Source organism: Bufo gargarizans, chromosome 3 (genome assembly GCF_014858855.1).
Source record: "Bufo gargarizans isolate SCDJY-AF-19 chromosome 3, ASM1485885v1, whole genome shotgun sequence".
Lineage (NCBI taxonomy): Eukaryota > Metazoa > Chordata > Amphibia > Anura > Bufonidae > Bufo > Bufo gargarizans.
In genome coordinates, this window is record NC_058082.1 from 102,505,427 (window position 1) to 102,577,515 (window position 72,089).

The 72,089-nt window shown below is 44.0% G+C and overlaps 2 protein-coding genes and 1 long non-coding RNA gene across 4 annotated transcripts; 1 reads left to right on the top strand and 2 right to left on the bottom strand.

Annotated features, from left to right (window-relative positions):
• Positions 1-448: 448 nt before the first annotated feature.
• On the bottom strand, positions 449-1,929 carry LOC122932473. Its single transcript, XR_006388307.1, has 2 exons — positions 897-1,929; positions 449-559 (listed from the first exon to the last, which is right to left on the bottom strand). It is a non-coding gene; the product is annotated as an uncharacterized LOC122932473 (long non-coding RNA).
• Positions 1,930-4,211: 2,282 nt separating this feature from the next.
• Positions 4,212-10,120, bottom strand: HNRNPA1 (heterogeneous nuclear ribonucleoprotein A1). Its single transcript, XM_044287592.1, has 10 exons — positions 9,965-10,120; positions 9,359-9,475; positions 7,770-7,916; positions 7,481-7,691; positions 7,300-7,392; positions 6,850-6,930; positions 5,809-6,054; positions 5,581-5,730; positions 4,647-4,707; positions 4,212-4,526 (listed from the first exon to the last, which is right to left on the bottom strand). The coding sequence occupies exons 1-9, from the start codon at positions 9,974-9,976 to the stop codon at positions 4,652-4,654; spliced, it is 1,113 nt and encodes a 370-aa protein (XP_044143527.1). The 5' UTR covers positions 9,977-10,120; the 3' UTR covers positions 4,212-4,526; positions 4,647-4,651.
• A 148-nt stretch (positions 10,121-10,268) lies between these two features.
• Positions 10,269-33,785, top strand: CBX5 (chromobox 5). Of its 2 annotated transcripts, none has more exons than XM_044287594.1 (7): positions 10,269-10,567; positions 15,186-15,261; positions 18,494-18,550; positions 28,143-28,305; positions 30,319-30,487; positions 30,842-30,939; positions 32,431-33,785. In XM_044287594.1, the coding sequence occupies exons 3-7, from the start codon at positions 18,526-18,528 to the stop codon at positions 32,579-32,581; spliced, it is 606 nt and encodes a 201-aa protein (XP_044143529.1). In that variant the 5' UTR covers positions 10,269-10,567; positions 15,186-15,261; positions 18,494-18,525; the 3' UTR covers positions 32,582-33,785. The 2 variants fall into 2 exon arrangements, with proteins under 2 accessions (XP_044143529.1, XP_044143528.1); XM_044287593.1 differs by having other exon boundaries at positions 10,271-10,567; positions 15,186-15,233.
• The last annotated feature ends 38,304 nt before the right edge of the window (positions 33,786-72,089 follow it).

The following is a 72,089-nucleotide window of genomic DNA, read 5'->3' on the forward strand; positions in this document are numbered from 1 at the left end:
ACAAAATTTTTGCCTCTGGGGCACTACACCCAATGTCAGGCCAGGACATTTCATAATGGGTGTATGGCCTCACTGAAACTGAATGTTTTACTATATTTTCAGTCCAATAAATAACGGAGGCAGCATGTCAGATGAAAAAAAAAAAAATTGCCGAAACGTAGCAAGTTTTTTTTTTTTAACACATTGTTGCATGTAAGCAGTTCCCAATAAAGGGACTCTTTCACCGGACATGCTGCCTCAGTTATTTATTGAACTTTATATGTAGGAGCCTTTATGGATCTAGGGCTCCAGGCTGCTGCATTCTGGACGACTGCAAGATCTGGTGAGTGCGACTCTACATCACTATTTTTTCTTACTATGTTTTCATTCTGTAATGTCTGCACCTACTAAAATGTTCAGTGGCAAACACTATGTAAAACCAAGAGAAAAAAATAAAGTTTACACATACTGATAAGTATAAAAATAAAAGCTTTATTTAAAAGTATAAAAGGAATCCATAAATTGATTTAATGGATCGAGTAGGTCGTCCACAGGACATCTTCCCAACAGTTCTTGAAGCCTAGAGAATTGAAAAAACAGGAGGTACATTTTTATGCAAAATGAGCAAGCATCTTTGTAAGGTAGTGCCTTCTGATTACTTCTATGCAAGTGAAAGGTGTAATGACTGGTACTCTTATCACACACTGGATTATGCCAAAGACTCTGGAAAATTCTTAAACATCTGGTAGACCATTCATACATGGTGCAGTAACCTTAGGATGGACACTAACCTAGCACTGTACATGCATACATCATAGAGCAACTGAAAACAGGCAAGACATGCAAGATCCATTTGTGCATATGTAGCTTACATTAAGATATACATCCAAGTGTAAAGAATGTAAAGCAGGTCTCACCTTACAGTCTGTAGTCCATGATTAACTCCAGTATACCACAGTCGAGCACATGCCAAGTTAATACCTCGAGTCAGCACCTGTGAGTTAATACAGCTATATATCAGTTTTCAATATGGCAATACATATCAGCTGTTTGGTGCTGATCTCGCTTTGACTTGTACAGATTTTAGTGCCAAGCACTTGGAATCTGCATGGTGCACAATCAAAAAGCAGCCAAAAAGCCTAAAGGGGGTGGGGGGCCACCTTTTGGAGACTGGGTTTTGGCAAACCTACTCCTGGCTAGACCTAGAAAAGGGAAGCATACTTACCTGATCCCCACTGCTGGGTCACCTGTTACCAGCTGCAGCCAATCACTGCCTGCAGCAGTGACTTGCCCCTTGTGTCACATGACCAACTGACAACGCAAGGGGAGCAGGCCACTGTCAGAGTGGATGCTGATGGCGGGAAACCCAACTGAGGTATCCAAGGACAGGAAGCAGATAAGTATATTTCTTGTTTGCAGGTCTAGCCAGCTGAGGGCATTCTACCCCTCCCCCTGCAAAAAAGCTGCCAACCCCTTTTAAAGAGGACCTGTCACCCAAAGATGCAATGCATTCTGAAAGCACCATATTACAGAGCAGGGGTCAGCAACCTTCAGCACTCCAGCTGCTGTGAAACCAACTCCTATCATGCAAGCACTCCCACAGAAGTGAACGAGGCATTCTGGAAGTTGTAGTTTCTCTCCAGCTGAAGCACTGGATATACATTTGTGGGAAAGGATTCAGTAAAGCCTGCAATTTATCTCTGCTATATCAGTACAGAAGGGAGGTGTGACCAGTGACCGACAGCTACCTCTGTATGCACACAATGCCATCACCTCCCTCCTGTACTGATAGCTGTTCAGGAAGTAAAAAAGCAAGAGTAGCAATCTGCTCAGCTCCTCCTGCTCTATAACAGGTTGCACTGGATCTTGGTAATCAAATATTGAGGCACTCAGTCTGGAAGTTATGCAAATAAAGTAAATTTTATTCTTTCATTTTTCATTTTTTCTATGCCATCCATAGGCCCGTTATATGTTAAAGGGTAACAGATTAATTTCTGACCAGACGTTTTGGTCACGGTGGACCTTAATCAGTGGTCATGTTATCTGTGTGTGGAGAGTATGGGTTTGCCTGGGCGCTGGATGCAGAGCGCTGGATTTCTCTGCATCCAGCGCCCAGGCAAACCCATACTCTCCACACACAGATAACATGACCACTGATGAAGGTCCACCGTGACCGAAACGTCTGGTCAGAAATTAATCTGTTACCCTTTAACATATAACGGGCCTATGGATGGCATAGAAAAAATGAAAGAATAAAATTTACTTTATTTGCATAACTTCCAGACTGAGTGCCTCAATATTTGATTACCTGGATACGGCCTAATAAGCCCTTGATTGGCACCGGTATCAAGATTCGAGAGTGCGGTTCCTCACCTCTTCACGCACTGGATCTTGGTGACCAGTCCACTTTAGAGGAATTAGACACTTCATTTTTTTCTAAAAGCAGTGTAAATGTCCCAGATGTCTAGATACCTTGTGTTAGTCAGAGGCCATTGTTTATGGCAGAAGTAACAGGATAGGTGGCAAGTGTTTGAGTGCTGGTGCCCCCCCACTACTGGGATGGATAATGAGAATGGGAGACCTGTGTGCCAATGCACGATACCAGTCCATTCAACTCCATGGTATGGCCACAGCTCCATTCAAATCCCTGTTTAAAAGGTGGGGGACCCAGCAATTAGACACTTAGCATCTGGCTAGTGGAGTTGAGAAAACATCTTTACAATTTTGCAAATGCAGCTGAAATCAAGGAGACTGCCCCATTAGTGATTGACAACCTTCCCCTCTGACTGAATAGACAGACGTCATTTAATAGGACTGTCTCCTTGACTGCAAAGCCCAGAATAAGCAGGAATTTAAGGTATATATTTTTGCGGTAAGATAATTAATATAACAATCTGCTCTGCATTTCCTGCTCTATAACATGCTGAAGGCTCAAGCCAGCTCACTCAGCCACAAAGCCAAGCACCTTGTACAATTGATGTCACAAAATACATGGCATAAGAAAAGTCTGTTCTTACCTACAAGCAAGGTAACAAAACTGCCCCTCCTGGCTGGTACTGCATGCTAGGCTTAACATGAAGGCTCTGTACTCTGGGCTGCCTCTTTCCGATGTGCTGATGAATTCCCTGCGAGCTTATCTTACTGATGTCAGCTATGTTTAGAAGTAGCAAACTGGACTGAGCTGGAGAGTACATCTTGCTTGCTAGGCGTCTCTGGACTCATTAGCTATTGCGGCTCAGTTCCTGAACTGTCTTCATCTTCCAGGACCACGCTAGCTCACCTCTAGCTTTGTCTGCAGGACTTGGTCACCTGTAGCCTGAACACTGGCAGCTTTCTTTACTAGCCTCATGGACCCACATGAAATACTGCAGAAGTTTAGCCATCGGGTCACATCTTCAGTGATGTCAAATACTAGTGGCACTCCGTTCTCCACAGTGCAATCCTGCATCTAGTGTTCTCCATTACGGATGGACAAAAACCCTTAACAGATCTTAACCCCTTCCCGACTGCCTACTGGATATAAATGTCCCATCTGCACATACTGCATGCAGATGGCACATATATAAGTATTCAGGCAGTGCTAGAATAAAGCTCCTGCAATATAGCAGGAGCAAGTTGGGTCCTGGCTGTTAGAGAGGACCCTGAGGAGAAGACAGGAGCAGTTTACCACTTCTGCCTTCTCCTGTACCAGGAGTGCTGCCGAGCTGCTTCCTCTTAGTCCCGGTGGTCATGTGACCACTGGGTGTCTTGGGGCAAGAGCAGAGCTGCAGGGTCTAAGGGGGCCGTTTTCCCCTGTAACTTGGGCTCCTGTGGATGCTCCAGTTACAGTGGGCAAAACAAAAAAATTTTGTAGTAAAAAAAAGTTAGGGTCACTAAACCCAAACATGCACAAATTCAAAGTTGTCTGGACATTCTGGCCTTTTTTAGGCCCAGTCATGAAAGGGTTAAGCCATTCGTCTAGGTGTAGGCCCTTTATGATATACAGTATTACCCTATTCATATGGGCCTCAGTCACCCGTTAGATGCACAGGTCTACTGAACCTCCTCCCCCATAAAATGTATTTCTGCATCGACCGCATGAAGTGCCATTCTTGCCCTCATCTGTTTGAGAGCCAAGTTTGTAAGAAATCTTCTGACCCACTGGGTGTTTTCCTTTAATTGACAACCCCAAACTGTAGTCTACAGCTTCACTTCAAGCCGAGACCCTATAAAAATGAATGCCTTCTAAAGAATTATAAAAAAGGACACATTTATTAAAGAGTTATGATGCAGTTTACAGTGTGTGAACGGCAACAAAAATAAAAAAATGTATATGAAGTCCTATTCAATAAAACCCACTCCTAGGAATGCTTGACACTTCACAAAACAAACTTAAAGTCTTCATAATTTAGTCATGAAAAGTCCTGTGTTTTCCTCACACGTAATTCTGATTTGCTAACATTTCTTCATGCAGCAGCTATGCCCTGCCACAAATGTGCTTGGCTGACTTCAACTTGTGTAGTAACCTGTCGCTTGCCTGGCTCTCCTCTCTTCCTAAGCATTGTTTCCTGTTGAACAACATGGGACAAGTATGTTAATCTACATATACTGTGACATCGCACGTGTAACGGCAGTTGCCTATTCTGAGCGTAGCGAGAACCAGTCGACAAAATTGCCTCTAAGCCTACCTCTATTAGAACCGCCTGCCACTTCCATAATTGCCGCCTCCAGTGCCACCACCGAATCCACCTAGAGCAAAAAAAGGAAAATATTTGAACCATAAAAAATCGAACTTATGTACAGTGCAGTTCCATTAACAGGCAGAATGGCAGAAACAAGCTGATGGTCATAATACCTGTAGGCTAGGTCTACACGATGACATTTGTCGCACAACAATTTTTATAGTGGTAGTCTATGGTGTTGCACTGCAACAGTCGCAAAAAACACGTTCAAGATGGATCTTTCTGCGACTGCCGTGTTGCAGTGCAACACGATAGACTACCATTATAAAAATTGTTGTGCAACATGTGTAGTTGTGCCCTATGTGTCGATCTAGTCGTGTAGACCTAGCCTTACACGGATTTCAGCATGAATCCACTTAAAACGTTTAAACAGGCTGCGGTGTCTGCACTGAGATACTGTTCATGAAATGGCAGGAGGGTCATGTGACTAGATATCACTTCCAACCCAATGCACTGCCCTCCTGAGTGTACAAATGCTGAAAGATGCAGAGCATTTGAATGGAGACATCACATGGAAGTGATTTGCCTGGTCACATGAACCTCCAAGTAGCTGCCATTTTATGGAAAACCTCAGTGTGGATACGACAAAACACTGCAAACAGGGGGAGGGGGCATAATTAGAAGGGTTTCCATACTGCATGTTAGGGTGTAGACCAGGGATCAGCAACCTCCGGCACTCCAGGTGTTGTGAAACTACATCTCCCATCATGCACACTTGCTTAGCTGTTCTCTGAACTCCCACAGAAGTGTAAGAAGCATGCTGGGAGTTGTAGTTTCACAACAGCTGGAGTGCCGAAGGTTGCTGATCCCTGGTGTAGACTGTCACACGACTGCCATGTTTAAAAACACGCCCTTTTAAGAAATATATTTCACTACTCACCACCAACACCACCACCTCCACCACCACCATAAGGTCCAGAATTCCTTGCACCAAAATTGCCTCCTTTCGCAGGTCCAAAGCCAGAAGACGATTGGTTATTGTAGTTACCAAACTCATTGTAATCTCCTCCACTGTTTCCACCAAAGTTACCTAAAATAAGATCACATAAGCTGAAGAGCTCCAAAATCAATTTCAAGGATGCATTACAATTTCAGCCTACCCACTTACCATTGCCTCCACCAAATCCACCGCCACTTCCTCCTCCTCCTCCATTGTTGTACCCTTCATAGCCACCGCCATTTCCTCCATATCCACCACCTTGTCCTCCTCCAAAACCTTGGTTTCCACCATAACCACGATTGCCGCCGCCGCCACCACCACCATAAGGTGGGTTGTAGCCATATCCACCATCATTACCGAATCCACCATTATTGTAGCCATCCCCTCGATATCCACCACGTCCACCAAAACCACCTAACAAAAGACGTAACATGTTTAGAAGGATATACCAAAAAGGTCACCAACTTTGCATAATACAGGCAAGAAATTCTAGAGTCACTCCTTATCCTGCACTCCCTGTTCTGTAAAGTGGTATTCCTATCACATACAATAGGGGCATATCGCTAGGATAGGTGTGGGTCCCAGAGGTGGAACCCGCACCTACAAGAATGGTGCAGAGTGGTGGCTGGAGGACCCATACCTATCAGACAATTGGGGGCGGGCACATCCTAGCAAATTCATCCCCACTTACCTCATTGTTGTCAGTCTCCCCTGGTTACAGCAATCGTTCTCCAGAATCCTGGTGGCTCCTTTTCTCCCAGCCGGGACGCTCGCTGTCCTGAATGCGCGATGGTGACTTCTTACTGGCCAGAATAGTACAGAGCCGTGAATGCGCATGCCAGCTCTGTACTATACTGGCCAGGAATAAGTCAACATCGTGCATGCAGTCTATCACATGGCCCGGACGGGAGAAGACTTCAATTAAGATGAAGCCCGCCCCCTAGCCAGAATCCAGGAAGTGAATGGCGTTCTGGCAGCAGGTAAGTATGAAAATGTGAAGTGGGAATACCCCTTTAAAGCACTTCTGAGCGAGTTAAGGAATGGATAGCTATTCTGCATTTGTCAGCTGACAAGTGGAGATTAGTTACCATTATGATTTGTAGGTGGCATTTTAAGCTGTCTTCACAATTGTAGTGCTACCACTCATGTATACACCAGCTTATTCTACAAAGCAATTTGAACATGCAGGTATGCTTTATGGATACTTACCACCCCTGCTATCATTGTTTCCTCCACGTCCTTGATAATCATCGTTTCTACCAAAGTTCCCACCACCACCGCCTCCACGTCCTAGGTAACAGGCAAAGTTAGGTTAAAGCAGCCAAGGAGGAATAAATACACAGGAGTCATGTGGATACGGCTGTTATTTAAAGTTATTGCACAGCCAGCCTTCCACGTGTTAGAAACCCCACATTTAATTACAACACCAATTTTAAACCTACACTAGTTAGACAAACTATAGTTATATTGTACAAGCAATAAAGTTAACAAAGGACAAGCCCTACACACTGATTTAATGCTACACCTCTTGAGCCTTTAAAAGGGTCCCATCATGATGGTCGAGTGTTTAAAGGGGCTGTGTAACTTCAGCAAATGGCATTTATCATGTAGCTAAAGTTAATCTTGAGCTCCAAGGACCAAAGTCTATACTGAACTCACCTCTTTGGCTGGTAGATGCAGACATCATATCTTGCTTGGACAGCGCCTTCCTTACTTCACAGTTGTAGTTATTGATACTGTGATATTTCTGAACTAAAAAAAAAATATTCAAAAATTCAATTTCAGCATGGTACAAAGTCTCACACAAAAGTCTAAGTTAGTCAAAAACAGCTACACTTACGGACAATCCTGTCAACTGAGTCATGATCATCAAACGTCACAAAAGCAAATCCTCTCTTCTTGCCATTGGCCCGGTCAGTCATCACCTCTACCACCTCGATCTTTCCATACTTCTCAAAGTAGTCCCTTAGATGATGTTCTTCAATGTCCTCTCTTATTCCCCCAACAAAGATCTTCTGAACTGTGAGATGTGCTCCTGGCCTTTGAGAAGCCTATAGCCCAAAAGCGGTGTTAAATCAAGCCCTAGATACCATTCATTCTTTAATATAGCAGAGCAAAAAGTACTGTACCTCTCTGGAAACCGCGCGTTTAGGTTCCACCACACGGCCATCTACCCGGTGAGGTCTGGCACCCATAGCAGCATCAACTTCTTCCACTGATGAATATGTGACAAAGCCAAAGCCACGGGAACGTTTGGTGCCTGGATCCCTCATGACCTGAAAAAATATGCAAAATATCTCTTAAAGCATTTCTGATTTTAAAGACCTACTTTCCAGGATCCTACCAGGACAGCTCTATCCATATACTGCCATAGTGCAGCTCTAGTATGCAAGCATCAGAAGCTATGCTGAGGGTTAACAGGACCACAAGTGTCTTTCAGTCTGCAGATTTGCTAACACATTATTGCACGTGCACACACAGCAGACACTCGCTACAGACCACAAACCACCACCTGCTGTGTGAATACACCTACACATCGAATGTCCCATGCCATAGCAGAGGTGCAGTGAACCCCACTGATCTGCTGAAGGATAAGTCTTGAGAATCTGACGACCCACTTCCACAGTACAAAGTTGAAGCACCCCAATACCCAGAGAAGAGGCTAAAGTGTTTGTGGGCTACATGTGGACAGACACTCGTCTCCCACAGCCCTAGAGTTGAATGGAGCGAGCACCTCTGCCGCTCTATTCAGATGGGAAAACTCATGACTAAGGGGACTGGACTCCTGGCAAGCCACTTGGGCTACCTTTACACTTGCCCTTTCCGCTATTGAGATCCGTCATAGGATCAGAATGCATTTCTTTCCATTTGGTTCGATGTGGTGAATAGAAAACAGATCCTTGCCCAATTGAATCTCAATGGAGTTCACGGCGGATCCATCATGGCCATTTTAAAGATAATACAACTGGATTTGTTCATAATGGATGGAGACTTGTGTCCCATTAAACATCCTAAGGCTACTTTCACATTTGGTGCCGATCTGTCATGGATCTGCAGACGGATCAGCTTCTGATCGGCGGGGGTCCCACACCCAGGACACCCAACGATCAGCTGTTAGAGAAGGCAGACGGCCTTCACTGTTTACCGCCGGCCCACTGACGTCACGACTAGTATCAACTAACATGGGCGGGGCTAAGCTCTGTTCACTTGAATGGAGCTTAGCCCAGCCCCACTCTAGTTGATACTAGTCGTCATGTCAGTGGGCCGGCAGCGCTGCTGCCTTCTCAAACAGCTGATCGGCAGGGGTCCCGGGTGTCAGACCCCCACAGATAAGAAGCTGATTATCTATCCAGATGATAGATCAGTTAAATGAAAGTGCAGAATTCTTTAACATAGCCAAGACAGATCCTTCTTGAACACCATTGAAAGTCAATAGGAGACGGATGTGTTTTCTATTGTGCCAGTGAAAACGGATCCGTCCCCACGAACTGATGCATTCTGAGCGGATCCTTGTCCATTCAGAGTGCATTAGGCAAAAACTGATCCGCTTTGGACCGCCTGTGAGAGCCCTGAACGGATCTCACAAACGGAAAGCCAAAACGCCAGTGTGAAAGTAGCCTTACTGGGCCACCGCCATACCATACAGTGGACCAGGATTACACCTCCTATGGTAGCACTTCTAAGAGCAGGTATTTATTACAATCACAAGGTCACTTACCACACAGTCTGTTAGGGCCCCCCATTGTTCAAAGTGGTTGCGGAGACTGTCATCAGTGGTCTCGAAGCTTAAGCCCCCGATGAAGAGCTTGCGGACCTGCTCTGGTTCGTTAGGTGACTGAAATAAGAAGACAGGAGTTACTACCTTATATACAGGAGCGGCGCGGCCTAATGACCAATCAGAAAGCTCCTACCATGTAACGGCTAGCGCTGAAAGTGAAAGACTAAACACGATTGGTTGCCCTGGGCAGCCGCCGCCTGTGCTCGCCACGAGGCCTAGTCTCGCATATTACAATACAGCGACTAAAAGAAAGCACGAGGAAACAGGTCTCACACCGCCGGACACGCGGAGGGCAGGACTAGGCCGCACAAGATGGCGGCGCACAAAGCCTGCTGACTCAGTCATACGGACCGGTATGTGACCGCCTGGTGTATGAGCCGAGATCTACACGGCGCCTAGAACGGACATAGAATCCGCGGCTGCGCTAAAGACGGACACAGAGAGAAGCGCGCAGGGAGGGGGAAAAGACTAAGTAGCCGCCTGAGCCCGCAATGCACTACATAAAACCAACCATCCGCCCCAGATTACGCCGCTATAAGCACTCACCGGTTTGTGCATGATGCCGCTGTTCCGCTGCTTCCTCCGACGTGCCGCCGACCAAAGAGAGAAAACACCTCCGAGTATGAGACCTAAAACCAGACAAAACCGCTTATTTAGCGCGTCTAGCCACGCCCATCACCTGTTACCGATTTCCGCCGCTTGTGACTGGCTAATGCCTAACAGAGCCCTTGTTTCTGATTGGAGGACCTACAAAAACCCTCCCCTTCCCTGCGGTCAAAGGGGCGTGGACAACGCGCATTCACGATGCGCAGTCTCATTGGTCGAGAGGCCTGTCGCTCAACGGTTTGAACAGTCGGCCTTTGTAACTAGGGTACAAAGCGAGCCGTGCGGCCCTGTAGGCCTATGACCGGGTGCCCGCCCCGGTTTTCCTAAATGAAAGCAGACGACGTCACAACCGGGCTGTGGGAATCTTTTAGTGTATTGTTAAGCTCGAGAGGAGGTTACGTTGGGGGGAGGAGGTTCTACTGGGGGAGGTTCTGCGCATGCGCGCCTCGGGTTGTTTTTGGCGGGGTTTGGTCGCTGCGCAGAGCCTTCTCCGGTAGCGGCATTCCGGTGCGGCTGGTTTTAAGCACGGTCTCGTTGGGAAAGGTGAGTTGGAGGCGTCCGCGCTGGTTGTAGCACGAGCTAGGGGACCCCTTTAATAAACAGTCTATTGTGAACGTGGCTAATAGAAAGGAGACCGTGACTGAAAGGAGGGGGGGCCGGGTAGAGTAGGGAGCTGCTGCTGTCCGTGTGTTGTCCGTAAGGTGTGTATGTACATCTCTGTGATCCGTGTGCCCAGACCTCAGTGCTTCTCTACAGGACTACTACCCCCAACATGGTCCACAGCAGCTGCAGAGCCACAGGTTCCAGGCCTGTGATGGAAAGATGTGCCGGTAGCTGCAGGTCTGTGTCTATTCACATGCAGCAGATTTCTGTTTTGTTCCATTCATGTGTATGTTATGGCAATAAGCACCTGAATGACGCAGTCACAGAAATGTCTGCCCTGTGTGTATTTGCCCTTACACGTACTGCCTGCGTGCCGGTCAGGTTTCCATTGATTTCTATAGAGACCCAGCGGCAAGGCTTGAATTACACGTCTGTATCACCCTATGATGTGGGGTCTGCTGTCGTGTGACCTGCTACCTTTGTATAGACCGTAGAAGTCAATGGAAATGTGCCGCTGAGGTTTGGCCCAGAGCTGTCCTTGATAGGGTTGATTCACACTGAGCGTTTTGGAGGAGGTTTCGAGGCAGCTTTTGAGCTCGCAGGAAAGAGGTGAAGTCCTTCCTTTGTTTTCCAGTCTGTTCAAATCCACAGAAAGATATACCTCAAAACCTCCTCCAAAAACAGTGTGAACAGGCCTGTAGTAGACTCCGATGGAGGAAGCCGATCCTTATCGCAGGAGCTGAAGGAAGAAGTCGGAGCCCAGCGATGGCGTCCGGGGTCACACATTTATTACACGCAGATCTTGCACAAGGCTTACACTGACCGTACACCCTGGGTTATCACTGACTAAGTTGGCAGCCTGGCAGTGCCCAGAATTCTGCTCAATCAGGATCAGACTGATAGATTTCAGCATGCCCCATCGTTTCCCTCCAAGCGTCCTGCTCAGACTGTGTGCCCCTGCTGCATGGCGCTCTCTGCTCCACATTCCCTAATATGCATACAATGTGGTGAATCTAGGGTTAGAGTTGTAAGTGGGCCCCAGCCTGAGATGTAAGTATCCGGTGCAGGTCTAGACACACTGCGGCACATTTACTAAGGCGGCGTTCTGCTCCGTTACAGGAAAGGACGGCTTTGTCACAAAAATGAGCTGAACGGAGCCTACGGGTCCCATAGACTATAATGGCGTCCGTCAGGCTTCCGCTCAGAGGAAGATTTTTGAAGCCGAGACAAGTCGAGCACGCAGGACTTTTGAATCTTCCTCTGAGTGGAAACCTAACGGACCCCATTATATTTAATAAGTGTGACAATATAGTTGGTTGGGCTGACAAACGTACTCATTTTACACTTGGAAACTGGTGTAAATGTAGTTGAAAACCTGCCATAGCTGGCCTAATATAAATTAGGCTAATTTCACACTAGTGTTGAGGAGATCCGGCAAGATTACAATGATGCTGTGCACGCTGGTCCCGCACTCCACGGACGGCCCGACGTCCACAGCATCATTGTAATCTATGATGCTGTGCGCATGATGTATGCCGCTCCGGGACATATGGCCCACTCACAGACCGTGTATCTCGGAGGGAATATGGTCGTGAGCAAGAGGCCTAAGGGTTCATGCACGCTTCAATGGGGCCGCAAAAGATGCAGAGAGCGCTCCGTGTGCTGTCCGCATCTGTTGCTCCGTTCCGTGACCCCTCAAGAAAAATAGAACATGTCCTATTCTTGTCTGTTTTGCGGACAAGGATAGGCATTTCTATCCCATGGACCTTCAGTTCCACAGCCCTAAGACCTCTTTCACACGGGCAAGTTTTCCGCGCGGGTGCAATGTGAGACATGAACACATTGCACCCGCACTGAATCCTATCCCATTCATTTCAATGGGTCTGTGTACATGAGCGTTGTTTTTCACGCATCAGTTCTGCGTTGCGTGAAAATCGCAGCATGTTCTATATGCTGCGTTTTTCACGCAGCCCTGGCCCCATAGAAGTGAATGGGGCTGCGTGAAAAACGCATTGCATCCGCGCGGAAAAAAACTGAACGCAATCGCAGACAAAACTGACTGAACTTGCTTGCAAAATAGTGCGAGTTTCACTGAACGCATCCAGAGCCAATCTGTCACGCTCGTGTGAAAGGGGCCTAACACGGGTGAAACTAGCCTTGGTCATTATAATGCTGTCAGAAGGGGACCTCGCTCTTGTATGTCTGGCCTAAGCGGTGTTAAAAACCTGTCTTAGTAAATATGCCCCACTGTCTGAGGCCTCATTAACAGCAAAGTGGCTGTACGACCCGGACCCCTGAAATTCAAGTGAACGGGACCACTATAGAACTGTATGGTGAACTAAATTCAGATCACTTGAACCATATAAAGACCCTAAGGGCTCATTCACACGAACGTGTGCTGCCCGTTGCCGTATTGCGGACCACATTTGTGGATGTGCAATACACGGGCACCGTTCTGTGTGCATTCTGCATCACGGATACGGCCCATTCACTTCAATGGGTCCGGAGATGTGGAACGGAATCACAGAACACTACGCAAGCCTTATGGAGTGCTTCCGTGGGATTCTGTTTCGTACCTCCCTTACGTAAAAAGATAGAACTTGCTCTATCTTTTTGAGAAACTGACAAATGCAGACCCGTTCAAGTTGAATGGGTCTGGATTCATCCCGGCTGCTGTACGGAGGTTGCCCGTGCATTGGGGACGGCAAATTACGGTCCCCAATGCACAGAACGGCCCACCTACGGCCGTGTGACTGGGCCCTAAGGCCTCGGTCGCAGTCAGTTTGATTAGTGATTGTGAGCCAAAACTCAGAACAAGAGCAGATCTTTCCCTTCTACCTCATCTATGTGTGGAAATAACAGACGTGACAGTGGCCTAACGGCCCTATTAGACAGCATGAGTTTCTGGCCAGTTATTGGGAATGAGCGTCCATAATTGAGCATCTGATGAGCGAGCGGACTCTCGTTGGTCGGCAGATGGTCACCTTTCATCAGGATATCTGCAGCAGGGATGTGCTGCTGATAATCAATAGAACTTAATGAGGGAGGAACGAAAGCAGTTGTGATTGTTCCTCCCCCATTCAGTTTGCAGAGCCCCATGTAAGCATGCTGATGGAAATGAGCACCAAGGATCCTGTAGTGCACTTTAGGGCCCATGATCGGGACAATTATCATGGACAAATGTTTGTGTGAATGCTTGTTCCTGATAATTGCCCGATGTAAATGTACAGCCGGTGACCAGATAAACCAGCAAAACCCTTGTCGGACGGATGACTCCTCGTTTACACGGCACGTGATATCGTTGTGTAAACAGACATGCTTCCGGCAAACAATGAATCCATATGGGGGTGAACAATCATAGTAACGATCATTCATCTTCATACAGCAAACATGATTGCTGCCTGCAAATGCAGCAGAACAGGCAGACAATGATCTGTAATCATTGCCCTTTGTATCAGTACGTGTCGATGGGCCCTAAGTTTAACTGTCTATATTCTGGATGGAACACCTGGACCCCCTGGGGAGAATCTGCTTGCACGCACCATGGTACAGGCAGCACTGCAATAAAGCTGTATTTAAGGTATTCTGATAAATGGATGTTATCCCCCATCCATCCTGTGGATAGAGGTTAACTATTAGATCAGTGGGGTCTTACTGCTGGAACCCCCACCGATAACGAGAACAGGGCCCCGTACCACGCAGGACCACAAGACGAACAGAGCGGCAGGTCGAGCATGCACACTGCTGCTCTATTCATAGAGCCCCATAGAGAGGAATGGAGCAGCAGCGTGCATGCTCGACCTGTCGCTCTATTCATTTTTGGGGGAGGCCTTGCAGGGTATGCGGCTCCCATTCTTGTAATTGTGGTCCCAGCTGTAAGACCCCGGCCTCATGCACACTAAGGCCTCATGCACACGGCCGAGAGCGGACCGTGGAAACCCGGCCGGGATTCCACACACGGGATGGGCGCACTGCGTCATTGGTTGCTATGACGCCGTGCGCTTCATGCAGCCGCTCCTGTACAGTAATACACTATACTAGTGTATTACTGTACAGGAGCGGTTGCATGAAGCGCACGGCGTCATAGCAACCAATGACGCTGTGCACCCATGCTGTCAGGAGGAATCCCGGCCGGGTTTCCACGGTCCGCTCTCGGCCGTGTGCATGAGGCCTAATAGTTATCACCTGTGGATAGGGGATAACTTCAAATTACCAGCATAGCCCTTTCTGTAAAGCAGTTTTAGGGAGATCTGGAAACAGCGTGGTCAGACGTGGTCCTGATGGTAAGTGCCGCACTGATTTCACGGGACAGGTTCCTGTCCTGCTGGGCTCTTTCTTCCCATAGAAGCAGGGACAGATCCCAGCAGAGTAAGACTACTTCCATTTCCCTGCTGGGATCCATTCCTGGTTTTGGGAGTAAAATAAATAAATCAGTGGCTTGTGGCTAGAAATGTGATATGGTATTGTAAGGCTCTGTACAGACTTGAATGTTTGACGTATATTTCTCACCATACTTTATATGCATAGTTACATTGAAGTATTACCATTCATACTGCAGGGCCGCACTGTGTACGACAAGTTACAAAGGAAGTCCGGCTTACACCAGGTACTCGGAGTACTTCAGTCTCTGTGCCGTATGTCTTTTTTTTTTTTTTTTTCTTTCTGTTGCTTATATAGTGCTGCATCTCTTCACAGTGTAATTTCCCTAACCCAAATATTGGTGTCAGTTTAAAGGGCTGTTCACACTGCGCCTTTGTTAGCAGAATTTGGCTGTTTAGACAGGAGTGCATCTGGGTGGGTACACGGTGTTAAAAAAAAAAAAAAAAACATACCTCATCCACTTGCATGCGCAGGGATTCTCACTCCACACTGGACGCAGCAGGACATGACGCTGGGAGCATGAGGTCCTGGGGCTTCCAGTGAGGAGAGTGTCCCAATGTGTGCAAGTGGATAAGGGTAGTATATATATATATATTTTAATTTGTTGGAATTAAATGGGTTTTCTAAGATATTTTTACTGATGACCTATCCTCTGGGTAGGTCATCAGTATCTGATTAGTGTGGTCTGACACCCAGGACCCCCACCAATCAGCCGTTTGAGAAGGTACCAGCGCTCGCAGTAGTCTCTCAGCTCACTAGGCACAGCACTGTACATTGTATAGCGGCTGTGATTGGTATCACACTCGGCCCTATTCACTTCAATAGAGCTGAGGTGTGCCTAGGCCACGTGACCGATGAACGTCACATGGCCTAGGGAAAGCTGCAAGAAGGCCGCAGTGCAACTGCGAGCACTGGTGCCTTCTCAAATCACTGACTGGCCACTTGGTGTTGGATCCACCCAACGATCAGATTCTGATGACCTATCCAGAGGCATGTCATCAATAAAAATATCTCAGAAAACCCCTTTAAGGAGGTTGGGGGGGCACATTATTATTGCCACTGAGGACATATATACAGGAGCACCAATGGGGTTATTATATGTACTGGTGGCCATCTGGTTTTAATGGCCGTTCCGTGTTTTTTTTTGCGGATAGGATGCGGACCCATTTTATTTTAATGGGTCCGCAAAAAATGCAGACAGCACGTCATTTACTATCCGCATCCGTATGTTGGTTCCGTAGCCCCGCAAAAAAAAAATAGAACATGTCCTATTATTGTCCATTTTAGGCATTGTTACAACGGATCTGCAAAAAAAAAAACGGATGGCATCCGTTTTATTTTATTTTTTTCGGATCCGCAGTTTGCGAACCGCAAAACACACATGGTCATGTAGCCTTAACAAAACAGGCGGCCAGACAACGGATGTGCACACTGACGCAGAATGGCCATGAATTTTCCCTTACCATTATAAAATGCCCCAAAGCACATGTTTACAGACGCACACTAAAAACCGTGATTATAATATATGCAAATCTTTATTAGGAGCTAACCGACTAAAAACAATTAAAAGCAGAACATAGGAATCTCCACATGCAGTCCTAGGTCAGACGATTACCGAGAATCCATGATATTACATAATATGCCCAGGTCGTAAAAAAGAGGAAAACATGATGGCGAAAAACAAACAAAATTGCGACCAAAAATTATTAAATCTCTCAACCCTTGATTATAATAGTTAGAACATGATTAGAAACGTATCATTCATTCCAAAATCACATGTGCAAAAAATGACAAGGGTAAAGTGCAGTGAAAAAGAATAAAATGCGAGTGCCATAACTAACGTATGGAAGGTGGTACAATCGTCACTGGGTCTCGGTACTAGTGCCACATGTGTAACCGCCTGAATGTGGCACTACTACTGAGACCCAGTGATGATTGTACCACCTTCCATACGTCAGTTATGGCACTCGCATTTTATTCTTTTTCACTGCACTTAGCACTTTACCCTTGTCATTTTTTGCACATGTGATTTTGGAATGAATGATACATTTCTAATCATGTTCTAACTATTATAATCAAGGGGTGAGAGATTTGATCGTCCTATTTTTTTATGGCCCACGACCTTGGCATATTATGTTATATCATGGATTCTCGGTAATCATCTGACCTAGGACTGCATGTGGAGATTTCTCTATATGTTCTGGTTGTAATTGTTTTTAGTCAGTTAGCTCCTAATAATAAAGATTTGCATGTATTATAATCGTGGTTTTTGGTGTTAGTGTGTAAACATGTGCTTAGTTGTTTCTTATACTGGTTATTGGATGCACGTGGACTGCACCCAGTATAAATGTAAAGTGGTGCCCAGTGTTTTTCTTCCTATGAATTGCATTTCAGTTGTAGGCCCGCTTACACCACTGTGGACACACACGTAGGTCTATTTGTGCGGCCGCCATGGCGTCTCCGTGTCTTTGTTATACGTCCCACGTGCTAGCCTAGACGTGCCGGCTGCTGGTTTGGTGTATTGTTCTGTAGAGAATATCGGGTCTTTCTCATTACAGATCAGTGTCCTTGGAAAGTGTGTGGTTGGGCCCTGTCTGTTGTTCTGGACAAGTTGCATTCATTCCCTGCTTACACCCCACCGGGGGGGCATCTTTACCCCACCCAAAAAGCCTTTCACATGTTAAACGTACTGTGAATAGAAGCTGACTTATTTGTGGTTTACAGGAAGGTAAAACCAGACTACGGGTAGACGATACGTTAATGTAATCCATAGTTTCAGTACACTACATCCACAGGGAATATCTGCTGATACTTCACTATCAGGACTTGATTAGGTTACGACCTCATTCGTCATTGTAGAAGTCTGGGTTTAGGGCAGACATAGGCCGTGGCAGTCAGGATTTTGCTATTAAAACTGCAATTCTCATATCAGATGTATTTTATTGTATGTCTATTAAAGTGGAGCTCTAGCATGGAGCCTCTTTAACTACTTTATTTGGGAACTGCATTGTGAGAGGTGAGCCAGGAGCCTGTACGCTGGCACATGGTGTGGAGCTGTAGGCATTGTGTGTGCCGCCATATGTGGTACCATATATTTCCCTAAAAGGAATGCTTCCAGGGGCGACACAGCATGCCATGGAACGTGCCTTTTTATGAAAGCGGCTTGTGAAGATACAATATGGCCTCCTAGTTTTCTATAGGCATTGTATTATAGATCTGTATAACAGCTGCGTGCATGTGCAAGCACGTTGGGTAATACAGATGGGAATTGGTGCGGAAGTCGCTCCAATAAGTGTTATACAGTGGCTGTTCGCAGCAGCCAGTATTCTGCGACTCGCCTGCACCAGTACTCTCCTGTATCGTAATGCAATTCCCACATATAATGGTTAAAAATGGCTCCAAACTGGAGCGCCACTGCAAATCTGATGTCCTGATACCGTTCACATGTATATCTGTCAAATGTTTTTCTTTCTTTTACAACTTAAGTTTTCCGGCTCAACCCCTATCCGACGTAGATAATGGACGTCACTGAGGCTTCTACAGGTACAACATACTGGCTAGAGGTTTCCTTCAATGCTTTTTAATATGGTGATGTTTTTTTTTCCAGATCCAGACTCCGATAATTGTAGATGTGAGAAATGATCTGCTTTGACTGTATTCAATCAGGTTGTGTTCAACCATTTTCTCGCCTCCTGTCCTAGGGGAAAAAATGAAAAGGGTATCCAGTTTTGTAAAATAAGTGACCATCAGTATTCGATTGGTGGGATCTTACTCTCGACACCCCCGCCCATCACTGGTTTGAGGGGCTGCAATGCTTGTATGAGCGCTGCTGTATTTCTTGTAATGGTTTCAGTATCGTAGCCTTAGGCTAGGTCTACGCGACGACATTTGTCACGTGACAATAAGTCGTGCGACAGGGCACAACTACACTGCAACATTTGTAGCGCAACATTTTGTTGCACTAATATCGCGCGACAATTTTTATAATGGTAGTCTATGGTGTCGCACTGCAACATGCTGCGACTGCGATTCGACAGTCGCATAAAAATCCATCTCGAATGGATTTTCTACGACTGTTGCATGTTGCAGTGCGACACCATAGACTGCCATTATACAAATTGTTACGCAACATTAGTGCAACAAAATGTCGCGCGACAAATGTCGTTGTGTAGACCTAGCCTTATCCTATTCAAGTGACTGGGACAAGGGTGCAGTTACTTAGAACTACCACTACAGCATCATGAACGAGCACTTACACAAGCATTGTGGCCCCTTCAAACTGCTAATCGTCGGTGTGTGGAGAGTCAGACCCCTGGTGATCTAATATTTATGGCCTATCCAAAGAACAGGCTTTAGGGTACTTTCACACTTGCAGCAGGACGCATCAGACAGGCTGTTCACCCTGTCGGATCCGTCCTGCTAATTCGCCGTGCCGCCGCTTCGTCCCCATTGACTATAATGGCGACGGGGCGGAGCTCTGGCGCAGCATGCCAGTTTGCGGTGGGAGGCCGCCGGACTAAAAAGTCGGACATGCAGGACTTTTAGTCTGGCGGCCTTTCGATGGGGATGGAGCGGCGGCACTGCTAAATAGTGGAAGAACGGATCCATAGCCTGTCGGATCCATCCTGCCGCAAGTGTGAAAGTAGCCTTAGATTTTGTTAAATTGGATAATCCCTTTTTAAAGGGGTTTTCTGAGAGTTTTATACTTATGACCTATACTCTGGATAGGTCATCGATATCTGATCGGTGGGAGTCCGACACCCAGGACCCCTGCTGGTCAGCTGTTAGAGAAGTAGCGCCGCTGTCTTCCTGCAGCTTAGGCTGTGTGACGTTACATGGCCTAGGTGCCACTCGGCCCCATTAACGTGAATGGGATGGAGCTGTGATACCAAGCACAACCACAAATACAATGGGAGCACCAGTGCCTTCTGAAACAGCTTATCATCCAGGACCCCCAAGCAACTGATCACTCGGGACCGTCGCCGATCAGGTACTCATGATATACTCAGAGAATAGGTCATCAGTATAAAAGTCACGGGGCAAACCCCTTTAATGGGGTTCTCTGCTTTTCCTATACTGATGACCTATCCTCATGATAGGTCATCAATATCCACTCAGCGAGGGTCTGGCGCCCAGGACCCCCGCTGATTAGTTGTATCGTATGAGCGTTGTATTCTCCTGACTGTTTACCTGCTCGCTCTCTCTACATTGTGACTAGGAGGGAGCTGTCCCATTGAACTGAATGGGACGGAGGAGCAGTAATTACACTGCTCGCAGCTGTACTGCCGACGGCGGGCAGTGATGAGAACACAGCACTGTGGATAGGTCATCAATATAGGATAAACGGACATCCCCTTTAAGCAGTGCGTTCTGGATTTGTTCACCAAACAGAAACTACTGCCGACTCTAGAGAGACAATCCGACGAGGCAGTCAGGTTTAATGTTACAGGGGAGTTGCTATATGCTGGCCTAACTTCACCCTGATGAAGGCTAAAGACCAAAAACACAGTCCAGGAGGTTGTTGTGGAAAGGGACATCACAATGACTGTTCCTCAATGGTGTCGTCACTGACTCTTATGAAGGGGAGGGCCATAAGGAATGGAGTCTAGGTTAGTACTATTATTATTAGAGCTATTTTATTTGTTCTTTGTTCATACAGTATAACCTGAATTTCATTCCTTTAAATTGCTGCTCATTCTGGGCTCTGAAGTCCAGAAGACGGTCCTATCAGTGACTGACAGCTATCTCTGTATACATAGTCATAGGGGGAAGGCTGTAATCACTGATAGGACCGTCTCCTGGACTTCAGAGCCCAGAATGAGCAGGGATATAAATGTATAAAATACATGTTTTACTGAATCTTTTTCTATAGAACTATAAATCAGTCTGCAGATCACACACATGTTCATCCTGACAGGTTCCCTCTAATTTATTTCCTTTATATAGCAAGCAGCTGTGTATGTCTGCCTCTGGCTTTCATAAAAAAAATGTATTGTGTAGGTATATGCATTTAGCTTAGGGTACTTTCACACTAGCGTTATTCTTTTCCGGCATGGAGTTCCGTCCTAGGGGTTCTATACCGGACAAGAACTGGTCAGTTTTATCCCCGGACAAAAATACTGAGCACTTGCCTGAATGCCGGATCCAGCATTTTTTTCCATAGGAATGTATTAGTGACGGTGTTCTGTCAGAAAACCTTAAATCGTCAGATTCCCTTACCCCACGTGACTTTCAGGGGGGGTGTAAGGGAGTCTGATAATTTGTTTTCTGACAGAACACCGGATCCGGCATTTAAAATACCGGAATGCGCGGACCAAATAAAAGGTGAAAAAAATAAACGCTGGATCCATTTTTCTGGATGACACCGGAAAGACGGATCTGGCTTTTTAATGCATTTGTAAGACAGATCAGGACGCATCAGTTGGCATACGTTTTGATGGAACTGCCTGCTGGATCACTCTGCCGCAAGTGTGAAATTACCCTTAAAAGGCTCTCCCGAAGACTCATTTACCCTCAGTATGTGTCCTCTTTTTTTCTTCTCTCTGTTGGTTTAGTTATCAGTACTTTTTTATAATCACTCTGCCCTAATCTGCTGTCCATGCACTGACTTCCTGGTTAGTCTCTGATGTGATTGGCTGCTCTGTGTAAACACAATCTGAAAAGGCAGAACTGTAGGGGGAAGGAGAGCAGTGGCCTGAGCCAATGATTAGACAGGAGGCGTGTCTTAGACTACCTGAGAACCCTTGAAGGCACTGCAGCTGAGCCGTAGTCATCGACAGTTGTGGCCTAATGGAGCTGAGCTAAAAGCAGCAAGCACTGAGGAAATTAAATAGCAGCTTTCTGAGGCGCTGTTAGCATTAATGGAGTAGTCCTATCCCTGATTTTTATGGCAGACGGAAACCTTATTTATCCGGAGAACAGGGGCCCCTGACCTTGGTTTGCATGGAGAGGCGACAGGCGGTGTTAAATGAAATGAGAGCTTCTGTCATCCTACTCTTCTTTATTGTACACGGTTTGTTCAGAGCTGTTGGAATCTGTGATATTCACACATTTAGGCCTCATGCAGACGACCGTTGTTCTGGTCCGCATCTGAGCCGCAGTATTTGCGGCTCGGGTGCGGACCCATTCACTTCAAAAAGGCCGCAAAAGATGCGGACAGCACTCTGTGTGTTGTCTGCATCGGTTGCTCAGTTACGTAGCCCCGCAAAAAAAAATAGAACATGTCCTATTCTTGTGCATTTTGCACACAAGAATAGGCATTTCTACAATGGGCCGCCTGTTCCACTCTGCAAATTGTGGAAGGCACACGGGTGGCTTCCATGTTTTGCGGATCCGCAATTTGCCGACCGCAAAAAACGGACCGGTTGTGTGCATGAGGCCTTATATGAACACAATGGACTGCATCATGATACAGTTGTGAGGACTTACCTCATTTATTATGGAGATCCCCTTGTCATTGAGTAAGATGGCAATACCTCCTGTATACTGACCTCGTCATACAGATTTCACACAATGTACAGACAGGGCCCTGTTTTTTTGACCCACTTCTAGAATGACTGCTGCACAAGGCAAGGTCAGGTACATGGACCCTTATGTCTTCTAGGTGAGTATACCTCCATTAGGGTACCTGGACACCGGTTTCAAAAGAGAAATTCGGCACCAAACTACCCCGATCTCACCCCTATGCAATGGGTGAAATCCAGATGAAAAACCCGCAGGAACAATTGACGAGCTGCAGATTTCAAACTCCACGGCGGGTCAATTTTTGCACAGGAAAAAAAAGCAGAGGGTACAGGAGATTTGTCACATCTCATTCACTTTGCTGGCACTGTATTAGAGTCCATTCACACGTCAGTATTTTTACCTTTCCAGATAAACGTTCCTGTTTTTTGCGGATCCGAAAATCTGGATGACATGAGGATGCTTTTAGCATGTCTTCTGCATTTTTGACGGATCCATTGACTAGAATGGCATGACAGAACACAAAATCAGACAAATAGTAGGACAGGGTATATATTTTTTTCCTGGATCCGAATAAACGGAACCCACGGAACGGAATCGGAGAGCACCATGAGTGCTGTCCGATTATTTGCGGATTCCATTGAAAATGAATGGATCCGCATAACGTTCCGTTTTTAATCGTAACGGATGCGGAACACCAAAACGGACGTGTGAATGGACCCTTATACTGCACAGAAAAACCGCACATAATCCACATCTTGTGCAGGTAGGCTACTACAGCCTGCCATGGATCGGGCCACGACATTTCGTTCTGTGTGTGTACCCAATAAAATCAAGCACATGGAGAGATAATATGGTTTAGTAGGAGATCAGCGCTGTTTTAAACTGTTGAGCAATACCTTTCTAATGCTGTGCGCTTATTTAGAGGGGCCTCCCAGTTTTAAGACCTCCATGTGTCCACCCATGTCAAGATGGGCATCTATATCGCCCGGTGCTGGTTAGATATGTCAATGTGCAGCTGCCATCATGAACCATGTACCTACCTTGTTTTGGGTTGCTTTCAGTGTAAGGCCTCGTCCACATTTCCATCTTTCACTGACGTTCGCCGTCTGCGTTTTCTGCACACAGCACACGTACCCTTTGACTTGAATGTGGAGACATGCACTACTTTGGCTCGTGATGTGGACCAAACGTCCATTGAAGTCTAAGGGCCGATGAAAATCACGGACACGACACAGATGGCGTCCATGTTTTGTCAAGTTTTCACTGAAGACTGATAGGAGATGTTTTGAAAATTAACTTTCAGCTGAGCAGTGTCCATGGATTACGGATGACACAGAGGATAAAAACGGACCAAACACGGATCCTACACGGATGCTTTTTTAAATGGATGTGAAAGTGACACAGAAATCTGGACTAGACCTAACAGCTGCATTTTACAGATTGACACTGGTTCATGTGAGGAACTCCCAGCATCCTAGTCTAAGATGCTGTGCGCTCTGCTCGCATGAAAATACATTTTAATATGTGGTTTCTGATGCAGTTGTTAGAGCCAAAGTGAGGAGCAGGTTCAAAAGAAATGGGAATCAAAGATATTTTGCCTCTTGTATTCGCGCCTGGGTTAGGCTCAAAAACACTGCGGCGTAAATTGATCTGCAGAAATCAACAAGTGTAACCACACCACTAATGAATAGTATCTGACATCTTTATTCGAAATACATCTGTAAAATATTACAATGATACACAATACATGCTAATAATACTCAATAAAAATTGTAATAAGATAAGAAAAAGTCCACATGGGTTCAAATACATGATGAATATCAGTCCCTCCTTGCAACTTCATGTCTCCAATACACATGCCATCAAAGTATGCAAGTCAAAATGGCTATGGGAGGTGCTAAGGCTGCGTTCACATCAGCGTTCAGCCTTTCCGTTATAGAAGCAGGAGAACGGAAAGGACAGATTTGGCATATAACTGAGCCCTTAGGACCCCATAGACTATAATGGGGTCCGTTAGGTTTACGCTCAGAAGATGATTTTGGAGCAGAGACAAAAGTCCTGCATGTACTACTTTTGTCTCTGCTCCAAAATCATCTGAGTGTAAACCTAACAGACCCCATTATAGTCTATGGGGTCCGTAGGCTCCATTCGGCTCAGTTATATGCCGAATCTGTCCTTTCCGTTCTCCTGCTTCTATAACGGAAAGGCTGAACGCTGATGTGAACGCAGCCTTAGCACCTCCCATAGCCATTTTGACTCGCTTACTTTGATGGCATGTGTATTGGAGACATGAAGTTGCAAGGAGGGACTGATTCATCATGTGGATTTTTTCTTATCTTATGTTTTTTTGACCATGTGATCTGTGCCGCTATTGTCCCGCCGCCTACTGCCACATCGGGATCCAATTTTTATTGCGTATTATCATCCGGTAGTGTGTGTCATTGTAATATTTTACAGATGTATTTTGAGTAAAGATGTCAGTTACTATATATTAGTGGTGTGGTTACATTTGATTGGGACCACACACTTGTGTAATATTGGGTATATTGTTTGGTGAATTATTAGAAATTAACACACACAGATTTGGCTACTTTCACACTGGCGTTTCTGGGTCCGCTTGTGAGATCTGTTCAGGGCTCTCACAAGCGGCCCAAAACGGATCAGTTCAGCCCCAATGCATTCTGAATGGATAAGGATCCGTTCAGAATGCATTAATTTGGCTGCATTTGGTCTCCGTTGCGTTTTTTAGATGGTCACAGCTTGCATCGTTTCGGTGACCGTCTGACGCGGAGCCAAACTGATCCGTCCTGACTTACAATGTAAGTCAATGGGGACGGATCCGTTTTTCACTGACACAATATGGTGCAATTGAAAACGGATCCGTCCCCCATTGACTTTCAATGTAAGTCAAGACGGATCTGTTTTGACTTAGACTTTTTATGAATAATGCAAATGGATTAGTTGTGAACGGATACAAGCGTTTGCATTACCAGTGCGGATCCTTCTGTGCAGACACAAGACTGATCCGCACCAAACACGGGTGTGAAAGTAGCCTTTGTTGCAAATTTTGCTATGAAAAAGCGTGAAAATCCAGAGCGGCGTAAATTCTGACCCTGGTGGCCATACCCTGGATGCATACATAACAATAGATAGTATTTTTCTGGTTTGGGGTCGCCATGGCCTGTGTGTGGCACGTGTGTGATTTTCGGCTATGTAGCTGCTCTGTCCTCACCAGAGGCTTATCTGTACTTGCTGTATAGATTTCCTTTCCCTCCCCCACCAACCTGTGGGGGAAGGGAGGCTCAGCCTCTTCTGCAGCTCTTCTCTCTGCTTCAGTGCAGCTTTACAGCCAGATGGAGGAGGGGGGAGATCCAGCTTAACCCTTTGTGTCCTGGCTGGACAGAAATAGAGATGGGAACAAATGAACTTTTTGGTAGAGGTCATGTGTGCTATGGTTAGAAGTTAGGGCGATTATAGCTTCAGAGCTTTCCTTTCTAGTTTACTGTGTACATCAGACAGGACTGAATAATTTGGATTTTATTGCTTGCAGTATACAATTGGCCTCTGTGAAGAGCCAGGCTCTGCTATAATGTATGGAGAAGGCAGACCTACCCTAGTGAAGAAAATGTGTTAAAGGGCGCCTGTCACCTCTGTTGTGCTGCCATCACTGAGCATAGTCTAGTGACAGACCACCTGCTTTCAGGCCGAACCTCCACAGCGTTGTGAGGGAGATGAGTCTGATGATCTCATCGGACTCATCTCTCTCGCAGCACTGGTGCTCACTGCATGGTTCGTCCTGTGAGTGCTGTAAAAGAACGGAATACTAGCCCGGCAGTGACAGCCCGCTGAAATCGATGGGTCTGTCACTAGACTATGCTGCCCTCTGTGAGGGCAACACAGTAGAGGTGACAGTTTCCCTTTTAAGTGCACCAAGGGTGGGCCAAGCCACTCTGAGCACCCTTGCTCCTGCTTCCACTGCTGGCATTTCATTCATAAATGTTTAGTAGGAAACGCACAACATAGTCATGTGAAAAGATGCTCCACAATTATCCTTTCTTGGAGAATGCATGGAGTAAATCTAGCATGTCAGGAGAGGTGACTGATTCCCTTTAAGGGTACTTTCACACTAGCGGCAGGACGGACCCTGTCGAATCCGTCCTGCCGCTATTTTTCCGTGCCGCTGGACTGCCTCTCCGTCCCCATTGACTATGAGGACGGGGGGCAGAGCTCCGGCGCAGCACGGCGAGAGGCCGCCGGACTAAAGGTACTGCATGTCCGACTTTTTTTGTCTGGCGGCCTCTAACCGCGCATTGCCGTGCTGTGCCAGAGTTCTGCCCCCGTCCCCATTATAGTCAATGGGGAAGGAGCGGCAGGACGGATCCGACAGGGTGAACAGCCTGTCGGATCTGTCCTGCCGTTAGTGTGAAAGTACCCTAACAGGGCATAGGTGTGTATGGGTCAGGGTACGACCCCTCAGGGCCGGATCCTCTGCAGTTCTTACACCGTGGAAACTCTGCAGCATATCTGCCAGAATTCAGTGGCAGCAAAGTCTGTGAGCGCAGAAAAGATTTCAAGTGAAATGTAAGGAGAGCAGACAGATTTACTAAGGCTTTTACTCTACTATTGTGGTGTACAAAAAGTAGCATATTATGGCGCACCCCATATTTGCGCCATAATTTGCAACTTTTTAAGCTCGCAATTTTTCAAAAGTAGTTAGAAAAGGGTGACGGGGCTTAGCACAGCCACCTAAGTTACTGTAACTTACGCCTGAAACATATAGCTCAGGTCTGTGCCAGCTCCTAGCTGGGGTACACCACAGTTTCTGGCGCAGGGCACAGCTGCGCCAAATGTATTAGTAAATCAGACGACTCTTACTCCAGCGGGAGATCAAGGCTGACGTGCGAGAGTTCCATCCTTGATAAATCTGCCCTTAGTCCCTTGGCGCCACAGCCAGTTTTCATTGTTTCTTCCCTGCCTTCCAAGAGCCATATTTTTTTTTTCTCAACGTTTTGAGGGCTTTCTAATTTTTTGTTAAACAAGTTGTATTTATGATGGTACCATTTTAATATACCATATAGGTATTGAAAAATGTAAAAAATAAAATTTCGTACAATTGACCATCATACACACAGTTTTTGCTTTTGTTTTGTGACCTCTGTTCCATTCAGTTTTATGGTACTGCCAGAGATGGCGGCACTCGGTGTACTCGGCATTCCCAGACAGCATGAACCACTGCCACATCTATAGACTGTCTAGTTTGGTCACACTGTATTATCCGCTCTGCCCCACAGTATGTCATATTACATCTGGGGTGTGGTAGTGAAGGCAAGCCAAGGAACTTATCACACAGAGGACAGGTGCAGAATGGTCAATATGTATCTCCTCCTACAACAACCAATGTAAAACGTCAAATGTTCCATATGCTCACAGACAATGAAAATAAAAAATGCTGAGTTTCTACAGTTCTCTGTGGGGGTGGGGAAGCGCCATCCTGTTGTGTCTGCCCTACTATGCCATTTTCTGATGATACTTGGAGTCTAATCTTCAAGAGTAACAGTCAAGTCTCCACTGGCTTATTTTTCTAATGATTTAGCTTTTTTCGCTCTTCTATTATGTTACCTGGATTGTTTTGCTCTTATAAAATAATCTCCTATTTTCGTTGCTTGTTTAGAGGAGAGAGAGAATAGCAGTAACAACATGGGAAAAAAGACTGCCAAAGCGTCCGACGGCTCCTCTTCCTCAGAAGAAGAAGAATATGTGGTAGAAAAAGTTCTTGATCGAAGAGTAGTTAAAGGACAAGTAGAATATCTCCTTAAATGGAAGGGGTTCTCAGAGTAAGTAACCCCATCAGCAGCCTATTAAAGGGGTTTGTGAAAGGTATCTGTATGACGGCTCTATTGTTCTCGCTTCTTCTTCTTTATGCCAAGATAAAGATACACTTGTTGCCGTCTATATAAATTAGAATATATCACTGCCTGCATTAGACTGTTAAAAATAGAAAATATCTTTATTCGTATATTGTTAAAACAATATAAAATTCATCCCGTTAATGGGAAACGGGCAAAAAGGGGGACCACTACCTATACCAGTGATTAGGTGCTAAAAAAGGAGAGGCGCACCTCTATCTATTACTGGCAATAGTATATCTCTATTAGGGGCAGACTTGATCTGCCTGTACCCCCTTCCAATTAAACCAGATAACGCGTGGGTGTGGAAGGGTATAGATATGTTCCCCCACGAAGTACGCCCGGTGGCCCCCTTCAAAGACTAGTTTGAGGTCTGTTTGAGCACACCCTATTCCTAGAGAGTTCCAAGAGGGGCGGAAATATATTAGCCACCTATTGGAACTTATCTGCCCAACCAATAACGGGAACTAATAGCTGTATTCACCGCTATAGTCCCTGATGCGATATGAGCACACAAAATGCGAAAGCTAAACGGGCCAGAGGGCTGCAACAGACAAGCAGCCACAGAGAAGCAGTGTTATTTGCTTCTTTCTACCCCAGACTTTTGCAGAAAAAGTACAGACGAGATTGACCAGGTCTTCTACAAGTATTACCTGGTCAATCTGTAGAGCGCTGCAAGAGAGGGAGACGCATTAGCCCTAGAGTATCTGTCTAGCAGCTATCTATACACTTCCACACCCACATTTTATCTGGGTTAATTGGAAGGGGGTACAGACAGATTAAGTTTGCCCCTAATAGATATATACTATTGCCAGTAATAGTGCCCCTCTCTCTTTTTTTTAGCACTTAATCGCTGGTATAGGTAGTGGTCCTCCTTTTTGCCTGTTTTCCATTAACTGGATGAATTGTATATTGTTTTAACAACATATGAATAAAGTTATTATTATTTTCTATTTTTAACAGTCTAATGCAGGCAGTGATACTAGCTAAAGATTCCCACAAAAGAGCATTGCATTGATTAGTGTAATGGGTGATTCTCTAATTGAGTCACTACATCGGGTTCTCTCTGGTTGCAGTGATAGTCTGAATGAGAAAGTTAAAGGGGTTATCTGAATCTTGTGTAACTTATCCTCTGGATAGGTCATCAGCATCTGATGGGTAGGGGTCCAACATCTGGGATCCCCACCAATCGGCTGTTTGAGAAAGCCCTGGCACTTCTCGCAGCTTACCCTAGGTCAGTGACATTGCAACCATCAGTCACGTCACGTGGCCTAGGTGCAGCTCAACCCCAGTCACCTGAAAACATAGGAGCCACTATTCACAGTTGGAGAGATCACGGCTTTCAGCTCCTTCTTAACCTCTGCACAGGTCACAGTGCATGCCTGGAAAACTCTTTTAGAAGTTATGGATCCAGAGGAGCTGAGCAGATATACAAGTTTGTGTAAAATGTTTCAGTATAACTTGTAAGTCCAGAACACACAATGATTTCCATCAGAAAGTTACAAGTCCAGTGGGAGTACTTGATTAACCTCTATAGGCTATATAATGTATTTGTTTTCATTATCTTGCCAACTTTGAGCTGCATCTTTGTTTTGATGGGGCTAGGGTCTGCGCAGCCCAAGGACAAGAGGTGCTTTTTCTCAATCTTAAAGCAAACTCCCATATCAGATCATGAATCCTTTCTAGTAGGAAGAATTGTTGCAACTGGCATCAAAGATGGCATAGACCTAACCATGTAGGGATGTATGATGCTGTGAGTTTGGTTCAATTAACCTGCAGTCAGGTTGGGAAACATGTTCAGACTCTAGAATCCTGAAACTCAGGAGGAGTCCCCGTTCCAGTTGACACTGGATAATGGGAAGGGTTACTGTTGTCCAAAATTAGAGGTCCTATCTTGAGGTTTCTACTGATCTAATGTTCTCAACTACTCTCCTGTTTCAGAGAACACAACACATGGGAGCCTGAAAAGAACCTGGACTGCCCAGAGTTGATCTCTGAATTTATGAAAAAGTACAAGAAGTGTAGAGAGGATGAACCCAAATCCAAGCCAGAAGCCCCCAAAAGAAAAGCCGGAAGTGATGACATTCGGCCAAAAAGGCAAAGAAGAGAGGTGAGGCCATATGTTAACTTTCATACTGTGAATGCAAAGTTATATTTGTCCTCAGTACAACCCCTTAAGAAATTGTATGAGACAGTTTTGTAATTGTAGTCCTTTGGTGATAGGTTGATCACTGTGGCTCCAGCTGTAGAACCCTACCTATATGCAGGGGTTTATGACACAACCCCTTTGATACCAGAACAGTACATACGTGATTTTCACCTGTTTCATCCTCAGCCCATAGATTGTGCAGGACTAAAGTGAAGAAAGTATGCTTCCATGGTTAGTTACAACTTAGGTGCTGTGACACAGCTTTATTTTTTTTGCAATGCATTTTATTTTATTCAATTTTAAATTCTGTTGCAGAGCAATGACATTGCACGAGGATTTGAAAGGGGACTTGAGCCTGAAAAGATTATTGGTGCTACAGATTCCTGTGGTGAGCTCATGTTCTTAATGAAATGGTAAGTGTAGGCTGGCATATCCAGCCAAGCTGGGGCTCCTCTCTCTGTAATTTCCATATGCGAAAATGGACAAGTAGACTGTACATCTAACAATTATACTATTATGGTACATTTTTGGGTATGCTATGGTTCTGTGTGGGGGGGGGGGTGAAGAAGCGGGCCCTAGGAATGTGCCGCACTGTGCTGTGCTATATAGAGTAATAAGTGTTTATTAATATATCCTTCACAACTATTAGACTAGTGAAGAGCTGCTGAGGTTTTTTTTTTTTTTTTTTTAAACTAACTATAAGGCTTACTTTTTAAAAGGAAAAAACTTGCTTAAAACGGCCTGTGTCTTACAGTCTGCAGACAAGGTGGTCCAGCAGTGCCAGACCCCGTGACTGCTTTCGTAAAGAGGTTGTCTCTCTTCAGAAAACTGAAGGAAGGCACTTACTAATGTATGGTCCATATTGTCTCCTTTGCTGGCTTGATTCATTTTTACATCACATTATACATCACTCATTTCCATGGTTACGACCACCCTGCAATCGCCGGCCTATGCGCAGTCTTGTCCGCCAGAGAGGCCAGCACCTTTTGTTATAGTGTGTAACCACGGCCACCACTGCTGCATTGAAGGGTGGTCGTAACCCCTGCATATGAGCAGCGTATAATGTGATGGAAAAATGAATCAAGAAGGCAATATGGACAGTCATAATACATTAAGTAAGTGCCTTGTATTAACTTTGTGTACATGATAAATGCAGTTTCCTGAAGAGAGACAACCCCTTTAAAGACAATACCACTTAGAGGACCTTGTCATCATTGAGAGAACTGGGCTCCTGCGCTATCTCTGTCTGTGCCTGCGGCAATATGTGTGATCAGTGCAGGCAAGAGATGAGGATGAGTGATCATTCAGCTTATGGAGAGGACTGTGAGAAACACAACTCTCTCCAGGCAGCAATAAACTACATTCCCCACAATCTGTCCATGTAAATTTGCCGCCGATGAACGAGTGAAACGCTCATTCATCGGGTGATGCTGTCGTTCATGCAGGCACCACTGATCATGGCTTCTGGGCAGCCGATCGTGTGGTCTAAACAATGATCTGCTAAGCAGAAACCATGATTCTGTATGAGGGTAATAGCAATCCCTCGTCCTCATACAATGAAGGAGATCGCTGCATGTAAATGTGCAGTCTCCTTCACTAAACGAGCAGCCGACTGTCAGGAAGGAACGTTTCTGTCCCAACAATCGGCCACTCAGTCAGCACATGTAAATCCAGCTTGATTACTTTATAACACTGCATAGTGCAGGGCTGGCTTACCTGGGGCTCTCCAGCTGTTGCAAAACTACAACTCCCAGCATGCCTAGACTGCTTACAGCTATCGGCCTACAGCAGGGCATGGTGGGCATTGTAGTTTAACAACAGCTGGAGAGCCGCAGGTTGGCCAGCCCTGGCATAGTCATAGTAATTACCTTGAACCTAAGCCACCTACCTGTTTTGCATTGCAGGAAGGATTCTGATGAAGCAGATCTGGTACTAGCAAAAGAAGCCAATGTGAAGTGTCCACAGATAGTAATTGCATTCTATGAGGAGCGATTGACTTGGCACGCTTACCCGGAAGACACAGAAAGCAAAGAAAAAGAAGCTGTGAAAAGCTAAACTGCCCTTTTTATGTGTATGTGTGTGTGTGTAATATACCTCCCCTCATGTAAACTTCTACACACACATTCTCCCCACACTTCTGTCCACCCTGGTCCAAGTGTTATCAAGAGGGGGTGGGAGTCTTGCCTTTCATAGGTTATTTTTTATGTCCCCTTAAACTCGAAACACTCCAAGTGGCATTTGCACAAGATTTGACTGCCATACGTTACAAGATGGGGCAGTCATGGTATATTTTCCACTCGTGGAAGAAAGCACTGTAGACGACTTGCAAAGTGCTGCTAAACTTTCTCTAACATTTCTGTGATTGTGAGGAAGATCTGCAGTGGTGGGTGAGGGTTTTATATCAATAAATGGTTACAGTTTCTGGTAAGTACATCCGGCATAAATTGTGAAAGGACCTCCCTCAGTTTCTAGTGACCAACTATATACTGTACTAGGAAGGGAACGTTGCTGCTTTCTCCCGTTCTTGGACGCTTGTACTTTGAGGGAGAAGACTTTGTGTTTTAATTTTTTTTTAATCTATCTGTATCTACCTTGATCTGGGTCTCTGCATATTACTTGTTTTTATATCTGAAGATATTTGCTAAGAAAAAAAAACAAAAACAAGGAACTTCTCAAGTGGCAAGTGCATCAACTCCGGGAGTATTTATATATTCATATCCAAAGTGTTAGTGGAAAAAAAAAATCACGAGCGTGTGTGGGTCCCACCACCTGCACTTTAAAGAAGACCTCATTAGTCATTTGTATGGAGGTGTTACGAGACTGTGTGGCTTTCGTATGTGTTGTTCACTCAATGTGCCATAATCCGTAATAGTGAGGCCATGCAGTATTGATCCCAAGTACATTGCTGAAGTGATGCTTGTTAGCGTTTTATATACATACCAGGATACACTGTTTCCATCTCTAATAAATTGAAACCACCTTGCGGGTTTTGATACAAATTTCCTTAAAGGGGAAAAGCCAAATGACACCTTTCAGTTATGTCAGTGATAACATGGATTTATGTATAGTACAGTAAAAGAAACCTTTTCTTTTAATATGAGCTTGATGTTTTTTATGCTGGAGATCTGCAAAACGTAACTCATTGTATTTCAGTTTCTGTGGTTGTAGTGCAAGATTACTTTTTTAAATGAAGGTCATTTTTCATTGTATGTATAACTTCTATATTTTATGTTATAAAATACCCGATAGATGAAATGAATTTGCTATAGAAGAAAGACTACTTACATCTGACCATGACTCATAGGAGAAACTGCAATGAAATGTTCCTTGCTATTGACTAAAGTCCCTTTCCCACAGCCCTGATGAGGAACGAATGCTCCTATGGACGTTCCTTCCCGGTCACTGGCTGCTTTTTAGCAACATTTACATGCAGCAATGATTAGAGCTTGAATGATCTTTACTACGATAGTTTGTGCCAATGCCGTTTCTTTATTTGCTGGTGAACAATCATTTGTTCTTTGGGTGAATAAACATGAGGCAATTATCGGGAGTGAGTGTTCATACCAATGCTCATCCCCGTTTATTGGCCTGAGTCCTCAGACTGTGTCAAAGGGCCTTAAAAGGATTTCCTGTCTGGATGTTTATGGCATATTGATAGGATATACCAGAAATGTCCTATAGCAGCGGGTCCCAAAGGTGAGAACTGCACCTATCTCAAGACTGGGTGCCTGCCATGAATAGAGAGGAGGCTGTGCATGTTTGGCTTTCTCCATTCACTGCTGTAGGACTTCTGAAAATAACCATGCCTGGGTGTTATATCCTATTGATATGCCATAAATGCGCAGATGGGACAAAGTTGAATCAAATCCCTTGATAAAGTGATCTTAAGTTCAAGAAAGAAAAATCTCATCAAGGAGCATGGCCAGTGTGAATAATACACGCATTGAGAATAAAAAATAAAAAAAATGCACCAAGGAGGAGTTGTTGGAATGAGGATATATGTAAGTGATTACAATATTAGAGAGAAAGGAGAACTTTATTGGAAAAAAAATGTACAATTGAATGCTCGACCACCTCTAGCCTGGATGCAAAATGAGAAAGAGGCATGCAGGTTCTGTATGGTATCCTGCAGCACATTTCCCCATAAATGTTGGGCCTATGGATCCTGCATACTCAGAGGCTACCAAAGCTAGCGTTTGATTAGCTATAAATTTGGCCAAGGAAGTGTAGCAATCCAGCAGACACATTCCTGGGAAACCCTTGCTGTGTTTGGGCGAGCTTTATCCTGCTGAAGCCCTGCCACGAAGTAACACGTGGCCACCGGATGTCCTGCACATATCTTTGAGCTGTTAGTGTACCCCTCATTACCACTATCTTTGATAGGCAATGGTTCCCCAAATCATCACACCAGCAGTTGGGGCAGTGTGTCACTCCATAGCAAAGGCAGAATTGAGATACCCACCACCTGGCTTCCATACTTTAACCCGACTGTTGTTGCACCACAAACTGGATTCTTGGCTATAGACGATAAGGTTCTAGCCTGTGGCAGTCCAGGTTTCTTGTTCACAACACCAGTGCAAACGGAGGTGACGGCGGCTGACTGTCAACTGCAGGACACGTAATGGGTGCCATTACACCATATTTCCTTTTGCTAAGTGCCTGGAAATAGTCCAGGCAGAGACAGGTGTCTGGGTGGTGGTCAACCGAACTGTGGGAGATGCTCGTGCTTGTCAAAGGATCAACCAAGCATCTCTATAGGTGGTCTGTCTGGGCCATTCGAAGCCTGTTTTCTGTGTGAGTGCATGCCCTTAAATAAACACTGCTCCTAACAGCTAGGTCAGAACAGAGCATGTCCATCCTGCGTCTCTCAATCCAGTGATGTTCCCCCTTTCAAAGTCTGTCAAGAGGGAAAAATGGCTTTGAATGTGTCGTAGAGGCATGTCTAGCAGTGAACAATCTTTTAGGAAGAGGTACTCTACCCAAAAGTAGCCTATGAAAGCCTTTTTATGGTGCAGTGGGGGAACCACTTTATACCTTAGGGCACGGCCCAGTGTCTATTCAGACCACATCTGTAATCCTTTACATATCTGCTTGAGACATAACTGTATGCTGTTTTGCAGCAATTTGACATTTCTATCTGGGTGCGTTAGTATTATTTTTCTTTGTCAATCTATGTGGTGGAAATCAAAATTTGTCACGTGTCTATGTCCATATTCCATCAGTTGAAAAAGTACCCATACTGATTTCCATGTGGCATGTTTTTCACATGCACTGCTGGTCCATATTGTCTCCTAGCAATAGTCCGTGAAAAATGGCCCTAACGTGAATGGCATCTGAGTTCTGGCTATAGTTTTCACTGACAAACTGGACGGTTATCAACACCGGCAGTTTGGACACCTCATTTAACAGCTCCCCTGCACTACAATTATTAAGAGGCACATGCCTTTTATTATTTGTGGTGCATCTTTGCAGGTCCATGCAACAAAGCGGAGATCTAGACCAGCAAGGCCACTTTGGAAAGTGGTGAGTAAAACCCCCAAAAAGTTGCAAAAGCAGAATGCGCCAAAGGGGGGCATTAATTTCTCCCATAGACTTTAATTAATTGGTGTTGGGGCCAAAGCAGTGGATGCTTCCATTTTTTTTTAACCCCTTCCAGACACTTTTCACCTTCCTGCCACACTCTACTTTTGCAAATCTGATGTGTCACTTTATGTGGTAATAACTTGGGAATGCTTTTACAGTACTTATCCAAGCGATTCTAAAATAGTTTTTTTGACACATTGTACTTCATGTTAGTGGTTTTCGTGACACATTGTACTTCATACTAGTGGTAAGTTTGGGTCAATATGTTTTACCTTTTATTTTTAAAACAAAATACAAAATTTCCTGAAAATTTTGAAAAAACTTTCTAAATTTGAATTTCTTTGCTTTTAACCACCTCAGGACCGCCGAACGCAGGAATACGTCCTGGCGGCGGCACTGTTATTTCTCCTGGACGTGCCGGCACGTCCTCTAGCGAGAGGTGAGATTTCCTGTGAACGCACGCACACAGGATCGGGAGGTAAACCAGTGGATCTACAGCCTGCCAGCGGCGATCATTCGCTTGCAGGCTGTAGATGCAATTTTTTTTATTTTTATTTTTTTAACCCCCAAAAGGTATATTAGATGCTGTTTTGATAACAGCATCCCTTTTGCTTGGATTGACCACCAGAGGACACAGGCAGCTCTCTAAGTAGCACCAAACACCACTACACTACACCTTCCCCCCCCGTCACTTATTAACCCCTGGTCACCCCATATAGACTCCCTGATCACCCCCCTGTAAGGCTCCATTCAGACGTCTGTATGTGTTTTGCCGATCCGCAAAACACGGACATCGGCAATGTGCTTTCTGCATTTTGCGGATCCACACATTGCCAGAACTATATAGAAAATGCCTTTTCTTATCCGCAATTGCGGACAAGAATAGGACATGTTCTATAGGCTCTACAAAAAAAAAACGCAGTGTTCGCCCGATCAGGCCTGATCTTGAGCGCACACTTGCGTTCAGTCCGCCCCACCGCAGTGACAGAAATATTTTTTTTTCTGATCACTGCAAAAACACAGTAAAATCGCTGCGGGGCTATAAAAAGATCACTTTTGAGGGGCATGGCGAATTCATAGAAAAAAATTTTTTTAGCTAGCGGAAATTGTTTTTTTTTGTTTTTTCTTACAAAGTCTCATATTCCACTAAGTTGTGACAAAAAATTTAATCTCACATGAACTCACCATACCCCTCACGGAATCCAAATGCGTAAAATTTTATAGACATTTATATTCCAGACTTCTCACGCTTTAGGGCCCCTAAAATGCCAGGGCAGTATAAATACCCCACAAATGACCCCATTTCGGAAAGTAGACACCCCAAGGTAATCGCTGAGGGGCATATTGAGTCCATGAAAGATTGAACTTTTTGTCACAAGTTAGCGGAAAGGGAGACTTTGTGAGAAAAAAAATAAAATAATCATTTTCCGCTAACTTGTGCCAAAAAAAAAAAAAAACTTCTATGAACTCGTCATGCCCCTCACGGAATACCTTGGGGTGTCTTCTTTCCCAAATGGGGTCACATGTGGGGTATTTATACTGCCCTGGTATTTTAGGGGCCCTAAAGCGTGAGAAGAAGTCTGAAATATCTCTGTCAAATCACAACTGTCTGGGCATTGTAGAACCTCAGGAAACATGACAGGTGCTCAGAAAGTCAGAGCTGCTTCAAAATGCAGAAATTCACATTTTTGTACCATAGTTTGTAAACGCTATAACTTTTACCCAAACCAATAAATATACACTTATTGCATTTTTTTTTTAATTAGACATGTAGAACAATAAATTTAGTGAAAAATTTATATAGAAATGTAGTTTTATTTGAAAAATGTTACAACCGAAAGTGAAAAATTTCATTTTTTTGCACAAATTTCGGTCAATAATTAACATTTACCATGTGTCTGCTTTATGTTGGCAGTATTTTGTAAGTGTTATTATATTTTTTTAAAATATTAGAAGGCTTAAAATTTTTGAAGAAATTTTTTTAAAAAAAAATATTAAAACCAAATTCTTTAAGGACCAATTCATTTCTGAAGTGACATTGTCAGGCTTATATAATAGAAACAACCCATGAATGACCCTCCTAGTTCCACAGTAATTATTGCAAAATGGTTGTGAAATTTGTCATTTTTTTGTGAACAGATTTTGTATTTGTATCCATTTTTTCCTGTAAGGTTAACATCAAACTAAACCTCAATATTTATTACCCTGATTCTCTAGTTTATACATAGTAGTGCTCAAAAAGGAAGATGCACCATATGGTGTTTGGGGGGGGGGGGGGGGGCAGATTTTGTTGGGTGTTGTGTCACATATGAAGAGACCCTGAGGTTCAGTTCTGGGTTCCTGTGAACAAGGCAGAGGCTGGAGAGGGTTCAGAGGAGGGCAACTAAAGTAATAACTAGAATTGGTGGACTACAGTACCCAGAAAGATTATCAAAATTAGGGTTATTCACTTTAGAAAACTGAAAGGAGATTTAATAACTATGTATAAATATATCAGGGGTCAGTACAGAAATCTCTCCCATCATCTAGTTATCCCCAGGCCTGTGATGAGGGGACATCCTCTGCATCTGGAGGAAAGAAGGTTTGTGCACAAACATAGAAGAGGATTTTTTTTTTTTTTTTTTTTTACAGAGCAGTGAGACTTTGGAACTCTCTGCCTGAGGAGGTGGTAAGTTCACCAAAAGAGTTCAAGAGGGGCCTGGATGTATTTCTGGAGTGTAATAATATTATAGGCTATCGCTACTAGAGATGGGTCGTTGATCCAGGGAGTTATTTGGATTGGAGTCGGGAAGGAAATTTTTTGCCCCTTAGGCTGGGTTCACACGGGCGTGTCCGGATGCGTCCCGGTGTATTGCGGCAAACCCGCGCGATTAGGTACGCAATTGCAGTCAGTTTTGACTGCTATTGCGTTCCGATGTACAGTTTTTATCGCGCGGGTGCAATGTGTTTTGCACTCGCGTGATAAAAAACCGACTGGTACCCAGACCCGAACTTCTTCACAGAAGTTCAGGTTTGGGTTAGTTGTAGTGTAGATTGTATTATTTTCCCTTATAACATGGTTATAAGGGAAAATAATAGCATTCTGAATACAAAATGCTTAGTAGGTGGTCAATTGAGGGTTAAAAAAATAAATAAAAATTAACTCACCTTCTCCTCTTGATCGCGTAGTTCCCGCTCTCTTCTTTACTTTTTTTTAATGATGAACTAACGGCTAGGACCTGTGCTGACGTCAGATCACATGCTCCAATCACATGGCCCATCACCACGGTGATGGACCATGTGATTGGAGCATGTGATCTGATGTCACCAAAGGTCCTTTAGCTCATCAGAAGAGACCGGGAACTACGAGATCAAGAGGAGAAGGTGAGTTAATTTTATTTATTTATTTTTAACCCTCAATTGACCACCTACTAAGCATTCTGTATTCAGAATGCTATTATTTTCCCTTATAACCATGTTATAAGGGAAAATAATACAGTGAATAGACTGTCACCTAGCAACCATGCGTGAAAATCGCACCGCATCCGCACTTGCTTGCGGATGCTTGCGATTTTCACTCAGCCCCATTCACTTCTATGGGGCCTGGATCAACTTCCAGGATAACAGGCCAAACTGAATGGACAGATGTCTTTTTTTTGGCCCTATAAACTACACTCACCTAAAGAATTGTTAGGAACACCTGTTCTATTTCTCATTAATGCGATTATCTAGTCAACCAATCACATGGCAGTTTCTTCAATGCATGTAGGGTTGTGGTCCTGGTCAAGACAATCTCCTGAACTCCAAACTGAATGTCAGAATGGGAAAGAAAGGTGGGCTACAACAGCAGAAGACCCCACCGGGTACCACTCATCTCCACTACAAATAGGAAAAAGAGGCTATAATTTGCACAAGCTCACCAAAATTGGACTGTTGAAGACTGGAAAAGTGTTGCTTGGTCTGATGAGTCTCGATTTCTGTTGAGACATTCAAATGGTAGAGTCCGAATTTGGCGTAAACAGAATGAGAACATGTATCCATCATGCCTTGTTACCACTGTGCAGGCTGGTGGTGGTGTAATGGTGTGGGGGATGTTTTCTGGGCACACTTTAGGCCCCTTAGTGCCAATTGGCCATCGTTTAAATGCCACGGGCTACCTGAGCATTGTTTCTGACCATGTCCATCCCTTCATGACCACCATGTACCCATCCTCTGATGGCTACTTCCAGCAGGATAATGCACCATGTCACAAAGCTCGAATCATTTCAAATTGGTTTCTTGAACATGACAATGAGTTCACTGTACTCAAATGGCCCCACAGTCACCAGATCTCAACCCAATAGAGCATCTTTGGGATGTGGTGGAACGGGAGCTTCGTGCCCTGGATGTGCATCCCTCAAATCTCCATCAACTGCAAGATGCTATCCTATCAATATGGGCCAACATTTCTAAAGAATGCTATCAGCACCTTGTGGAATCAATGCCACGTAGAATTAAGGCAGTTCTGAAGGCAAAAGGGGGTCCAACACCGTATTAGTATGGTGTTCCTAATAATTCTTTAGGTGAGTGTACCCCTACAGTGGAAACGCCTCAAAGGTGACACCATTTTGGAAACTACACCCAACAAGCATTTTATTTAGAGACACTTAATAAAAAAAATGTACGTTCTTCCTGTAAAATGTAGCTTTATCCCCAGGTTTTTCATTTTCACAAGGGCTAACGAGAAATCACCCTACAATTTGTAACACATCTTTTCCTGAATACGGCAACACCCCATATGAGGTTGTAAACTGCTGCATGTGCACACTCCAGGGCTCGGAAAGAAAGGAGCGCCATTTGGCTTTTGGAGGATAGATTTCACTGGAATGGTTCTCAGGTGCCACGTTACATTTGTAGAGCCCCAGGGGTACCAGTACAAGGGGGAGGGGGGGGGGGGGACAAAACATTAACCCATTTTGGAAACAACCCTTAAAGGAAATCACCCAGGGGTATAGTAATTGATTTGACCTCACAGGTGTTTCATAGATTTACCTGAAGATTGGGACATGAAATGAAAAGTTAAATTGTATTTCAGTTATATGTAGTTTTAGCCTCAAATGTTTCATTTTGACAAGTGATAATGGGAGACAAAGCGCTCAACTGTTACAATATTGACTCCTATGTGGTCGTAAACTGCTGTTTGGGCACACTGCAGGGTTCAGAAGAGAAAGCACCGTGTGCATTTGATGCCTAGTTAGGTATTTTATACAGCACTGGCAGACAACTGTAGGGTCTATGAGGTAAAATAAAAAAAAGCCCATTGTGTGCTCTTATTATTCCTCTTATTATGCAGTGTTTCCTGGTTTTAGAAACCCCCTAAATGTAGCCCTAGTCTTTTGCCTGGACATGCAACAGGGATCAGGATTAGTGTTGAGCGAACTTGTGTTTTAAGTTCGGCGTCTAAGGTTCGGGTTATCGAAGAATCGCGTTATGGATTCTAAATTCCGTTATGGTCCGTGGTAGCGGAATCCATAACGCGATTCTTCGAAAACCCGAACTTTAGACGCCGCACTTAAAACACAAGTTCGCTCAACCCTACTTAGGATTAAAAGAATACCTTGTGCACTTTGAGACCCAATATGGTGATTTACACATTTTGTGCTGACAACTGTAGAGGCTCTGGGGTGAAATAATAATAAAGGAACCCTGAGAAGTGAACCCCATTTTGGAAACTTTGCCCCACAAGGCATTGAGGTGGAGTGAGCATTTTGACACCACAGGTATTTTACAGAAATATTTGCGGAGTGGACTGCAATTGTTTTGACAGATACGGCTTTTCTGTGCCCAATATGCATTGCCCAGGTAGTGTCATCTGAGATTCAAACAACACATCTTGAATTCATAGGCGTGTTTTACAGAGTATGGAAATGCCATAAATGTTGACATAAACTGCAGTACGGGCTCAGAAGGGAAGGAGTGCTATTTGGCGCATGGAGTGTAGATTTGATGGAATGTTTTTCGGGTGCCTTGTCACATTTGAAGTGACCCCATTTTGGAAACTAAACCCTTCAAGTTATTAAAGGGTGAAGGAAGCATTTTGACACCACATGTATTTTTCAGAACTTAATGAGCAGATGAAATAAAAGTTTTCCCCCACATTTATAACCGGAGCTCAGGCTGGATGATGAATCTGGTGCAAAGATAAATACTTTAGTCTAACTTTATACAAACTATTGATTGGCTTACTTTGAGACATTTTTATGCCAGAATTATGCTGGAAATGGTGCATCTTAGACACAGCCCCCTTGTCAAGCATGGCAGAAAACTCGTAAAAACCCTAAATGCGCCAATTTGCGCCACTGTTTACACATTTTTAGCACAGACAGTAAATCTTGGCCATTGTCACCAATACTTCTCCCATTCAACCCCCATACTCTAGAACAGGGATCAGCAACCTTCGGCACTCCAGCTGTTGTGAAACTACAATTCCCAGCATGCTCCATTTATTTCTGTGAGAGTTCTGAGAAGAGCAGAGGAAGAATGCATGCTGGGAGTTGTAGTTTCACAACAGCTGGAGTGCCGGAGGTTGCCTACCTCTGCTCTAGAACTCTCTTTTCCAGCACACCAGACTCCCCTCCATAACTGAAACCTTCAAAAGAAACCTGAAACTCACCTCTTCAGAAAAACCTACAACATAGAATAATCCTGCTGCCACTACACTACCATCTAATTGGCTTCACGGGCAGGGCCTCTGACCTTTTGTACCAGTGTCACTCAATGTTTTTAATGATTTTTAATTATTTTTTTAATGCATGCAGCATTAAATGTAGACATCTGTTGCCAGCCACTCAGACTCCTTGAATGACAGGTCCAGCTTCCTGCAAAATCATGTCATCTGGCCCTGTCAATCAAGGAGGAGCAGGCAGGAATAGCAGAAAGGTGCACAGAGTATCTTGGGCCCATCCTCTGTGCACTTAACTGCATATGGATCAAAATAATTTTTCTCCAGAATAAAGCAATCAATCACTAATAATACAATCTACAGAACACCTAACCAAACCCGAACTTCTGTGAAGCAGTTGGGTTTGGGTACCAAACATGCTGATTTTTCTCACAAGTGTGCGAAACGCATTAAAATGTTTTGCACTCGCGCGGAAAAATCACGCATTTTCCTGCAACGTACCGGCATCTTATCTGGGCAAAAAACATGACGCCCGTGTGAGAGAGGCCTTAAAGTACAAATACTGGGTACTCCAGAGTGAAAGGCACTTTTGTAGTGGCTCTTAATTGTCTGGTAGATGAGGGTTCTGAACAGGGCACTCCCTCGTAGCACAGAATTCTCTAAAAAGGCATCTGAAAATGAGAACCTTTCACATGGAATATTCTATTCTGTCTGCAGGCAGAAAGTTATCCGAAATTATATCTTGTAGATCAGGCATGCTCAACCTGCGGCCCTACAGCTGTTGCAAAACTACAACTCCCAGCATTCCCAGACAGTCTACAGCTATTAGCTTGCATCAGGGCATGGTGGGAGTTATAGTTTTACAACAGCTGGAGGGCCACAAGTTGAGCATCCCTGTTGTAGATCATTGATTTACACTACATCGGTGCTCTCAGTGTGCTAACATAGACAGCTGTCAGTCACTGAGTAGGACCGCCCACTGGACTCCTAAGCAGTGTCAGCAGAGCTCTAAATCAATAGTTTACAAGTTATACTGAATCTTATCCAGCAAAACTCTATATCAATCTGCCCAGTTTAGATATTATGTTCAATGTGACAAGTTCCTGTAAGCCAACACCATAGATGTTACTGTTAGTAGTGACCATGGCAGCTAAGGGGTCTCACTGAGGGACAATTGACCACTCTCTCCCCTCAAACTAAATGTACTAATAACATAAACTGTACTAATAACATAAAAATCCAATAAAAAAAACATGTTTTTTTTTCCTATTGAAAAAACGCTTTTCAATAGAAAAAAAAATTGCAAAAATAAAATCTCCCCCACATTTGGCATCGCCATGTCCATAACGACCCGCTCTACACAAATATCATGTAAATTATCCCCTACGGTGAACACCGTAAAAGAAATGGCACAATTGCTAATTTATTTTTAGTCGTCAAAAAAACCCATAATAAAAAGCAATCAAAAAGCATAATTTACCCAAAAATGATACCAATGAAAACTACAAGTCATCCTGCAAAAATCAAGTCCTCACACAATAGCCTCAGAACCTGGTCGCACTGGTGGACCCTCTCTGTTGGGCGAGTCCAAAACTGAACATGTCCAGAGTTCTTATATACCACTAAGGCTAAACTTTCCGTGCAATTTTGGGTTTTTACACTTTTTGGACTTCCCTTGGAAAAGGGGCATGGTCTAAGATGCAGTACAATTCTGTTGTAAACGTCTCACAATAAACCAGCCAATAGTTGGTATAGAGTTGGACAAAAGTGTCTATCCCTGCCCCACCTTTAACGTCCAGCCATTGTAAGCTTATGCCCTCTATAGAACTAGTAAATTTGGACCTTCACTTAGTGATCGATTGCTTTATTCTGGAGAAAAATTATTTTGATCCATGCCAGCAATTAGCAATTGTGCCATTTCTTTTACGGTGTTCACCGTAGGGGATAATTTACATGATATTTGTGTAGAGCGGGTCGTCATGGACATGGCGATGCCAAATGTGGGGGAGATTTATTTTTGCAATTTTTTTTTCTATTGAAAAGCGTTTTTTCAATAGGAAAAAAAACATGTTTTTTTTATTGGATTTTTATGTTATTAGTACAGTTTATGTTATTAGTACATTTAGTTTGAGGGGAGAGAGTGGTCAATTATCCCTCAGTGAGACCCCTTAGCTGCCATGGTCACTACTAACAGTAACATCTATGGTGTTGGCTTACAGGAACTTGTCACATTGAACATAATATCTAAACTGGGCAGATTGATATAGAGTTTTGCTGGATAAGATTCAGTATAACTTGTAAACTATTGATTTAGAGCTCTGCTGACACTGCTTAGGAGTCCAGTGGGCGGTCCTACTCAGTGACTGACAGCTGTCTATGTTAGCACACTGAGAGCACCGATGTAGTGTAAATCAATGATCTACAACAGGGATGCTCAACTTGTGGCCCTCCAGCTGTTGTAAAACTATAACTCCCACCATGCCCTGATGCAAGCTAATAGCTGTAGACTGTCTGGGAATGCTGGGAGTTGTAGTACTCTGGAGTACCCAGTATTTGTACTTTAAGGCCTCTCTCACACGTCATGTTTTTTGGCCAGATAAGATGCAGATGCGTTGCGGGAAAATGCGTGATTTTTCTGCGCGAGGGCAAAACATTGAAATGCGCTTTGCACGCGCGTGAGAAAAATCAGCATGTTTGGTACCCAAACCCAACTGCTTCACAGAAGTTCGGGTTTGGTTAGGTGTTCTGTAGATTTTATTATTTTCCCTTATAATGTGGTTATAAGGGAAAATTATAGCATTCTTAATACAGAATGCATATTCCAATCAAGAGTAACCACAGCGCTCGTGTAGAGGGCTTTCGTGGGTGCCCGTCTCCAATTGATTCCTTCCACCCCAGGAGTCTTGTATAATTTTTCACAAAAGATGGCGGAGACAGCACACCAAATGAAGTTTCTATTGAAGTTTAATTCGTGCAGTAGTACACACATTACATTTACGGCTAGGGCAACGTTTCAGGTCCTAAGGCGGTACCCTTTGTCAAGCTATAAATGTAAAAAAATAATATTAAATAAATATTGCAATATATATTTATCTCATATTACGAAAAATTATCATGATGATAGTACACAAAGTACTAGGGAAAAAAGGCAAGAAAGTATATGCACAGGACATAAAAAAGGGGGGATCAAATCAGGTCAAATGATTTGATCCTGATTTGATCCCCCCTTTTTGTCTATCTATTTTTTGTCCTGTGCACATACTTTCTTGCTTATTTTCCCTAGTACTTTGTTTACTATCATCATGATAATTTTTCGTAATATGAGATAAATATATATTGCGATATTTATTTATAATATAATTTTTTTACATTTATAGCTTGACAAAAGGGTACCGCCTTAGGACCCGAAACGTTGCACTAGGCGTAAATGTAATGTGTGTACTACTGCACGAATAAAACTTCAATAGCAACTTAATACAGAATGCATAGTACAATAAGGCTGGAGGGGTTAAAAAATAATAATAATTCAACTCACCTTAATCCACTTGATCGCGCAGCCCAGCTTCTCTTCTGTCTTCTTCTTTGCTGTGCACAGGAATAGGACCTTTGATGACGTCACTGTGCTCATCACATGGTCCAATCACATGTGATGTGACGTCATTACAGGTCCTTAGCCGGCAGCTCAACATTACAGAAGAAGACAGAGATCCGCAACTACGCGATCAAGTGGACTCGGTGGGTTAAATTTTTTTCATTTTTAACCCCTCCATCACTATTGCACTATGCATTCTGTATTCAGAATGCTATTATTTTCCCTTATAACCATGTTATAAGGGAAAATAATACAGATCGGGTCCCCAGCCCGATCGTCACCTAGCAACCATGCGTGAAAATTGCACCGCATCCACACTTGCTTGCGGATGCTTGCGATTTTTACGCGGCCCCATTCACTTCTATGGGGCCCTTGTTGCATGAAAAATGCAGAATATAGAGCATGCTGCGATTTTCACGCAACGCACAAGTGATGCGTGAAAATCACTGCACGTGTACACAGCCCCATAGAAATGAATGGGTCAGGATTCAGTGCGGGTGCAATGCGTTCAACTCACTCATTGCACCCGTGCAGAATGCTCGCCCGTGTAAAAGGGGCCTAAGGGTTCATTCACACTACCATATTTTCGGTCCATGACCGAACTGCATTTTTTGCGGCTCGCACATGTACCCATTAATTTCTATGGGGCTGCAAAAACGGTGGCATCTGTGTGCTGTCCGCATCCATGTGGCCGAGCCACAAATTATACAACATGTCCTATTTTGCAGACAAGAATAGGCATTTTTTCAACGGGGTCTGCAAAAAGTCTGGGATGCACACAGACCGCATCTGTATTTTGCTGGCTCTGACTGTCAACTCCACCTCTCCTGCCACTGCTGGCCAATAGTTCTGTGCAGGCAGGTGGGGCTAACATAGCTCTGTCTGCTGTAGCTTACCCAGTGTTGGCACAACCCTAGGATTCAGAGCCCACTTAGCCTGCATGGATGATTGTAACACCCTCCACCACCTTCCGCCACCTGGATTGGACCACTAGTCCCACTGGCAGGACCCACTATCTCCTTGTCCAGGCTTCCAATGAGCACACCCCACTGCACTCCCGGTAGACTTTCCGGCTTGATAGGTGATGTAGGAAGGGTGCTATTGGAGGCCTGGGTCACTGGTTGGTACAATAGCTGGCATCCCCTGTCTACTTTATGTAATTGTGCACTTAATTGAGTCCTGCAGTGAAGAACCCATTCTTCTATTAACTTCTTTATTTCCAGTGACCATCTCTTCCCTCCCCCTTCTTTGTACACTGAATATATGTATATCTGTGATATAGTGTAGGGGAGGGGAGTGATTGTTAGTGATTATCCTTATGGGGTATTGAGTGCAGAATGATGGGAAAAAAATATTTTTTATTTTATTTTAGCAGAAGTCTATAACATAACAGAATGTTCAAAATCTTTGCTAATTTACTGAAAAGGAAAAACTATTGCATTGACGTAAGTATTTAGACCCTTTATTCAGGGCTTAGTTGAAGTCCCTTTGGCAGTGAATTCAGCCTCCAGTCTTCTTGGGTATGATGCCACAAGGTTTGCACACCTGGATTTAGGGTTTTTCTGCCATTCATCTCTGCAGATGCTCGCAAGCTCTCAGGTTGGATGGGGACTGTGAGGGATGAGAATCCATTTTGTATAAACATGCCCTCCATCTTGTGCATATGTGGAAAATTTATGAACAAGCTGGCAGGATGTCTCTGTATATAGTTAAAATGTATTTTAGCTACAAGGCCAAGGTAAGCAGCTCCCTTGCTCCTCGTATCAGAGTTTGAAATACAAGAGAGGGTTATGTTCCTTCTGAGTTCGGGATGTACCGCTGAAGAATGTCAACTTTGAGATAAGATGCTGCAGAAACTTTTTAATTATTAGAATTCTGTTAGTATGGTGCGGAAGTATTGCCTTTTATGAATAACCAATCAAACCATCATTAGTTTCACTTTCCACCCCTCTGGCAGTGTGCCAGATTTGTCTGTGATTATCTGTAGTGTTATAAAGATGTATACTTGTATGGAATAAATTAGAGAGAATCTGATTCAGCAGTGTGTGTGTCAGCTCTCTAAGCACTCATAAAGAAAACTTCAATTGGGACCCCGACAATTATAGAAGAATGGGTTTTTGCCTCAACAAAACTTGGCACCTCACGTGAGGCTCGACTAAAGGACACTTCATTAATCTCTCATTAATATACCTGAAGGTTATAAGACAGCCAAAACATTGGTGAAGGAAAGAGGAGGTAAGGAGGGTCTGAAGAATGTGGACATAGTGTTAAAAAAAAGCAGGGATGAAATATGGGAATCTTCTTCCTGGGGATTTAGAAGGTAAGTTATTGAATGCAATTTGAACTAATGCAGGAAAGGATAACTTCCCTTCAGAAAAACTTTTCTGTGCATTCGGTACATTAACAAATATGTCAAATATTTGATGGGTGGAGGTATTATAATGAAAACTGGTTGAAAATTAGGTAGGGAGAAGGGGGGAGAAGAAGGGAATGAGGGAGGGGAAGGGAGGCGGACGAAAAGGGGGTAAGGTGAAAGAAAAAAAAGAAAAACAGTAAAAAACAAAACATAGTCACATGTTTACGAAGTGAATTGCAACCGAATTGTGGGAGAACCCGTCAATCTAGGTATTTGTTAATTTTATCAGTTTTCATATACGTGTTCCATTTGGACCAGATCCTTAGGTACCTTTCGTATTTTCCAAGTGAAGTCTACTTAATTCTTTCAAAGGTGTTCGCGTTATTACGCATTCAATAAAAGTCTCTTTCCCGCATTTTCAGGTTATATAGATTTTCAACAGTTGCTCTAATTAAATAATTCACAGTTGAATTTGATTACCTTAAATTATAGGTCTCTTCATTCGGGCTTACTGAATCTTAATTACATATATCATCATTCGCAAAGATTTTTTGTCTTGTATAGACATAACTAGAAAATATTACTAAGATTTTACAAAGATCCGATCTTATGATGATGATTTCACAAATACCATGTTGATGCCTTGAATTGAAGTTGTGTAATCGCAGACATACAGATAAGACATGTTGTAATTCAATGGAGTGTAGAACTCTGGTTGTACCCTTTGTATTCATACAATTTGTTATTCACTATTCTTTGAAAAAATTTCAATAAAATTGAATTTACAGAAGTATGGGAATCTTACCCTAGGAGTACTAGTACGGTGGCACCCTGATTTAGGGAGGAAGCTAGGCTGGGAAAGATTCTGAAGAACACATTATGGTTGGATAAAGGATCATGGATGTGAAGAAGTGGTTGATATATGGATAAAAGTAGCTCGTGAGGTTGAAACTGAGGGATGGAGAGAAGTTGTGCAAGGTAGATTGTTGTATACTCATAAACAGAAAGGCAGTACCATTCCTGGTTGACACAAGGGCAGCCAAAACAGTAGTAGACCAGAGTTTCTTGCATCCTCATCTGTTAACCCCTTGTTATGTACCAGCTGTGGGATTTACAGGAAAAATCCGTGAATCTGAGCCAGTTAAACTAAAGATAAAAGACAGTGGGGGTGTGGGTAGCCAAATATGTGAGCGGCTGTGCGTCGGCTGAGCTCCTGCACTACCCTGGCCAATTATCCTGCAAATATTAGCCTAATCCTGCTGCTTGCACACGTACCCAGCGGTGGACTCACTGGGGATCGCTTGGGAACACAACCATAGCAAAATTTTGCTGCCATGACTAGAAAAAGAGAAGAGAAAGGTACTGACAAAGACCCGCAAGATGGCGCCGGCTCAGCCATACCTAAGCGCCAAGACCGCACAGCGGACCTACAGCGGGAAGCTGCAGCGCAGCTGGGACAATATGCTCATTCAGCGGCACCACTGAGCACAAGACGGCTCCGAGACAAGGGTGAGGCTCTACTATCAGATATGGGCTTGGACTCTGACAGTGGGGGTCTGGAAGTCGCTAGAGTAAATGAACGCGGCCCTGATAAATATGGTGTCCTACAGACGAGCGGTGCAGACACTGAGTCAGAGGCTCAGGAATTAGAATCTGAGGAGCCAACCCTCAAAGATGTCATGCAAGCCATTACTAAATGCGGCAAGTCACTGAAGGCGCTGACAATGCAAGTGGGAGCAATAAAAGAAGGCAGGACTTTTGAAAGTTGGCAGAACGCACAACTTCCCTGGAGGGACACTACGGAACATGCTCGCAGGCTAGATATACTGGCTGCCAAACAAGACGACTTGGAAAATCGTCTAAGATGAAATGATGTAAGATTAGTTGGAGTACCAGAAAAAGTGGAAGGTGGTAACCCTAGAGAGTTTTATTGAAGCCTGGTTAAAAGACCGGTTTGGGGCAGAAACATTAACTCCGCTGTTTGCACTTGAACGTGCTCACAGAGTGACTACTCGCCCATTGCCACCAGGTGCACCCCCGAGACTGATGCTCATGAAAATACTCCATTACAGAGATCGTGATATTCTTCTCAGAAAGGCTAGGGATATACCGGATCTTTCAGTTAACGGCCACAAGGTGTCACTCTTTCCTGATTTCTCCATAGAGGTGCAGAAAAGAAGAGCCAGATTCCTTGATATAAAGCGTCGCTTGAGAGAATATGGAGTCTCCTATTCTATGATGTACCCCCAGCGAAACTCAGGGTAGTTGCCCTGGAATCTACCAGTTTATTTGAAGACCCAAAAGAAGCATTGAGATGGCTCAACAGACATGACAGGCAACTGTGTGAGGAAAGACAGTCACCAGATTGAGAATGGGTTTTCAGGCTACACCGCAAGTAAACAGATCATACTCCATGAATGTGACCGACTGGGTGTATGCATGTGCCAATGCTAGAATGTTTACTTTACTTGTTATTTCTATAGAGAGTTTGTAACTGAGCGGAACATGTAGCTATAACGTGCAGTGGGAGTATTATAGTGTTTAGCATCTGTAATCTCAATATACATAATGACCAAGAAGAGAGTGAGTAGCTACGACGCAACTGACTCTAATAGTTTAGATAACACAGTTACTGTTGTATGTTAAATTAGTTCCTGTTATTACTTGCAGGGCTGCCACCTCTCTCTTTTCCGGTGGACTAGCTGGCCTTGCTGACGGATGTTTTTTTTAATTCCCAAGACCTAAAGTAAGGTGTTTTTAATCGGGACCTCTCAGGGAGGACAGCGCATTTAAGCATTCAAGTTTTATTTGCTAATCACCTAATTTAGGCACGGTTCAGGTATTATTTAGGGTTAATAACACAGGATCTGCAGGTAGGGGGAAAATGTCCTTGTGGTGCTTGTACATGTTATATACGACATTGCAAAGTTATGGGCTAGGGGTACTCTTCACTGGGTGGAGAGGTACGGCCATGGATGTGACACCCCGGGATAGATATGTCTAAACCAGTGAATTTTTTAAGTTGGAATGTCAGAGGGATAAAAGAGGCCACTAAAAGAAAGGCCATTATGGACATTTTGAAACTCTACCAGCCCCTGATATGCTGCTTACATGAGATTCATCTAATGCTGGACCAGACTCATTTACTTAGACCTCAGTTGGCGGGTCAATGCTTCCATGCCACTTATTCCACTTATGCGAGGGCAGTGAGCATACTCATTCATAAGAATATATGTGCTATGTTTGTTTATATGGCACGATCTTCAATATTCCATGTGTCATAATTAGGATTTATATACCCCCGCCATATTCACCGCTAGTTATTAGGAGCTTTCATTCCTCGCGGACTTACCTACTGTCCCAACGTTAATATTAGGAGATTTTAATAATGTGATCTGCCCGGTACTTGATAGAATGGGGGCATCTATCCAATTAACTTCTGAGGGGATTACTCCATTTGGGAAGTTCTTAGCTAAGTCTTCCCTGTTAAATTTCTGGAGGTTGAAAAATCCACAAACAAAACAATACTCATGCCATACAGTCACAGGAACAGCAGGGGAAGATTGCACCTGCCACTAACCATTCTATCATAGACCTTACCAGTTCACAAGGGGGCACCAGTGGAGTTATTTCTCTTCATTATACGAGCCTAATGGAGATGCAATTTAAAAAACACCCTTTACGGTTATACAATATGTGGAAGAAGGATATAACTAATCTGACTGTAGAACAATGGGGTAAAGTATTAGAGGAGTTCACGGCAGTGGCAGTAAGTGAGGCCCATAGAGTCTCCCAACTATATCTGCTCCATAGGGTATAGGGAGGATGATGACTGCCCAAGATGTGGGACACCTAACACTGATCTAATTCATCTTATGTGGAATTGCCCTAGACTAAGACGCTACTGTACCGAGGTTATAGACCTGCTACATACGGGATTTGGTGTACAGGTAGATCAGATAGCAACACTTTACTTCTTGGGATATGTTAAAACGCTGCAATTAACGCCAGAAAAAAGATGAGCTATTATGCGTATACTGTATCAAGCAAGAAAATTGATTGCTTATTACTGGATTAATCAACATCCCCCAAAAGTTAGGGAATTGGTGGAGAAGATTCACAAATTGATACGATTGGAAAGATATGTATACCAGAAACGAAACAGTCTGAAAAAATTTGAGAAAATATGGAACTCATGACTGCAGCATTATAACATTATAATTAGCCTATAGGGTGGCAATAAGGACACTTTTAGGTGACGGTAAAAGATGGCACTGGATGTCTAGTAGCTAGTACTCTGCTGGGGACTAATGTCTGTTATTGCATATTATAACTTTGTAATGTATACCATTGCATAGCTGCCATTGGGGTGATATATATTCTGGGTGGAATTTACGGTAATTATCACACTGGATCAGTACGTAGAGTTTTATCAATCTTTATTGACAACACTGATCTTAGGATTTCACTATGGACTTTCTTCGGACTGCAGATCTGGGGGGGGGGGGGAGGGGGGGGGGGAAGAAGGGGAGTCTGTGTTACTTGTTTTTGCTAAAAAAAAAAGACAAAATAAATAAAAATTATCTGATAATTTTTTTTTATAAAAGACAGTACAGTTGTTACCCAATTGTTAGTTAAAGAAAACCTGCCAGAAACTCTTTTAGCACTGGGAGCCCACATACACTTTTACCCCGATGGCACTGCCCGTGTACATTTTGGGGCCCCAGAAGAAGTATTATGTCCCTTAATAGCGACACTGACCCTGCCTGAGACTGAACCATCAAAATTAACCCTTGTAGACCAGGCTGTTTTTGAGGTGGTACAGACATAGGGAAACTGTGCATTTTAAGCCAGGATGTCACCCCCCTTAAGTGAAGCAGTACCCCCTCAGTCATACCCAGGAGATAGCAGTGGCCAGTCAAATTTATGCCTTTTTCCAGGCCAGTGTATTGATAAAAACAGTATCTCCCACTAATACCCCGCTGTTCCCAATAAAGAAGAAACCAGGTTAAGAGACAGCCTGTCAGTTACAGGATGGTTCATGATCTTCGAGAAGTTAACAATGTGACAGTTTTACAAACTCCAATAGTGCCAAACCCACATACCTTACTGTCACAAGATCTATCCACTTTTACAGTGATAGATCTGGCAAATGCTTTCTTTATTGTCTTGTTGCACCAAGACTGTCAGTATCTGTTTGCCTTTACATTTAAGGGTAACCAGTATACTTGGACCGTTCTGCCTCAGGGAACTCAGAACTCCCCGACCATGTATACACAGGCTCTGCAATCTGTCCTTACAAACTGGGCACCGCCCGGCTCAGTGGTCCTGTTACAATACGTGGATGATTTGCTCCTGTGTGCTGAATACAATGAGACTTGCTGTGAGGCAACTATATCTCTTTTAATTTTCCTACATCAGAACGGGTGTAAAGCCTCAAAACAGAAGCTGCAGTTTTGTAAAAACAAGGTTGTATTTCTAGGACACTGCCTCTCCCAAGGAACTCACCACCTATCCCCAGAAAGAAAGGCCCTCTTCACACAGGCGTTGCGGGTGAGGGCCAGATGCGTTCAGGGTGCATTGCGAGACATCCGCGCGAGTAGGCACGCAATTGTGTTCCGATGTTCAGTTTTTTTCTGCGCGAGTGCAATGCATTTATAATGGTTATAATGGAAAATAATAATAATAATAATTCTTTAATACAGAATGCTAAGCATAATGTCAATTAAGGGTTAAAACATAATAAAAGCATAACTCACCTCATCCACTTGATCGTGCAACCGGCATCGTCTTCTTTCTTCTTCTTACAGGACCTGCGCTGACGTCACCGCGCTCACCACGTGGTGAGCGTGATTACGTTATCAAAGGTCCTTTTGCAGGTCCTGAAAAAAGAAGAAAGAAGATGATGCCAGCTGCGAGATCAAGTGGATGAGGTGAGTTAATTTAATTTTTTAACCCCTCAAGGCACATTTTAGTAAGCATTCCGTATTAAGAATGCTATTATTTCCCCTTATAACAATGTTATAAGGGAAAATAATACAGTAAATAGACTTTGATGGGGTCCGGGGTTGCTCATCCCTATCATTTCCTAGCAACTATGCGTAAAAAAACACACACCGAATCCGCACTTGCTTGCCCCTATGGGGCCTGCGTTGCGTGAAAAACGCAGAATATAAAACATGCTGCAATTTTCACGCAACGCACAAGTGATGCATGAAAATCACCGCTCATCTGCACAGCCCTATTAAAGTGAATAGGTCCGGATTCAGTGTGGGTGCAGAGCGTTCACCTCACGCATTGCACCCGTGCGGAATTCTCGCCCGTGTGAAAGGGGCCAAAGGAGGCTTTTGAAAGGATACAAGTGCCCAAAGGAGCATAAAGCCTACGGGAGTTTTTGGGTCTGGTGTCATAATGCCCCTGGATTAGACATGCCTCCATGTTAATGCAGCCTCTGTATGATTGTCTGTCATCTGACCCATTTCACCTTACAGAAGAGCCAGTGAATAATTTCCATACATTGAAGCTGTGCATAACCTCGGCCCCAGCCCTGGGAATTCCAAAATATGACGGGGAATTCCAGGTATCCTGTTCAGAAATGCAGGGTCACATCACGGCTGTACTGACTCAGAAGCATGGTGACCGCCAGTGTCGTACTTTTCAGCCAGATTAGACCCTGTCGCCAGAGGCACCCCCTCCTGTGTCAGGGTGGAAGCGGCAGTGTAGGCAATGATAGAAAAAGCCTCTGAAATTGTGTTAGACTACCCGGTGATTGTACAAACACCCCATGATATACAGGGCATATTAACCCAGGTTCAACCTAAGCATATTTCTATGCCTAGGCAGCTTAGACTCCAGTTTGCACAGTCCAGTCATGCCCGCTAACATTTCTTTCAAAAGATGTAATACTCTGAATCCTGCTACTTTGTTACCAATCACAGATTCAGAAATGGGGGAAGGGGGCATAGAAGGTACAGGCAGCCTCGTAAATAACATGATGGATCATGACCTTTATGAGTCTGTACAATTAATGCAACAAGAAATGTCAGGATTTAATCATCTACATGAAAACCTCCTTGATAACCCTGATTTTAAGTATTTTATAGATGGAAGCAGGTTCATGGGAGAGGACGGCCGGTTCCACACTGGATATGCAGTGGTCACACAGCATGAGGTAGGGATAGCTGAACCACTCCCACCTCACATGTAAGCACAAGACGCGGAGCTGAAGGCACTCACTGAGGTGTGTAAATTGACCAAGGTGAAGAAGGTGATCATCTACACAGACTCAAGGTATGCTTTTGGTATTGCACTTGACTATGGACCCATATGGCAGGCTAGAGACTTTATAACATCAGCAGGCCAGCCAATTAAAAATAAAGACTGTACTTGCAGTTCACCTGGCGGTCGTTTTGCGGCAAACTTTGCTCGTTCGCTGTTAGCTGAACAGGCAAACATATGGCGATGTCTGCCGGCGCCATATTCTTTGCATTGTACAGAACTTTGACCCATGACACATCCATCAGGTGGGACAGGACAGCCAATTGAGACGTTTCAGCACATGGACACACCATTTACCCTATAAATAAACCCGATCTGGCCGCCATTTTACATTCAGCCCAGTGTAGGGAGAGGTTGCTGTGTGGAGCAGGGACAGACTGTTAGGGACACCAAACGCTAGCTAATAGGGCCACAAAAGTCCTTTTAAAGACTGGTATAGGTGTGCTATTGATAGGTGAGACATACTGAGGGGTGTAATATACTTATAATATACTTTCTAACATAGAAAGTATATTATAGTGCATTTGTATTGTGCAGCAGTTGTGTACGATTCTGCTGTGATACGACAGCAATACACAGGGACAAACACTATTGGAAGAACTAATTGCAACTGGTGTGCTATACCAGTTGCCCCCCAAAAATCAGATTGAGGCAGGGGTGTGATATACCTATAATATAATTTCTATATAGTGCATTTGTATTGTGCAGCATTTGTGTGCAGTTCTGCTGAGATGCCGCAGCTATACAGAGGGACAAACATAATTGGAACAACTAATTGCAACTGTTGTGATATAACAGTTGCCCCCCAAAAAATCAGATTGAGGCAGGGGTGTGATATACCTATAATATAATTTCTATATAGTGCATTTGTATTGTGCAGCATTTGTGTGCAGTTCTGCTGAGATGCCGCAGCTATACAGAGGGACAAACATAATTGGAACAACTAATTGCAACTGTTGTGATATAACAGTTGCCCCCCAAAAAATCAGATTGAGGCAGGGGTGTGATATACCTATAATATAATTTCTATATAGTGCATTTGTATTGTGCAGCATTTGTGTGCGGTTCTGCTGAGATGCCGCAGCTATACAGAGGGACAAACATAATTGGAACAACTAATTGCAACTGTTGTGATATAACAGTTGCCCCCCCAAAAATCTGATTGAGGCAGGGGTGTGATATACCTATAATATAATTTCTATATAGTGCATTTGTATTGTGCAGCATTTATGTGCGGTTCTGCTGAGATACCGCAGCTTTTCAGGCGGATAAACGACATTGTGACAACTAATTGCAACTAGTGTGATATAACAGTTGCCCCCAAAAAAATCTGATTGAGGCAGGGGTGCGATATACTTATAATATAATTTCTATATAGTGCATTTGTATTGTGCAGCATTTGTGTGCAGTTCTACTGAGATACTGCAGCTACACAGAGGGATGAATGCCATTGAAACAACTAATTGCAACTGGTGTGATATACCAGTCCCCCCCCCCCAAAAAAAAACAGCTTAAGGGGTTCTATATACCTGCTTACACAAATACTGCTCTTCTATAGGGACTTTGTCATAGGGTCATTTTGAAAAGAGGAAGAGGCAGGCCATTTCACAGGGGTGGTAGGGTTCGGGCAGGTGCACCAGGCCGGAGCCTAAGTGGGAAGTTGGAGAAGGTGCGTGCGATTACATCAAAGGACACACCAGAGTTGGTTGAGCGGCTCACTCAGCCTTCTGCACCTTCCTCATCCTCTGTATCTGCACTCTCCTCATTCTCTACTGTGTGCACCCCAAAGACACCACCACCATAACACCTCCACTTGAGTTAGAGGAATTCCAGGAGAGAACCTTCAATTTGATATTCTTAGTAGACAACCACACCAGATCACCAACATTCAGGTCCGGACCAGGCACACGTCTCTTATCCGCCACACGCTTATATCTCTCACTCATGCTCTTTAGATTATCCTGAATCTTTTGCCAAATAGATGACAAAGACGAGGAGAATCTGTCCTCATCAGGTAAACCAGAAGACCCCTCTCCAGAGAATGTCCCAAACTGCAGTCCACCACCACGGTCCACCACCACCAGAATCACAGTCTTCCCCGAGGAACGAGGCAGGTCCATAATGAAGTCCATGGACAGATGTGTCCAAGGACGGGAAGGAATGGGTAACGGAAGGAGAGGACCTGATGGCCGTGAATGAGGGACTTTGGCACGAGCGCAGGTCTCGCAGGCTGCCACAAAACCCTCAACCGACTTACGAAGCGCCGGCCACCAGAATCTCAGAGCGATGAGATCCACTGTGGCTCTTGCCCCCGGGTGCCCAGCAAGGACAGTATCGTAGTGTTCCTTAAAAATCTTGTGTCTTAAAGCGAGAGGCACAAACAACCTTCCAGGAGGACAAAGATCAGGAGCTTCTGACTGGGCTACCTGAACCTCTGCCTCCAATTCAGGATAAAGAGCAGAGACCACCACACCTTCAGCCAAAATGGGACCCGGGTCTTCAAAATTCCCATCTCCCGGAAAACAACGTGACAGGGCATCCGCCTTCACATTCTTAACCCCAGGGCGGAACGTGACAACAAAATTAAACCTTGAAAAGAACAAAGACCATCTGGCCTGTCTCGGGTTCAGACGCTTGGCTGACTCCAAGTAGGCCAGATTCTTATGGTCAGTAAACACGGTAATAGGGTGTCTGGCTCCCTCTATCCAATGGCACCATTCCTCAAAAGCCAACTTGATGGCCAACAACTCCCTATCTCCCACATCATAATTTCTCTCTGCGGAGGAGAGTTTCTTCGAGAAAAAGGCACACGGTCGCCATTTGGCAGGAGAGGGACCCTGAGACAAGACCGCACCCACACCCACCTCAGAAGCATCAACCTCAACTATGAAGGGTAGAGAAATATCAGGTTGTACCAAGATGGGAGCGGAAGCAAAACTCTCCTTGATATTAGAAAAGGCCTTACGCACCAGCACCGACCAGGAGGAAAAATCTACCCCCTTTCTAGTCATATCAGTGAGTGGTTTAACAACAGAGGAATAATTCAAAATAAACTTCCTGTAATAATTGGCAAAACCCCAAAAACGCATCAGCGCCTTCTGATTCTCAGGAAGCTCCCACTCAAGCACAGTGCGGACCTTCTCGGGGTCCATGCGAAAACCAGAAGCAGAGAGAAGAAACCCCAGAAATTGAATTTCTGGAACCGCAAACACACATTTTTCCAGTTTAGCGTACAATTTATTCTCCCGCAGGATGAGCAAGACCTGACGTAAGTGTTCCTTATGAGTTTTGAAATAAGGAGAAAAAAATCAAAATGTCATCTAGATACACTAATACAAATTTCCCCATTAAATGATAAAAAAATGCTGTTCACAAAATGCTGAAAGACGGCTGGAGCATTCATCAAACCAAAAGGCATAACCAAATTCTCAAAATGGCCCTCAGGGGTATTGAAGGCCATCTTCCATTCGTCTCCTTCTCTGACCCTGACCAGGTTGTATGCCCCTCTTAGATCCAACTTGGAAAAAACTTTAGCCCCAACAATCTGGTTAAACAGGTCCGGGATCAGAGGAAGCGGATAAGGGTCGCAAATTGTGATACTGTTCAGCTCCGTGAAATCCAGACATGGTCTTAAAGAACCATCTTTTTTCTTAACAAAGAAAAAACTAGCAGCAACAGGTGACTTCGAGGGTCATATGTGTCCCTTTCTCAGACTCTCAGAGATATAAGCACGCATAGCGACCCTTTCAGGTTGGGAGAGATTGTATAAACGAGATTTAGGCAGCTTGGCGCCTGGGGTGAGATTAATAGGGCAATCGTACTCCCTGTGCGGGGGCAAGTCCTGAACACCACTCTCAGAGAACACATCCGAAAATTCAGAGAGAAAAGATGGTACAGTCTTAGTAGAAACCTCAGAAACAGATGTCGTGAGGCAATTCTCTCTGCAAAAGTCACTCCAACCATTTATTTGCCTTGCTTGCCAATCAATGGTGGGGTTATGTTTAGTGAGCCAGGGTAACCCCAATACTAGAGGAGTAGGCAACCCGCTTAGGACTGAAACATGACACATCCTCAACATGAGTATCACTCACAATCAAATGGATATTGTGAACTATGCCCTTTAACGATTTCTGAGAAAGTGGAACGGAATCAATAGCAAAAACAGGTATATGCTTTTCCAAAGTGCATACCTGGAAACCATGAGTTATAGCAAATTGACTATCAATGAGATTGACAGCTGCTCCACTATCTACAAAAATCTCACAAAAAATGTTCTTGCTCTCTAGCGCCACCCTGGCAGGTAGGACAAAACGAGAACTACAAGCAAACGGAAAACCTTCAATTTCCGCATCAACCTTGCCAATTGTAACAGATGGAACATTTTTAGAGGATTTTTTTATTTTTGTTTCTTTATTACTCTCAAAAAACTGCCTGAATCTCCTAGAGGGACAAACATTTGCCAAATGATTTATACCTCCACAACAGAAACAAACCTTCCTATGAGAGCTGAATCCTCTATTGTCAGAGGCAAGCAAACCCAGCTGCATGGGCCCCTGCTCAGAAAGGATTAAGAGGTACTGAGACCCCTGTGCAGTGAATGAGACCGCCGCACTGTCCTTGGACTGAGTATGACAGGAAGGAGTGATCTCTCCTCTCTCTCTAAGACGCCTGTCAATACGAACGGCCCGAGACATGGCAGAGTCCAAGGAGGTAGGTCTCTCATGAAAGGCAAATGCATCTTTCAATCCCTCTGAAAGACAAAATTGACTTCGGAGTGCAGCATCATTCCAACCAGTATCAGCTGCCCATCTCCAAAATTCTGAGCAGCATATCTCTGCGGATTGTTTACCCTGACATAAAAGACATAGTCTAGACTCAGCCAGAGCAATACGATCCGGATTATCATATATCTTACCCAGGGCTAAAAATAATTCATCCACTGAACGGAGGGGCCGTGCCCCCACCGGCAGCGGAAAGGCCCAAGACTGAGCGTTATCCCTGAGCAGGGAGATGATGATCCCCACCCTCCGCTCCTGATCACCAGAGGAATGGGGAAGTAGGCGAAAATTGAGTTTGCAAGCCTCTCTAAAATGAACAAAATTCTCACTACCCCTAGAGAACGTATCCGGGAGCGAGATCTTAGGCTCAGACCAAAATCCATGAACGCAAGCTGAACCGGTCACCTGAAACTGAGAAAGAGTCTTACGGAGATCTGCTACCTCCAATGAAAGACCCTGCATGCGTTCAGTCAAAAGTGAAACCGGATCCATGCTTGAGACGGTTTTGGCGGTTTATAATGTCACGGAAGGGGTACAGAAAACTAGAAGACACAAAACGAAAATCCGACTGACTGGATCCAAAACTAAGGAACAAAAGGGAGAGCCCTGCATCAGATCTGGCTCTCTCCCTAACTGCTCAGCCTATGCGAAAATCCCAATGGTAGATGATCGCATATCCTCGTACCTCGACTGTATAACACCTGAAAACCCTATAATAGTGAGGGGACACGACCACCGGCTCCCTACACTTGATACGGAGGGAGTCAGGTCACCTGGGATCCAGCAAACAGGAAAACACAAATGAACGAACAAAACTTATCTGTAGAAGACTCAGTAGTAGGATCAGCATGCACACACTCCAGGAAGTAATATAAACCGCAAAGTGATGCAGTATGGGGAGGGATTTAAAGGGACGCAATCAGTGCAACTACATGACAGATGAGAGAGGCTAACGAGATGAGAAAATGAAAGCAACACAAAAGGAACCTCAAGGAGGAGGTTCTGAAGGACGTCTGTCAGAGCTTCTCAGATGTCTGGTGGTGACACCCCTGGACTTCTGGGTGTGCAGGCTTGACCTATGGCCAAAGCTGGCACAATTTGCCATAGAACTCTTGGCTTGCCCCTCGTTGAGTGTCCTGTCCAGCTAGTCACCAAGTGTTTAACTCTGTGCCCTTAGAAGCCATAACAGCCATGCCTACTAATGGCATGGCTGTGATTGGCCAATGCAGCATGTGACCCAGCCTCTATATAAGCTGGAGTCACGTAGCGCTGCACGTCACTCTGCTGTGCTTAGTGTAGGGATAGGATACTGCTGCTGTGAGGGAGAGAATAGGAAAGAAACTTTAATCAGAACTGCAATTAAACTCAGCGATCTACATAGATTTTGTTGTGTGGATGCAGTGCACAATCTTTTTACCCTGCCCTGAGCCCAGTGACAGAGAAAAAAGAACTTTTATCCTTCTGTTAGTTAGCTGGGTGGCGGCGGCCATTTTATGCAAGCTCAGTGCACCAGCACTGCATATGTGCTTTTGTGACATTGAAATCCAAGCTTGAAATACTGCAATAATAATCTGGGTTTAAAAAAACACCCATTTCAGGCAATATCCTATATCTGTGCCTTTGCAGCATTAGTCAGTGTGCAATTTAAGCTAGAAATACAGCTATAATTTTCTGGGTTTTAAAAAATACCCTTTTGGGGCAAAATACTCAATTTTACAGCTCTTGCTGCATCTGTACATGTGAAATTCAAGCGTTATATACTGCTGTCATATTCTGTTATTAAAAAGAAACACCAATTTTGGGCAAAATACTTAATATTGCAGCCTTTGCTGCATCTGTGACTGTTAAAAACAAGCTTGAAATACTTCAATAATTTTCTGGCTTTTAAAAAACACCCATTTTTGGCAATAACCTCCATCTTGGGCCTCTGCCGCATTAATCAGTGTGCAATTTAAGCTAGAAATACAGCTATAATTTTCTGGGTTTTAAAAAACACCCTTTTGGGGCAAAATACTCAATTTTACAGCCCTTGCATCTGTATGTGTGAAATTAAAGCGTTATATACTGCTGTCATATTCTGTTATTCAAAAACCACCCATTTTGGGCAAAATACTTAATTTGCGGTCTAGTCTGCATCTGTACGTGTGAAATTCAAGCGTTATATACTGCTGTCATATTCCTTTAAAAAAAAACACCCTTTTTGGCCAAGGTACTTGTTAATACAAAATCCTCTCATAGATTTTCACTTTCTCGACCAGAGCCAACCAGTTGTTACAGTCTGGAGCGGAAGAGCAAAACCATAGTCTAGAAACAAGAAGCCTGGCCAAAAACATCACCTTAATCAATAATTGGCGTTTTATAGGTTGATAATTAACCTCCGATAAGTCTCCCAGGACCCATATCCTGGGGGACAGAGGAATAACAATGTTAAATTTGCGAGCCAAGTTAGTTTGGACCGATCTCCAATAGCTGCTCACCATTGGGCAGTCCCAGAACAGATGTAGATGATCTGCCTCGGAGTCGCCACAGCGTGGGCAGTCGGAGGAGACTCTAAGTCCTCTCCTGTATAACCACATAGGTGTCACATATACAGACGTGGACAAAATTGTTGGTCCCCTTTGGTCAATGAAAGAAAAAGTCACAATGGTCACAGAAATAACTTTAATCTGACAAAAGTAATAATAAATTAAAATTCTATAAATGTTAACCAATGAAAGTCAGACATTGTTTTTCAACCATGCTTCAACAGAATTATGTAAAAAAATAAACTCATGAAACAGGCATGGACAAAAATGATGGTACCCCTAGAAAACACAGAACATAATGTGACCAAAGGGACATGTTAATTCAAGGTGTGTCCACTAATTAGCATCACAGGTGTCTACAACCTTGTAATCAGCCATTGGGCCTATATATATGGCTCCAGGTAATCACTGTGTTGTTTGGTGATATGGTGTGTACCACACTCGACATGGACCAGAGGAAGCAAAGGAAAGAGCTGTCTCAAGAGATCAGAAAGAAAATTATAGACAAGCATGTTAAAGGTAAAGGCTATAAGACCATCTCCAAGCAACTAGATGTTCCTGTGAGTACAGTTGCACATATTATTCATAAGTTTAAGATCCATGGGACTGTAGCCAACCTCCCTGGACGTGGCCGCAGGAGGAAAATTGATGACAAATCTAAGAGACGGATAATCCGAATGGTAACAAAAGAGCCTAGAAAGACTTCTAAAGAGATTCAAGGTGAACTTCATGCTCAAGGAACATCAGTGTCAGATCGCACCATCCGTCGTTGTTTGAGCCAAAGTGGACTACATGGGAGACGACCAAGGAGGACACCATTGTTGAAAACGAATCATAAAAAAGCAAGACTGGAATATGCCAAACTACATGTTGACAAGCCACAAAGCTTCTGGGAGAATGTCCTGTGGACAGATGAGACAAAAATCGAAGTTTTTGCCAAGGCACATCAGCTGTATGTTCACAGACGAAAAAATGAAGCATATCAAGAAAAGAACACTGTCCCTACTGTGAAACATGGAGGAGGCTCTGTTATGTTCTGGGGCTGCTTTGCTGCGTCTGGCACAGGGTGTCTTGAATCTGTGCAGGGTACAATGAAATCTCAAGACTATCAAGGAATTCTAGAGAGAAATGTACTAGCCAGTGTCAGAAAGCTTGGTCTCAGTCGCAGGTCATGGGTCTTGCAACAGGACAATGACCCAAAACACACCGCTAAAAACACCCAAGAATGGCTAAGAGGAAAAAATTGGACTATTCTAAAGTGGCCTTCTATGAGCCCTGACCTCAATCCTATTGAGCATCTTTGGAAGGAGCTGAAACATGCAGTCTGGAAAAGGCACCCTTCAAACCGGACACAACTGGAGCAGTTTGCTCATGAGGAGTGGGCCAAAATACCTGCTGAGAGGTGCAGATGTCTCATTGACAGTTACAGGAAGCGTTTGATTGCAGTGATTGCCTCAAAAGGTTGCGCAACAAAATATTAAGTTAGGGGTACCATCATTTTTGTCCATGCCTGTTTCATGAGTTTATTTTTTTACATAATTCTGTTGAAGCATGGTTGAAAAACAATGTCTGACTTTCATTGGTTAACATTTATAGAATTTTAATTTATTATTACTTTTGTCAGATTAAAGTTATTTCTGTGACCATTGTGACTTTTTCTTTCATTGACCAAAGGGTACCAACAATTTTGTCCACGTCTGTATTTTGTGCAAAATATTGAATTGTACGACAGTGTGATTAAAATTATGTGAAACAGATTTTAGGCTTTCCCCTATATTCTCCCAATCTGGGGGACCCACCTCTGAGAGTAACAAAGACCAGGATCTCTGTCCTGGAGAAAGAAGACCCAAAAAATTTTTTTTCATTAAGTGTCTATAGCAATGTGATATTTTAATTTTCGTGACAACTTTCTTAATAATTAAATCATGTAAAAATTCAGGAGTATCTATAAAAAAAGGTGACTATTCAAAGTGCTAGAAAGTGCTGACCTCAATTGGAAATATGCATACCAAGCCACCTCACCCAAATTTGCCCTTTGCCTTAGCTCCGTCAGGGACAAAATTTGTCCACCACTAACCACCTGATATAAGTACTGAACATTCTGAATCCTCCAATACTGACAACAACTCAAATCCGTTAAATTCAAAAGCTTTGAATTATGCCACAATGGGGTGCAAATGAGTGAAGCCTTAACTCCACACCAGCTCCTAATAACCAGCCAAGTCTTTATAGCCATTCTGCAAAAAAGTGTATACCCAGTCTGTATATTTGATAAATAATCGGACTCCAATACGGTAAAAAAGTCTGAAAAACCTGAGTCTTTCACCACTTTATTGCAAAAATGGCTATTCTCCCAGTCATTAAAAAGACAAAGTTGAGAGGCCACAAAGTACCCCTTAAAATAGGGGAGATTAAGACCTCCCTGATTATAGGGCATGGAGAAATAGAGTGACTTCAATCTCACACGCTTCCTCCCCCACAATAGATCATTAAGCATCCGCTCTATCAATCTAAAATACTTGTCTGCGATCCATACAGGCGAGTTGCGCAGGACATAAAGAACCTGGGGCAGTACTACCATTTTTATTAAAGAGATTCTGTCCGCTCTTGCAGGCAGAATTTTTTGCCATATCTTGATTTTAGCCCTCAACTTAGTCAGCAGGGGAATCAGATTGAGTTGTAGATATTCCTGAGGTTTGGCAGAAACTGAAATCCCCAGGTACTTTATTGAATCAGAGATTGTTAACTGGTTATCCCAATCACCTCGCAACTCGTCTATAAGGAGGAGAACGGTCTTCTCCCAATTGATCTCTAAACCAGACGGAACGGAGAAGAAGCCAACCAAATCCATTATACGAGGGAGAGTGGTTTCTGTTTGATTAACAAAAACAAAGATGTCATCTGCATACAGGGATACACGGTCATACTTCCCCATTATGCCAAAGCAGGCCACCTGCAGATCCTGCCTTATGCTAGCTGCTAAGGGTTCAATATAAATATTAAACAAGAGGGGGGAAAGAGGACAGCCTTGACGGGTGCCTCTTTCTAAAATAAAACTTTCTGTGATAGTATCGTTAATCCTGATCCTGGCAACTGGAGAGCTATATAATAACTGAGCCATCGCCATAAATCTAGGGCCAAAGCCCATTTTTTTCATCACCTCCCAGAGAAAAGTCCACTCCACCCTATCGAAGGCTTTGGTAGCATCCAACGACATGATGGAGCGGGTACCACACCCCGGGGACTGAATATTCATAAATAGCCTATGCAAATTATGATGGGTACCCCTTTTTGGCATAAAGCCATTTTGGTCTGGGTGGATGATAGTGGATATAACCCGCGACAGCCTCCTGGCCAAAACTTTTGATAGTTACTTAGCATCTGTGTTTAATAACGAGATTGGTCTATAGGAACTCATTTCTATCGGGTCTTTATCCTTTTTAGGAATTAGGACAATAAGAGCCTCCATCATAGAGCATGGTAGGCTCCCTCCCTGTGTTGCTTGGGAAAAAACCTCTAGCAGCTGAGGAAGAATCACATCACTATACTGGCCAAGGTACTTAATATTGCAGCCTTTGCTGCATCTGTTATTGTTAAAACAAGCTTTAAATACTTCAATAATTTTCTGGGTTTTAAAAAAACACCCATTTAGGGCAAAATACTTAATTTGCAGCATTGTCTGCATCTGTACGTGTGAGATACACTCTTTAGATACTGCTGTTCTATTCTGGTATTAAACACCCATTTAGGGCAAAAATATTATTTTTGCAGCCCTTGCTGCATCTGTCATTGTGAGATACACCCTTTACATACTGCTGTGCTATTCTGGTATTAAATAAACACCCATTTAGGGCAAAAATCTTAATTTTGCAGCCTTTGCTGCATATGTCATTATGAGATACACCCTTTAGATACTATTGTTCTATTCTGCTATAAAAAAAACACCCATTTAGGGCAAAAATCTTAATTTTGCAGCCTTTGCTGCATCTCTCATTTTGAGATACACCCTTTAGATACTGTTGTTCTATTCTGCTATTAAAAAAACACCCATTTTGGGCAAGATCCTAAATTTGAGAAATATGAGGAGAGCGTCAAATAAGGGACGTGGCCCCGGTCGTGGTGCTGCTGGTGGAGCTCCTGTTGCAGGGAGAGGTCGTGGTCGATCTGTGCCAGCTACACGCACAAGAGTAGGCGACAGAACCTTCAGCGGTATTTGGTCGGGCCTAATGCGGCTCTACGAATGGTGAGGCCAGAACAAGTACAAGTACAGTAGTAGATTGGGTTGCTGACAGTGCCTCCAGTTCCTTTACATTGTCTCCCACCCAGTCTCCTGCTGAAAGATCAGAGTTGGCACCTGTAGCCGATGTCCATCAGTCTTTCACCTCACCCCCTTGCAAATCAGCCAAGCAGTCTGAGCCCCAAGTCATGCAACAGTCTCTTCTGCTTTTTGATGACTCTGTTAGCAGGGTTTCCCAGGGCCATCCACCTAGCCCTGCCCCAGAAGAGGAATAGATTGAGTGCACCGATGCCCAACCAAAACACAGGTGCCAACTGCTGTGGCTTTCGAAAGTGTGCAGAGCGACAAGGAGGGCAGGGGTAAAGACTGGGTGGAAAATGATGTTGAGGACGATGAGGTCCTAGACCCCACATGGAATCAGGTCATGCGAGTGACCTGTGTAGTTCGGAGAAAGAGGCGGTGGTCGCACAGAGCCACCAGCATAGTAGAAGAGGGAGCAGGGTGCAAAAGCGGAGCGGCCGTCCCCTAGACAGTACGCATGCTACTGCCCACCGCAGCAAGGGACCGAGCACACCAAAGCCAGCTCCAAGGAGTTCCCTGGCGTGGCAGTTCTTCAGACATCGTGCTGACGACAAGACATGAGTGGTTTGCACGCTGTGCAATCAGAGCCTGAAGCGAGGCATAAACGTTCTCAACCTGAGCACAACCTGCATGACCAGGCATCTAAGTGCAAAGCACGAGCTGCAGTGGAGTAGACACCTCAAAAATAGGGATGAGCGAACCCGAACTGTATAGTTCGGGTTCGTACCGAATTTTGGGGTGTCCGTGACACGGACCCGAACCCGGACATTTTCGTAAAAGTCCGGGTTCGGGTTCGGTGTTCGTCGCTTTCTTCGCGCTTTTGTGACGCTTTCTTGGCGCTTTTTGAAAGGCTGCAAAGCAGCCAATCAACAAGCGTCATACTACTTGCCCCAAGAGGCCATCACAGCCATGCCTACTATTGGCATGGCTGTGATTGGCCAGAGCACCATGTGACCCAGCCTCTATTTAAGCTGGAGTCACATAGCGCCGCCCGTCACTCTGCTCTGATTAGCGTAGGGAGAGGTTGCGGCTGCGACAGTAGGGCGAGATTAGGCAGATTAACTCCTCCAAAGGACTTGATTAACTGATCGATCTGCAGCTGTGGATCATTGAGCTGCTGATCCTCAATTGCTCACTGTTTTTAGGCTGCACAGACCGTTTGTCAGTCTCATTTTTCTGGGGTGATCGGCGGCCATTTTGTGTCTTGTGGTGCGCCAGCACAAGCTGCGACCAAGTGCATTTAACCCTCAATGGTGTGGTTGTTTTTTGGCTAAAGCCTACATCAGGGTGAAGCTGTGACACCAAGTGCATTTAACCAGCAATAGTCTGTTCATTTTTTGGCCATATACAAAATCAGGGGCAAGCTGCGCCTGTCACCAAGTGCATTTAACCCTCAATGGTGTGGTTGTTTTTTGGCTAAAGCCTACATCAGGGTGAAGCTGTCACACCAAGTGCATTTAACCAGCAATAGTCTGTTCATTTTTTGGCCATATACAAAATCAGGGGCAAGCTGCGCCTGTCACCAAGTGCATTTAACCCTCAATGGTGTGGTTGTTTTTTGGCTAAAGCCTACATCAGGGTGAAGCTGTCACACCAAGTGCATTTAACCAGCAATAGTCTGTTCATTTTTTGGCCATATACAAAATCAGGGGCAAGCTGCGCCTGTCACCAAGTGCATTTAACCCTCAATAGTGTGGTTGTTTTTTGGCTAAAGCCTACATCAGGGTGAAGCTGTCACACCAAGTGCATTTAACCAGCAATAGTCTGTTCATTTTTTGGCCATATCCCAGTCTAATTCTGTCACTAAATCCATACCGGTCACCCAGCGCCTAAATACTAGGCCTCAAATTTATATCCAGCTAAATCTGTCCCTAGTGCTGTAGCTGGGCGAGTTATTTAGTGTCCGTTCAAGCACATTTCTTGTTCTGGGTTGAAATACAATTCCCAATTTAGCAATTTCATAATTTAGTGGTTCCTGCTATATCAGAGCTCTTTGAAATCTATCCCAAAAAGGGTATATAATATTGAAGGTGCACATAGGGTCATTCAGAGTAACTTCACACACACCCGCTACTGTGTATTTCCAAGTCTAATTCTGTCACTAAATCCATACCGGTGACCCAGCGCCTAAATACTAGGCCTCAAATTTAATTCCCTCTAAATCTCTCGTTACCCACCGCTGTACTGTTGTTGCTGGGCAAGATATTTAGTGTCCGTCAAAGCACATTTTTTGTTCTGGGTTGAAGTACAATTCCCAATTTAGCAATTTCATAATTTAGTGGTTTCTGCTATATCAGAGCTATTTGAAATCTATCCCAAAAAGGGTATATAATATTGAAGGTGCACATAGGGTCATTCAGAATAACTTCACACACACCCGCTACTGTGTATTTCCAAGTCTAATTCTGTCACTAAACCCATACCTGTCACCCAGCGCCTAAATACTAGGCCTCAAATTTAAATCCCTCTAAATCTCTCGTTACCGTTGTCCTGTTGTAGCTGGGAAAGTTATTTAGTGCCCGTCAAAGCACATTTTTTGTTCTGGGTTGAAGTACAATTCCCAATTTAGCAATTTCATAATTTAGTGGTTCCTGCTATATCAGAGCTATTTGAAATCTATCCCAAAAAGGGTATATAATATTGAAGGTGCACATAGGGTCATTCAGAATAACTTCACACACACCCGCTACTGTGTATTTCCAAGTCTAATTCTGTCACTAAATCCATACCGGTGACCCAGCGCCTAAATACTAGGCCTCAAATTTAATTCCCTCTAAATCTCTCGTTACCCACCGCTGTACTGTTGTTGCTGGGCAAGATATTTAGTGTCCGTCAAAGCACATTTTTTGTTCTGGGTTGAAGTACAATTCCCAATTTAGCAATTTCATAATTTAGTGGTTTCTGCTATATCAGAGCTATTTGAAATCTATCCCTAAAAGGGTATATAATATTGAAGGTGCACATAGGGTCATTCAGAATAACTTCACACACACCCGCTACTGTGTATTTCCAAGTCTAATTCTGTCACTAAACCCATACCTGTCACCCAGCGCCTAAATACTAGGCCTCAAATTTATATCCAGCTAAATCTGTCCCTAGTGCTGTAGCTGGGCGAGTTATTTAGTGTCCGTTCAAGCACATTTCTTGTTCTGGGTTGAAATACAATTCCCAATTTAGCAATTTCATAATTTAGTGGTTCCTGCTATATCAGAGCTCTTTGAAATCTATCCCAAAAAGGGTATATAATATTGAAGGTGCACATAGGGTCATTCAGAGTAACTTCACACACACCCGCTACTGTGTATTTCCAAGTCTAATTCTGTCACTAAATCCATACCGGTGACCCAGCGCCTAAATACTAGGCCTCAAATTTAATTCCCTCTAAATCTCTCGTTACCCACCGGTGTACTGTTGTTGCTGGGCAAGATATTTAGTGTCCGTCAAAGCACATTTTTTGTTCTGGGTTGAAGTACAATTCCCAATTTAGCAATTTCATAATTTAGTGGTTTCTGCTATATCAGAGCTATTTGAAATCTATCCCTAAAAGGGTATATAATATTGAAGGTGCACATAGGGTCATTCAGAATAACTTCACACACACCCGCTACTGTGTATTTCCAAGTCTAATTCTGTCACTAAACCCATACCTGTCACCCAGCGCCTAAATACTAGGCCTCAAATTTAAATCCCTCTAAATCTCTCGTTACCGTTGTCCTGTTGTAGCTGGGAAAGTTATTTAGTGCCCGTCAAAGCACATTTTTTGTTCTGGGTTGAAGTACAATTCCCAATTTAGCAATTTCATAATTTAGTGGTTCCTGCTATATCAGAGCTATTTGAAATCTATCCCAAAAAGGGTATATAATATTGAAGGTGCACATAGGGTCATTCAGAATAACTTCACACACACCCGCTACTGTGTATTTCCAAGTCTAATTCTGTCACTAAATCCATACCGGTGACCCAGCGCCTAAATACTAGGCCTCAAATTTAATTCCCTCTAAATCTCTCGTTACCCACCGCTGTACTGTTGTTGCTGGGCAAGATATTTAGTGTCCGTCAAAGCACATTTTTTGTTCTGGGTTGAAGTACAATTCCCAATTTAGCAATTTCATAATTTAGTGGTTTCTGCTATATCAGAGCTATTTGAAATCTATCCCTAAAAGGGTATATAATATTGAAGGTGCACATAGGGTCATTCAGAATAACTTCACACACACCCGCTACTGTGTATTTCCAAGTCTAATTCTGTCACTAAACCCATACCTGTCACCCAGCGCCTAAATACTAGGCCTCAAATTTATATCCAGCTAAATCTGTCCCTAGTGCTGTAGCTGGGCGAGTTATTTAGTGTCCGTTCAAGCACATTTCTTGTTCTGGGTTGAAATACAATTCCCAATTTAGCAATTTCATAATTTAGTGGTTCCTGCTATATCAGAGCTCTTTGAAATCTATCCCAAAAAGGGTATATAATATTGAAGGTGCACATAGGGTCA

Bases quoted from the DNA above. Each gene is read 5' to 3' on its own strand.
- HNRNPA1 (XM_044287592.1), bottom strand. The intron at 7,393-7,480 runs GTAAGTGTAGCT...TTTTTTTTTTAG, and splicing joins CTCAGTTGACAGGATTGTCC to TTCAGAAATATCACAGTATC. The intron at 6,931-7,299 runs GTGAGTTCAGTA...CCTGTTACCTAG, and splicing joins TGCATCTACCAGCCAAAGAG to GACGTGGAGGCGGTGGTGGT.
- CBX5 (XM_044287594.1), top strand. From the start codon at position 18,526: ATGGACGTCACTGAGGCTTCTACAG. The intron at 18,551-28,142 runs GTACAACATACT...TTGCTTGTTTAG, and splicing joins CGTCACTGAGGCTTCTACAG to AGGAGAGAGAGAATAGCAGT. The intron at 28,306-30,318 runs GTAAGTAACCCC...CTCCTGTTTCAG, and splicing joins AAATGGAAGGGGTTCTCAGA to AGAACACAACACATGGGAGC.